The 72,089-nt window shown below is 40.3% G+C and overlaps 1 protein-coding gene and 1 long non-coding RNA gene across 2 annotated transcripts; one reads left to right on the top strand and one right to left on the bottom strand.

Moving 5' to 3' along the window:
• Positions 1–34,482: 34,482 nt before the first annotated feature.
• On the bottom strand, positions 34,483–40,714 carry rgcc (regulator of cell cycle). Its single transcript, XM_028799658.2, has 5 exons — positions 40,539–40,714; positions 40,090–40,263; positions 37,129–37,236; positions 36,431–36,493; positions 34,483–35,817 (listed from the first exon to the last, which is right to left on the bottom strand). Exons 1-5 carry the CDS (start codon positions 40,582–40,584, stop codon positions 35,810–35,812), a joined length of 399 nt encoding a protein of 132 aa, XP_028655491.1. The 5' UTR covers positions 40,585–40,714; the 3' UTR covers positions 34,483–35,809.
• Positions 40,715–43,248: 2,534 nt separating this feature from the next.
• On the top strand, positions 43,249–43,786 carry LOC114651121 (uncharacterized). The gene is made up of 3 exons (XR_007934730.1): positions 43,249–43,306; positions 43,387–43,523; positions 43,628–43,786. It is a non-coding gene; the product is annotated as an uncharacterized LOC114651121 (long non-coding RNA).
• The last annotated feature ends 28,303 nt before the right edge of the window (positions 43,787–72,089 follow it).

Here is a 72,089-nt window from a genome sequence, read left to right as displayed (position 1 = left end):
TCCAGACCCAACGCCAGCTAGGGATCAAAGAAGAAGAAGAAGACAGTGAGATGTCATCTCCGATACAAATATCTGCCTATGCACACACACATTCCAGATTTTAATGGAATTCACCTTCATAGAACAATTCAGAAGCATTGAAAGTCATGTATAATAATAAAAGAGAGAAAAGTGAGACTGCATGCTGGGTAAGAGCTTGTAGACGGGGTATTTCAGTGCCCCCTTTCTTGTTATCTCTTCATATTATTGCATTCAGATCATGACAGAAAATGAGCAGGAGCACTTTGTACTTTGTCCTTTTCCTTTAAAATAGCAGTGTATCCATAAAATGGCTCAAAACATGCACAGAAGAAAAGAAATAACACAATTGTTTTCAGGCTTCTCGAGTATTTTATTTGTGGCTGTCTGATCAAATGAATTCAAAAGGAATTTTGCTCCAAACAGTCTCATTCATCCATCTTGTCCAGCTATTGGTTCTCCTGTTCGTGTAAATGGACGTATTCATTCAGTCAGGAGCCCAGTCTTTATTTAGCCCTTTTTTTAAAAAATTGCTGCACATTTTCTTTTTAGTGACTTTTCCTTTTTAAAGGTCTTTCAGAGACCCTCTCTCACCTTCCTTCTGGCACTTTCCTCCAATGGGTTGCCATTGTTTCTAATCAAAGTCATCATGGGAGCGTAACATAAAGTCAGCCTCCCTTGCCGCCATGGCAGGTGCCTTCTCCACCTTCATTGTGGTGTGTTTAGGTGTCTGTAGTGCAAGTCAGGGCCTCAGTGTACATGGCGTCCATCTTACCAAGATGTTTATTTTCAGTTTCTTTAATTCCTTGTAGGGTCACTTTTCTCCTCCCTTCACAATGTGGCCTGCTGATTGAGACACTGGGCCATGAAGTAGAAGGTTGTCAGTTCACAACACTGCCCTCTGACTCTTTATGTGACCCTGACTGAGTCACGTAGCTGCCTGCCAGTGCTCCTGTTGTAAAAGAAAACAAGTGAACACATGGATGCTTACAATGGTGGCCTGTTTATCTAAATCTAAATCATGTAAAGCCAGAGAGTTTTAAAGAGTGGAAGACTGTTAGCAGGGTAGGCAGTGTGTGTTAATCATTGAGCAAACTGGCTTGTACACTGCAAGAAAAGCCAGTCACCCTGAGTGACTATCAAATACTACCTGTCGTAAAATGGATAAATGGTGGCCCCAGCTTCTGCCTGTGTCTAATCTAGATGTGGAGTGTAACCCCTCAGTCCATCCATTTGCTGAACCCATGTTACCCATTTCATAGGATCACAGCAGTCTGGAGCCTGTCCTAACAGTCCATCAGAAGGCAGTGTCACTCATTCTGTCACTCATCCTGGAGGGGGTACATGGGAATTATTACGTGCTTATCTGACCAAATGCAACTCATCACACCTCTCCAGAACCATGATGAACAAGCAAATATAAAAAACAAAACTTCATGTTATTAATAGCAAAGCCAGATCATCTTAGCTAATGTACTCCTTACATAAATAAGATATTCACCGTACTTTGTGCTGTATACGTGACAGAGCTACTACTACGACTACTCCTCCTGATTCTGTGCTCCCATTACCTGAAACCTTGTGGATAAAACCCCAACTCATTTATTTGTCTCTTACTTCAAAGTCCGAGTACATGCGGTAATTTGGGTGAGTCTAAACGTCTCTTAACAGTCCTTGACATGACATTGCAGTAATTCAATAAGACATCGCAGGCTCAGCTCTCTCTACTGTTTTGTTTTTGTATTTGTATTACAGTATCACGATTAAGCAGTAAGCCTCAGATATCACGTGTTATTTGCACAAACAATGTGAGATCTACATTAGGTAAGTCACCTTTGTTTCAAAACCCGATGTTGTGAGTCAGCCTGCACTTCAGTGTCACAGCGCTTGACCTTTCCTTTTTTGTTATTCCAGTCCTATAGGAGAGAAAGCAGTTCACCTTTGTTTACCTCCTAATTCAACTTCAGCTCTTTACACGTAAATATGTGTGCTCCTTACAGGTTTACTTGATGGGGATTTTTATGCCATTTAATATTTAGTTAGAATTCCTTTTCAATAGATTGACAAAAGTGTGATCCTTAAAATGCCTTGGATGGTTTTGTAGTAACCAAACCAGAGCCATAGTGCACAAAGGATGATAACACACAGGAGACTTCTCATCAGTTTTTCTGCGGCTCTACGTTGCTTGTTAACTGAATCGCTTCCATTTTCAACATTCCCTTCAGTGTGTTTGTTTCTCACTTTCTACATTCATTGTTCTAGCTTTATTCTTTTTTCTTTTCTTTTGGTTTATGCATCATTGTTTTATATTTCTTGTTTCTCTATATGAGACTGTATTTCTTTTTTCTTTTTGTTTAATTATTTACCTATGTTTCCAATATTTATTTGTATTCTCTTATACTCATATCATTTTTTTCTTTAGATTTTTTTCAAGTTATTGTAATTGTATAATTACCATTATTCGTTTATCTATTGCTCCGGTTTCCTCCCACGGTCCAAAGACATGCAGGTTAGGTGCATTGGCAATCCTAAATTGTCCCTAGTGTATGCTTGGTGTGTGTATATGTGTGTGTGCCCTGCGGTGGGCTGGCGCCCTGCCCGGAGTTTGTTCCTGCCTTGCGCCCTGTGTTGGTTAAGAATTGGCTCCAGCAGACTCCCCTGACCCTGTGTTAGGAGGATATAGCGGGTTGGATAATGACTGACTGACTGACTGTTTATCTATTTATTTATAAATCTATATATATTTTATTTTATCAGAAAAGCCTTTTGCATCACAGGGCTAACCTTGGACACACTAGAAGCTGTTGTGGAAAAGAGGATGTTGGCAAAATTGGATTGCATCATGAAAAATCCCCTAAATTTCCTCGAGAAAGCACTCTCTTGGAGCCCATTCCTCCATAGTGTGCTATGAATTGCTTCTGCGGGTCTTTTCTGCCCACTGTTATCAGGCGATTTAATGCTTCCACCTGACTTACGTTATTTTTATTGATTGATTGATTGGATTTATTATCTGACCTGTGAGTCTGTATCCTTGTTTTTATGTTTCTGCTGCTGTATGCATCTGAACTTCCCCTTGGGATTAATAAAGTTTATCTAAACTAATCTAATTTAATCTAATATTTAAATACTGTACCTACTGTATGGGTGGAGTGGTGGCTCTGAGGCTAGGGATCTGTGCTTGCAATCGGAACGTTGCCAGTTTAAACTTTACTCCGTTGGGTCCTTGAGCAAGGCCTCTAACCTGCTAATGCTTCGTCCTGGGTATGACATTAACCTGCATCCAGTCCCGCAAGCAGGTCCTCCAACTTACATGGAAAACTTGGGGGTTGATGGCAGGATTGGCATTCCAGCCACTCTAAAAAAAAAAACGCTGCACTCGGGTCCCAATCCAGGTGGTACGTCATGTGGTGGGTGTAGCAAGACGCTATCAGTGCATGTTCCCAATCTTTTTATCTACTTTATATCTACAGTATATCTATATCGATAACTATATCTATATCTATACACTGCTCAGAAAAATTAAGGGAACACTTAAATCACACATTGGATCATGATGAATGAAATATTCAAGTGGTAAATCTTTACTGCGTAATACAGTGTAATTCGTTAAGAACAAAATGATGTAACAAATGTTAATGGTAACCAAAATGACCAACCCATTGAGCTCTGGATTCAACATCACTGAAAATCAAAGTCAAAAATTGAAATCACAGGCTGATCCAACTTGGGTGAATTTCATTGGTCAGAAACATTGACACCAGTAACAAGCTGGAGGTCAATTTGTAGAGCTCTGTTAGTGCTCCTCCTGTTCTTCCTTTCACAAAGGACCAGATACCATTCCTGCTGTTGGGTTGATGTCCTCCTATGGTCTTGTCCAGCTCTCTTTGTGTAACAGCCCGTCTCCTGGTATCTCCTCCATGCCCTTGAGACTGTGCTGGGAGACCCAGCAAACCTTCCTGCAACAGCACATATGAATGTGCCATCCTGAAGGAGCTGGACTACCTGGGTAACCTGAATCGGCTGCAGGCACTGCCTCAAGCTACCAGTAGTAACAAGGATACTACTAGCAAAATACAAAACTAGAGAAGAATCAGTCAGGAAGGATAAGGAGAGAGGTGGTCTGTTGCCTCCACCTGAAAAACCGTTCCCTTTTTGGGTTTGTCTTACTGTTACCTCTCCAGTGCACCTGTTGTCATTTTCATTTGCACCAAAGCAGGTGAAGCTGATTCACAATCACTTTTGCTTCCTAACAGGATAGACTGATATCCCTGAAGCATAATTGACTTGGTTCAAGATTATGATGATTAAGCGTTACCTTAATTTTTTTGAGCAGTATATATATATATATACTTCGAACAATTCTAACGATTCTAACTTCGAAAATTCGAACATCCCAGTGTTCATATGCTAAATCTGAGATAAATATGCGTCTATGTTCGAACTGTGCACAAAATGAAAAAATGTAGCAAAAGATGGCACTTAGGCAGTGAGCATAAACGTCATTCATCTGTTGTGTTCAGTCTTAGTGTTAGTACACCAGCTGTTGTTGACATATAGACCTAATCCCCCCTGTTTTTCTCTTACCAGAGTCTCCAGCCCTGTTGTTTTCGGTGTACTGTGCTGCCTGCTGATGAGTGAATGAAGCCAGGTCTCTGTAATTAGCAGTTTGCAACTGTCCTTAATGATCTTAATCGCTGCAACCTGTAGCTTCAATTTGTCCATCTTATTTGCAAGGGATCTTGCGTTGGTGAGAAAAATACTGGGAAGAGGCGGCTTGTGTGTGGCAGCCTCCATGGCCTCGCCAGCACGCCAGCCCTGCAACCCTACTTCTGCCTCCTGTCCCTGCACTGCCTCAGTCTCCTACCTGTGGGGATGTTAATCCACTGGAAGGCCTGATGCCTGGCTATGTCTGCTGTGATGTCATAGGAAGTGAAGAAACTTAGCTTTAACAGTCCACTCACTACATAGTCCTATTTTTAGGAAATCATGCTGGCTGTAGCCGTTATTCACCCGGCAGAATGCCATTATAATGAACAGCAACACCTACACCAAAGGACAAACAAAGCGGCGAACAGAAGAGCACCGAACCTTTAGAGCATGCTGCCATACATTTCATTTTATTATACAGTATTGGCATTATTTAGGGCATTCGATTGTGTTATTGTTACCTTAAATTATGCATATTTGCTGTTTAAGTTTATTGAAATGAGTATTGTTTAGGGTCTAGGAACAGATTAATTCACAATTCCATTATTTCTAATGGGGAAAACTGATTAGAACTTCGAACAACTCAGAGTTGAAAAGGCCTCTTGAAACAAACTAAGTTTGATGTGGGAGGCACCACTGTATATATATATATATATATATATATATATATATATATATATATATATATATATATATATATATATATATATATAATATATAGTGAAAGCAATGGGCAACAACAGAATAAGAAAAACAGTACAATCAAATTATCGGCTGTGAACAATGTATTGATCTTTCTGTATGCTTGAGAAGATCTTAAACTATCTCTCACTCTCACTCCTGAGTGAAAAGAATTTGCTGACTTCAGTCAAGGTACCCATATATATGTCTCTGAGCCTGGAAGGGGTGGGGTCTGGGAGGTGTATGGGGGTGTGGTCAGGAAGTATCTTGCCATGGCCGGAAAGGTAAGGCTATTAGCAACAGTGCCCCACTCCTCCTTTTAGAACCTTGAAGAGGTTGGAGGAGTTTTGATGTTTTATGTTAATAGTATGTTCTGTTTGAAGAGTAAAGTCCTATTCAGACAGGACTATTTTTACACCAGGAGGTTGGGTAGAGTAATAATTATTAAGATCTATTTGGACAGGATTACTTTTTATACAGGGAGGTGGTGTACCTGCAGTTCTTTACTCTGTACCAGCATTTCCCTGTTTCCTTTAGTTAATGTGAGTACTGTCAATTTGGACCACATTAGCAACCTTTATTTAACAGAACAATGTGTCCATTCACACCTCCTGTATACACCCACTTTTCTATACAAACTGTGAATATCAGTGTGCCAGCTGACCTCCGTGGAGATATAACACCCCCGGTTACAGTGGGCACAACAAAAGTACACTGATTGTTCTTTTTTCCACTTATTACTGGAGGACCTCTGTAACTTTAGTTCCATTCAAATTGCTCAAATGACAGGATATGAGAGTTCACATAGGATTGACTTACCCTAAAGTTATTTTTTATAAACTTTTTACAGAAGGTAAAAGTCTCTGTTATTTTTACTGAGACATAAACATGCAGTCCGTGAAAAGTTACTGATATGAGTGATTCGGACAGAATTCAAATTACAGAGTTACTTTACCCCACCTCCTGGTGTGAAACTGATCCTGTCCGAATAGGGCTAATAACAAAGCTTTTTTTTGTTTTTCCCTTTTTGTTGAAGTATCATTTTCATGATTATTTTTTATATTATGGTTCTCTTTTTTCTCTGCTTTCATCTGATAATATAGTAACAATATAAACAACAAACTGGTTAGATCTGCAGATGATACCAAACTAAAAAAAATGGCTGATACCCCAGAGTCAGCAGAATCATGACAGATGGGCCTGGAGAGAATGGAGATGAAATTTAATGTAAGTATTCGTCCTATAAGACATCTCATTTAACAGACAAAAGTATCTTTCTGAAAAAATTGAGGAGAAGACAAATAACATACACTGTTATTGTGTTGGGGGATCCCAGAGATCATGCCTCACAAGCTGCTAGTCATCATTAGATTAAAATAATAATAATAATAAAAACTTAACATGATTCAAGAAGAATATGGTAATGAAAATCAAAATTTTTGCCAAACTATTTAGAAATGGTAGAAATGGTAGAAGTGCTAGAAATGGTAGTAATAGTCATAGTAGTAGTAGTAGGCCAGAAACTCAATCTGGGGAGGACCTGTAAAGCAAAATCTGAGCAAATGATCACTGATGTGGGAAGAACAGACATCACAGGTAAGGGTATGTGAAGGCTTGTTTATTTAAAACATTTCTTGTGAATCATGTTGCAAAAACCTGTATAAAAAGTGAACTTGTTGTGCTTATCCTCATTTGACCAAAACCATTGTTCACTACTAAGGCTTGCTAGAGCTTATGAGCCCTAAAGTTGTGTTTCCCCACAGTCTTGTACTTCTGGCAGGACCATTCATAGCTAACAGGCCTAGGAAGACAAATGTCAATTCAATATTGAGGTCCACAATAGAAGATCAGGCCTAGCAGAACCTGTAGGCCACAGACGAAGGCTATATTAGGACATGTGTTTGAGAAAAACTGGAATAATCTGAGAAGGCAGTGAGTGGGCCAGGAATCAACCACTGCACCCCCATATATGTGTACACTAAACACTGAAGCATCTCTAGAGTATACTGATATGCACACACTGTACGCTGAAACATACTCACTGCTGCCTAGGGTGGTACATCACACTCTGCCTAACACTTGAACATTCTTACTGCATGTTAGGATGATACATACGTCCTACAAGCAAACTTAGAAGTTGTGCACCCCAGGGTGGTTCTTGACATTTCTGCACAATGAATGTAGTGAGTGCCACCAGGCAGACTGGCTGGGCAGGTTTCGGAAGTTTTGAAAAATGTCTAAAGAATGTGGCAGACTGTAAGGAATTTGGAGAAGTGTGGCATATTTCTTTTATATTGCCTTTTCAGGTAATTTAAAGTCAAACAAGGAGACTGTTGTTGTTGTTCATGGCGAGTTAACTGTTCTTCATTTTCCATTCTGATTCCTGAACCAGTTCATCTAAACTCCATATTTTATAAAGTCTAAAATGCTGGTTCACTACCTTCACCTTCTGTACTGCTATCTTCACAACTGGTTGGCACTGCAGCACAATTGCTTCTAACTTAGACCTCCAGGGAGCTTGGACTTATTTGTGGACCAGTCACTGTCTGTGTGGAGTTTGCATGTTCCTCCAATCTCTATGCAGTATCCATCAGTGTCCTTGTAATTCCCAAAGATATGGAGTTAAAGTCAACTGGTTTATAGTTTGCTCTGGTGTGACTCTGTAAATGGATGGATGGATGGATAGTTGGCTTAATAAAGAGGTTTGAAGATTCTATAAATGATTGGAAAGATATATCTACACAACATCGTAATAAAGGGGTTCAAACAAAGGAGCAGTCTTTCTTGTTCATAGAGAAACATTTTGAAATTAAATCGAATAACTATTGAAATATCCCCATGCTAAAATTCCTTCAGTAATAAAGTATCATTTACTATTATTTATATATTTGGTTGATGCCTTTATCCAAGGCAACTTAAAAGGTCAAGATTCATTTCAAATGTTTACAAAGAATATGTTCTTATAGCAGAGCACATGTAGTTCAAGTCACTTTCTTGTTGTTCTGAAGCTCCTTTGAGCACTGAGAGTTGTAAGAGTAAAACTGAAGAGGGTTTTTTTTGGGAAACATCATCACCACAGCAGAAAAAACACATAACCGTCCAAACTTAAGACAATGTCCGTGTCCTGCAAGAATGAGTTTGTCTTGGCACTGTGTAGAGTATCCAGCCTGCAGGGAATCTCCCTGTCTTATGCTGTCTGTACAGGAGAACAAGCTTGGTCATCAACTTTTCTGTTGCCTTTACTGAGTGCTGCACCACAAAGCATGAAGAATGAGCAACAGTTTCTGTCATTGTCTCCATATCCATGACTTTATGGGGTATTTGTCTGAATAGACTAACACAAAGCTCAAATGCTCAGCTGACTCAAGTGATTTTCATTTACTGCCTGTAGGTTTCTTCTGCTAAGCAGTGGCCTGCAGCACCCTTGTTCTCGCCCATTTCTCCACCCTCCGCCACAGTTTCCTCACATCATTAGCCTCACGTAGACCTTCTTCTGGCCATGCCCTTCAGTCCGGACTGCTTGGCAATAAGCACTACAAGGCAGTCCCAAAGTGTGGTGGGTGTTTGTGTATTCTGTACTGGACCACCTCATTTGTTGAGCATTTTCAATGATTACTGTCATGGGTTCTTTTCAACACAGCTCTGAATTTATTCCTTTTATATCCTTGCTTGTGCTATTTGTGACTTTGTCTCCACCTATAATTTACATTTTTGGAATTGTTTCATAATTGAATTTCTGCCTGATGTTCGATTACTTTTCTTTCTTACAATTCCATTTCACTTTGTCAGCTATGTTCTCATTTTCTTCATTGAGTTGTTTCCACTTTATAAATCTTGGCTGATGAACTCTGATCTTATTTCACTTTATGCTGCTGCAGAATATTTTGCGATATTCTTAACTCATTACCCATTGCCCTGTTAGTAAGCTTTCCTGTCAAAGAGAAGCCAGGCCTAATGGCAGATGAGGAGGAAACATGCAGCCAGACAGTGGAGAAGGTGCAACAGACCAACAAGTAGTGCATGACCATCAGCACCTAGGTGCTGCACAAAAGGCCTGCGTAAAGGCACTGATTGGGAGATTGGTGTACCGAAAATTTGATAAGTTTGGAGTTTAGCTTTGAACAGTCAAGAAGATTAGGCGTTAGAGGTGAATGGCGCCACCAAGGCTGATACAAAGATGGATAACCAGACCATAAGGAGGCTGATCAGCGATTTTACTCCAAAAGAGCTACAAGCTCTTATGGTCAATGCTGCTCGATGTGCAAATTCATTGATAATATCCTAAGCATGCCAGAAATCCAGGACTTAACACTGGATGGCAATGAAGTGAGCTTTAACTCAAGAAAGTGAGTCTTGAAGGCTCATGATGAAGAAATATCATGACAATGTCTTATTATGAGTCTTTTTCATTGGCACATAATAGGCCACAAGTTTCACACTTTTTATGTATTTGTTTTCATTTTGTTTCGTCTACTGGTAATCTCCTGTTGTTTTCTGTAATCCATGATGGTCACAATGTGGGTGACGTGGTCATATAGCACAGATGGCATGTCACATCACATCAGCCATCATTTGTCACAAAAGCAAAACTTGGATTAGACTGTCATCTCTTGTAAATGATTTTGGAATTGTTCCGTCTTCTTTCCATGTGTAATGTCCTACTTGTTAACAATTTTTTCTTCGTTTTTAGACTAAGATTTTGCTCATTGATTTGGAACCTTTAAACGTGTTAATTTTCTGCTTCCCTTTTTAAGATTTTCCTGTGCTGCCATTTTTCATTTTTTTGAATGGCTGAGGCCATGTTTTTAATACCATTTCTATCACATGGTGACATCCTCTTTAATAAAATCCCTGTGTGCGTCCAGGTGTCTGTGTGTGTGTGTCTTCTGGTGAAGTGCGCATGCGCGGGGCACGGTGCGACGCGCGATATTACTGTCAGAGAAAGTTACAGGCGTTTTATGGAAATACAAACCAGTATTGCTGCGAGAGGAAATTAAAGGTACACAATACAGTGACGCATATTACACCCACATACAAGCCAGTATTACTGTCAGAGGAGATTAAAGGCATATTACTGACGCGCACGCCTGTATTACCGCCAGAGAAAATTAAAGGTATATTACGGACGTACAAGCCAGCGGACGTACAAGACGGTATTACTGTCACAGAAAATTAAAGACACACAATACACGGCGGCAGCCCACGAAGAATGGTCAGCTCAACAAGTAAACATCAACAAAAGAAAGGCTGAAAGACAAAGAAAAATACGACCAACAAACAAAATGAGATCAAGGTCCCTTGCCATTTAATATAGACTGTTCCTACTAATGTTTATGCACTACTGTTCTAGTGCCCGTTATTGTAATGGGCTAAATGACTAGTTGTTAATAAAATCAAAGTAAAAGTACTAAATACATGCAAAATAAGATATTGCATGGTCCACAAGCCTGGAATTATTCATCACACGATTACTGCAAACGGTGTGGTGAGTGAAGCAAGTCCCTGCGGGCTCGACTTTTTGGCTGCTCTTATTAGTTTCTTTCTTCTAGTTCTAGTATTAGAGGCTATTGCTTTAACTTTTTCACATGTTGCACCTTGTTTATTTCCCAGTCACAACATATTTGAGGTGAATCAACAGGACATCTGTGCTGTATAAATATTTTTATTTTTTTATGCTTGCCAGTCGTGACACTGTCAAAACTGAAGATAACTGAATAAAAAGCAATTTAAGTATAACTCTTAAAGACCAAACAGACTTTTCTATTTAGAATTCAGACATTAGCCTGAAGTACACAGGACAATGGAATAAGAAATAAAGCAGCAATCTGTGAATTGCCCAGTCAGAAGCCAAGATTGAATAGGCTCAGTCATTTCTGGGTTGTTGTCTGTCCAACGCTGATCGCTTGAAAAAGATAAAACAGTTTTCTAAAGAGAAAAGGTCAAATATTTCCAAACTTGACTTGGGCAGCAAGTTGCTTGTTGAGGTGTTCCTGCAGAATATTAGCTAATTTCCATAATCACGTTAGTTACTGTATGTATAATTATTTTGGATTTTATCTTCTTAACAGTGCAGCTTAAGACAAACTGAAAAATCTTCATTCATATGTGCATGACTTGGAAGTGCAGAGTAAAAAACATTACAAAGGTGTGAAGGGGCTGTATACATTCTATAGGCACCGATACTGACAACCCATCATGCGAGAGCCCCTTAAGTAGGCATGTGCTGTTATACAGTAGAATGGGAGACCGAGGACCATCATTAGCAGGCCCTCCAACATGATGCCATGCTTCTTACCCAGTGGCCTTTTAACAGCATGCACTGAGGTTGTCACCCGTTCACAGCTCCTGATTTCAGATCCTGAGGTGGTTCATTGTGTGCTGGGTGCAGCAACACGCTGTATCAGTGTATGCCAGCCAACCTACTACTGCTACTACTTACTGGTTCTTTAGTGGAAATTACCACAGAGAGTTCCTATTTGTGTAGTAGAGCTCATCACTGTTAATGGTGCCAAGTCATATGATGTGCCCAAATTTCTCCTGCTTCTTGAAAGAGTTGGCCAAAGCAGTGTCCTCCTGAAAATCGGAATTATTTTTTCAGATGTCACAAACACAAATGTGAACTGCAAATGACTCAGCAGGGCCACTGTCTGTAGGCGGCTCTGTCTCCGTTCTGTCTAAAGGGGATGGAATGTAAAACTGATGCATTTTTAGTTCTTTGTGTCACCAGCTGAACACACAATTGGCACTCTCAGCTTGTACAACGGCGCTTTAGCCTTTTATTTGGCCTTATGTGCCTTTATTTGGCTTTTTCTTTTGCTGTATTTAAGAAACCTGAAAAATCCATATGTAGCAAGTCATGTAGAGCTTAAGAAACCAAACATTGTGTGTATTTGAGTTTACTGCATACTAAAATATCGAAGCAGGTAGATACAGGAATTCACAGGGCAAAAAACTGAAATGAATTAAAGTAACATCTATACTATGTTATCAATTCAATGTAATAAAATATATTCAGTACATACATCTCATACAGTATATGCTGTACACATATATTATTTATATATATATGTATATATAATTTATAAATGTGTAATTTTGTTTTAGTATAATTAAATAAATTAGGTAATAAATGGGAAGGATTTAAAGTAGATGGAAAAATGTAGAACATTGCAACCAAACTGTGAGCAAGACGTCAGGAATTCCGCTGAAGGAGCACAACAAGACCGCAGCTCCCTGTTATTTTTTTTTTTTTTTGGCTCTTCTCAAATGTGAGTGCTCCAGGAACACAGGATACGCAGACATGGCACTGCAAGTCAAAAGCTGCTGGAGGCAATGAACTGAGACGATTGACTCAGTGAGGACAACAGGATCACATGTGACGAGGGTCACCTTGTGTGTCCGGCCCAAAATAAAAGACCCTGATAAATTAGTCATCGCTGATCACTGTTCAAATCATGTGCCATCACAAGGCATTTTACTGAGAAGAATGGATTAACATGAAATAACAAACTGACAAACCTATGAGAATAATCAAATTTAAAGTAGACAGTGGCATATGCCACGCATCTCTTTGCCCAGTATTACTTTCGGATTTTCCTCTGCCCTGTGCCATCATAGTGGTAACTTGCATTTTCTGGCCATCCAGGCACTCCTTCAGAAATCTATCAAAGCATCCAAGGTGTTTGCGATTTTTAAATATTTAATTGATGATTGTTCCTTCCAACATATCCTGAGCAAATAATGCTTAAGGAATAGTTACAGTAACTTTACTTTAGTTTAATTTACCTTTAATGTCCATAAGTGTAAATTTGCTTTGATCCAGTCAGCAACATACAAGAACACATTCACAAGACATGCAATAAAATACAAAATTAGTGACATACTGTATTTATAACATAAAAACAGAGTTCTTTAATAGTAACTTATTTCAACAAAACTGAATTTGGCCTATTTAAAAGTTGTATTACTGTTAGTATAAGGCTGTTTGTTTTAAGTTTTGGCAACAAGTATTACCTCCCAGAAGGTAAAATTTGGAAACAATTATTTAAGCAGTGTGTCTGCTTCTTCATAGTCTTATTCACTTTTCTTTTTGCTCTTTTGTTACACAATTCTTGAAATCCTACCTGTGATTGTTCACAAAGAGCAAATCCCATTTGGGTTATTTTCCTAAGTTTATTTCTATCAGTTACAGACAGTCCTTCAACCCAGCCACAGTGGATACACAAAGCAGTGTGTTTCTTCGTGCCGATCCCAAGCCCAGATAAATGAGGAGGGTTAGTTCAGGAAGGGCATCCGGTTTAAACTTTTGCCAAATGAATATGCGGACAACAATTTTGGATGATCTGCTGTGGGAACCCCGAACGGGAGCAGCCGAAAGAAGAAGTTACAGACAGTCCTTCGCACCAAGGAAGGAATGCAAAAGTCAGTACTCTTTCAAATGGTGGCTCTGAGGCTAAGGATCTGTGCTGGTATTCTGAAGGTTGCTGGTTCGAATCCCCGTCACTTTCAAAAGAGATGCTACTTTGCTAGGCCCTTGAGCAAGGCCCTTAAACTGTAATTGCTCCAGGGGCACTGTACAATAGCTGACCCTGAACTCTGACCCCAAGGGGTATGCGAAAACTAACAAATTCCTAATACAAGAAATTGTATAAGGCGAAATAAAGAACAAAAAAAAAAAAAAACATGACATGTATAGTAGTTCTGTAGGATGCTGGTTGAAATGTTTGTTTTCCTCAGCCAGTGCTGTTGCCATTCTTTGTAAATTTATTGTGTGTTTTCATTAAAATTAAGCCATTATCCAATATGGTAACCAGCTACTTAAAGTTACTATCTCTCTCAATTTGTTCTCCCTTGAGGTGAGGACCAGTAGATGTACAAGTTTGGCATCCTTTTGTCTTTTTCACATTTAATTAGTGGTTCTGCTCCTGGCACCAGCTCTGCATCCCCTTGGCCTTTTCCAGTCAATGTGGTGTCATCTGCAAACTTGACAGCTAAGTAATTCCTGTCAGATCCTCTCAAGCTATTAGTATAGAATAAGGATTTTGCATAATGTAATGAAGAACTCATGTTCAGCTGTCTTACATTTGTTGATATGTTAAAAACTAAAAGAAAATGTATGTGCTTGCCATCTTGGTCACTGTTTTCGTGGAGTTTGCATCTTGTCAGGGTCTTTTTTCTCTGGTTCCTATGAAGTCCTGGGTATGACGTTAAACTACATCCTGCTTTACAAGTGGTCCTCCAACTTGCAGGGAAATCTTGGGGGTTGATGGCAGCATTGGCACTCCACCCACTGTAAAAACTTCACACAGTTCTGAAGCAGCAGACAGGACTCCTTTCTGCTCTCCACAGGAGCAGCTCTGATGCAGCCACCCATAGGAAGGCTGCTCACATTATGAAAGGGATGGGGGAAAGCACACAGGAGCCTCATCCCTGGAAGAGTCAAAACCATTGGAGAGTCAATGGAGTCCTGCCTGTCAGGGATCAGAGCTGGAGTGGTGCTGAGGCGTCACCTGCTGCACGGCAGCACTCGGGTCCCAATTTGAGGCATCCCATCTGAGTAGGTGCGTGGAACATCTTGTCTCTCCAGCATAATGATTATCTTCCTATGCTGTTGGAGGAGTTGCGTAAACTCTGCATTTCAGTGGTGGCTCTTTCTGAGGTTGCAGACCTGGGACTTGCCAGATCTCTGTAGGTAGATACACCTTTTGTTGGTCTGGTCGCTCTGATGGCTGTCATACTATTGGAGTAGCTGTTTCTGTGGCAGGCTGGCTTCTTCCAATGGTGTCCAATTTCGCTCCTTTCAACAAGCATATTATGAGACTCAGATTAGGGAACTCCCTGGGTGCCTTGTCTGTTTTCTGAGTGTATGCTCCAACCACAGTTAGTGATGTGTTAATGAGGGAGACATTTTATTTGCAACTTTGCTCGGTGATTGAAGGGTGTCCACGAGGTGACACTCCTCTGGTCAATGTGACCACAGGCACTGAAGGGGCTGGCTATGAGGATTGTGTCGATCCCCATGGGTCTGGCCACAGTGGTGAAAGTGGCTCCATGTTTTTTTGATTTTGCAAAAGGTCAGGGGCTGTGGATTGCTGGAACCTGGTTCCAGCTCCCTGAGCCGCATCGTTGGGCTTGGTACTCCAATACTGGTGGTGTGTCCTGCTTACAGAAGAATTGAAGCATTACGTATATCCAAATCTGTTCCTTGGAGAGTCACTGTCAGGGCAGGTGATGGAATGGTTCTTACAGATGACACTGTAGTTGTGACCCACTGGGCTGGCTACGTTAAGCCGCACTTCAAAGCTGATCCTCTGGCTAAGTCATTGAACATCTCTGAATCCACGTTTCTTGAGTCTGATCCTTCAGTTAGCTGTGAACCACTCATTCTCACTGAGATAGATAGATAGATAGATAGATAGATAGATAGATAGATAGATAGATAGATAGATAGATAGATAGATAGATAGATAGATAGATAGATAGATAGATAGATAGATAGATAGATAGATAGATAGATAGATAGATAGATAGATAGATAGATAGATAGATAGATACTTTATTAATCCCAATGGGAAATTCACATTCTTCAGCAGCAGCATACTGATACAATAAATAATATTAAATTAAAGAATGATAATAATACAGGTGAAAAAAACAGACAATAACTATGTATAATGTTAAATATTAACGTTTACCCCCCCTGGTGGAATTAAAGAGTCGCATAGTTTGGGGGAGGAACGATCTCCTCAATCTGTCTGTGGAGCAGGACAGTGACAGCAGTCTGTCGCTGAAGCTGCTCTTCTGTCTGGAGATGACATTATTTAGTGGATGCAGTGGATTCTCCATAATTGATAGGAGCCTGCTGAGCGCCCTTCGCTCTGCCACAGATGTTAAACTGTCCAGCTCCATGCCAACAATAGAGCCTGCCTTCCTCACCAGTTTGTCCAGGCGTGAGGCGTCTTTCCTCTTAATGCTGCCTCCCCAGCACACCACTGCGTAGAAGAGGGTGCTCGCCACAACTGTTTGATAGAACATCTGCAGCATCTTATTGCAGATGTTGAAGGAAGCCAGCCTTCTAAGGAAGTATAACCGGCTTTGTCCTTTCTTGCACAGCGCATCAGTATTGGCAGTCCAGTCTAATTTATCATCCAGCTGCACTCCCAGATATTTATAGGTCTGCACCATCTGCACACAGTCACCTTTGATGATCACTGGGTCTATGAGGGGTCTGGGCCTCCTAAAATCCACCACCAGCTCCTTGGTTTTGCTGGTGTTCAGGTGTAGGTGGTTTGAGTCGGACCATTTAACAAAGTCATTGATTAGGTCCCTATACTCCTCCTCCAGCCCATTCCTGATACAGCCCACGATAGCAGTGTCATCAGCGAACTTTTGCACATGGCAGGACTCCGAGTTGTATTGGAAGTCCGATGTATATAGGCTGAACAGGACCGGAGAAAGTACAGTCCCTTGTGGCGCTCCTGTGTTGCTGACCACAATGTCAGACGTGCAGTTCCCAAGACGCACATACTGAGGTCTGTCTTTAAGATAGTCCACGATCCATGCCACTAGGTATGAATCTAATCCCATCTCTGTCAGCTTGTCCCTAAGGAGCAGAGGTTGGATTGTGTTGAAGGCGCTAGAGAAGTCTAGAAAAATAATTCTTACAGCACCACTGCCTCTGTCCAAGTGAGAGAGGGATCGGTGTAGCATATAGATGATGGCATCTTCCGCTCCCACCTTCTCCTGATATGCAAACTGCAGAGGGTCAAGGGCGTGTTGAACCTGTGGCCTAAGGTGGTGAAGCAGCAGCCTCTCCATGGTCTTCATCACATGTGATGTCAGAGCAACAGGCCGAAAGTCATTCAGCTCACTAGGACGTGATACCTTTGGGACTGGGGTGATACAAGATGTTTTCCAAAGCCTCGGGACTCTCCCCTGTTCCAGGCTCAGGTTGAAGATGCGCTGTAGAGGACCCCCCAGCTCCGATGCACAGACCTTCAGCAGTCGTGGCGATACTCCATCTGGACCCGCTGCTTTGCTGGCACGAAGTCTCCTCAGCTCTCTGCTCACTTGCGCTGTTGTTATTATGGGTGGGGATGTTTTTCCTATGCTGGTATCAGCAGAAGGATGTGTGGAGGGTGCAGTACTCCGAGGTGAGAGTGAGAGTGGGTTAGGGTGGTCAAACCTGTTAAAAAAGTTGTTCATTTGGTTTGCTCTCTTCACGTCTCTCTCAATGGTGGTACCCTGCTTCGAGCTGCAGCCAGTGATGATCTTCATCCCATCCCACACTTCCTTCATGCTGTTATTCTGCAACTTCTGCTCCAGCTTTCTCCTGTACTGCTCCTTCGCCGCCCTGAGTTGGACTCGGAGTTCCTTCTGCACGCGCTTGAGCTCATGCTGATCACCATCTTTAAAAGCCCTTTTCTTCTGATTCAAAAGGCCCTTGATGTCACTTGTAATCCATGGCTTGTTGTTAGCATAGCAGCGTACAGTTCTTACTGGAACTACAATGTCCATACAGAAGTTGATGTAGTCAGTAGTGCAGTCAACAACTTCCTCAATGTTCTCATTATGAGATCCCTGCAGGATATCCCAGTCTGTAGTTCCAAAAAGTTCTCTCAGAGTATTCTCAGCCTCCGGGGTCCACTTCCTGAATGATCGTGTGGTTACAGGTAGGACTCTAACTTTTGGTTTATAGTGAGGCTGAAGCTGAACCAGGTTATGATCTCCTTTCCCAAGCGCAGGCAGCGGGGTGGCGCTGTATGCGTCTTTAACGTTTGCATACAGTAGGTCAATAGTCCTATTTCCCCGGGTGTTACAGTCCACATACTGGGAGAATGCAGGTAATGTTTTGTCCAGCGTCACATGGTTAAAGTCTCCAGCGATTAGCACAAGCGCCTCAGGGTGCTGCGTTTGTAACTTAGCAACAGCGGAATGGATGATGTCACTCGCTGACTCCACGTCTGCCCGAGGAGGAATGTATACAATAACAACAATGACATGTCCAAACTCTCTGGGCAAGTAATAGGGACGCAAACTTACGGCCAACAGTTCGATATCCCTGCAGCAAGTGGAGATTTTGACATTAACATGTCCAGAGTGACACCACCGTGTATTAACATAGAGAGCGAGTCCTCCTCCTTTGTGCTTCCCACAGGTACTTGCGTCTCTGTCTGCTCTAACTGTGCTAAACCCGGGTAGCTCCACGTTGGCATCTGGGATGGTGTTATTTAGCCATGTTTCGCAGAAACACAACAAACTGCATTCTCTGTAGGTCCTTACATTTTTCACCAGCGCAGCCAGTTCGTCGATCTTATTTGAGATTGAGTTTACATTCCCCAGAATCACAGAAGGCACCGAAGGCTTGAAACGCCACTTTCTCGCAAGCCGCTTCTTTTTTAGCTTAGTGCCGGCTCTGCTGCCACGATACCGCCTTCTTACCTCATCGGGTAAATATGGAACCACACCGGCACTGGCATTTGTTCTCAGCGCCCGAAGTTGAGTACTTGAATAGGCGAGTCTCGGCGTGTTAAAATCCATGCCCACGTTGTAAAAGTAAGTGTGTCCAGGGAAGGAATCCACATAAAATAAAGTGGTAGGAGTGATCAATAAATAAAAATAGAAAAATAAAAGTAGAAAAGTACACATACATATACAGTCATACACGGAGCTGCTGAAAAGGCTGCCACTCACGGCGGCGCCGGATTACAGCTTGCACAGATTGCACAGGTGATGAACCAGCTGAGGGTAGAGAAGGCTGCAGGGATCTGTGGTATCTGGGGTGAACTTCTCCAGGCTGGTGGTAAGGCTGTCCTCCTGCCATTGCAGGCAATCTTTGCTTCCATTTGGGAGAGGAGCATCATCCCAGCTGACTGGAAAACTGGACTTGTCGTCCCTATCTGGAAAGGAAAGGGTGATTGCGTGGATTGCAGCAACTACAGGGGGATAACACTGCTCTTGGTGCCGGGTAAGGTCCTTGCTAGGGTCGTCCTCAATAGGATCCGTGATCACTTGCTGACCTATCAGCGACCAGAACAATCTGGTTTTACACCTAAGAAGTCTACCATCAGCTGCATCCTGGTACTGAGAGTTCTCTTGGAATGCAAATGTGAATATCGGCAGAGTTTCTTTGCAGCCTTTGTCGATTTTCATAAAGTATTCAACATGGTTGACTGAGCTGCCCTTTGGGACATTCTGAGTTGTTGGATATCATGGCTAGCCTGTACATTAGTACTGTGAGTGCTGTGCAGAATGAAGGCAGAACCTCTGTGTTTTTCCCAGTTGATTCAGGGGTTCATCAGGAGTGTGTTCTTGCTCCTACTTTGTTCAGTGTTTACATGGACTGGATGTTGGACAAGGTCGTGGGGTCCAACAGCTGTGGGGCATCTGTTGGTGAAGAAAGATTCACTGATCTTGACTTGGCCAATGATGCTGTGATCTTTATGGAGTCAATGGAGGCTCTGATCGGGGCTCTCGAGAGACTGAGCGAGGAGACTGAGCGAGGTACCTGAGTGTCTCTGGTGACTCTTTCTTCAAAGTCAGTAGATGGATTGGGAGAGCATGGGGGGTCATGGGGTTGCTGGATAGGGATGCGAAAGGGCGAAGGACTATAGTTTTTGCTATATGGCTGTGAAACATGGACGCTATCCAGTGACCTGAGATGAAGAATGGACTCCTTTAGTACTGTGTCTCTTTGGAGAATCCTTAGGTACCACTGGTTTGACTTTATATTGATTGAGTGGTTGCTCACAGAGTCCCACAGATAGAGAGTAATTTCTGAGGGGTGGGACTGGACTGTGTGTCTGCCTCGGGGGGTTGCCAGCCAGGATCCAGAGCTGTTTCCTCATGTGGTGGATGTGACAACAAGCTCCCCAACCTGACCTGACCTGCTTTGGTGTTCCCTTCACAACCCAAAGACTTGGATAATATGATTGAAGAGTGTGCATTGGAATGGCATTCCCATTCAAACTTGGGTTGTGCCTTCTGCTGTGGGGTGATGTGAATAATGTGATTGCCAGCTTTAATTATTTCAGTGTGTTTGTGTGTGTGTGGCATTCCATTCACGCTGGGGTCCTGCCTTGTGCCCAAAGATTTCAGCAAAGGCTCAGTCCTCCAGTGACAGAGAACTGATCAAAGCCAGCTCAGTATATGGAAAGGAATGTGTAAAGACAGCCTCATTCTGCATGAGACTGGGTTTGAATTCCAGCTGGACCACTGTCTGTGCAGTGTCTGCACATTCTCCAATTTTCGTGCCACATCTCCACAATGTGCCAGTCATATTTATTAATGCTTCTAAATGGGAGTGCCATTTAATGGACTGGCAAACAATCTCAGGCCTGATTGGTTTGGATTACATTAGTTTTATAATGGATGGATGGATGGATGGATGGATGGATGGACTGCCAAAGTGATCACAGCAAACTGAAAATTGCACTTGGCTGTAATCTCCGTCTCCACTTCTTAAACTGCCTTGTCTGGCAATGCAGAATCTCTACAGACAATACAGTCTCCCACTGTATCACTGTGGTCCTGAAGTGGCAGAGATCATTACTACTTTGCATCTGGACCCACAAACGGACACTGCACTGTCCTCACTCCTCTCCAGGCAGGAACTGATTACAGAGTAGTTGTTAGTGTCATGTCATGGTGATTGGACTTTCATCTCATGCATGGACATTTGTTTCATGGCCTATCACTTTTTTTCCATTTAGTTTCACCTGTCCTTGAAAACCTGGAAAAATTAGTGAATCCCTCAGTTCATTAATGTGATGACTAGGGCTCAGTTAAGAATAGCAGGCACCATGAACGCAGCTGTTCTCTCGCAATATCAGCACCTCCTCATAAAGCTGTGTCTGATGCCCTTTCTATCATTCCTCTCCTGTCGTTCTCTTCTGGGGCTTTGCTTGTTCTTCCTCCCACACACCTCACTCGCCCCATACCTTCCCATACAGTGCCTTTTGAAGGCTCAGCAGCCTGAATGTTGGCTTTCTTTTCATCTTTCACGGGCATACAGTGCAGCCTAACAGCCTCGGCCTTCTTTTGCATTGTGATTTGCCAGTTGCTGATGTAGCCCATTGCTAACTAATATGGAGCGTCTACCACTCATATACACTGTCCAGAATACTTGCTGTGTCATCTCAGGACAGCTCTACTGTGTGACCAGTCCTGGTGAGATTAGAGGGGACTCTAATTCTTATGCTGCTGAATTTGCTTAAACTTTGTTGTGTAAAGTTACATTGTCTGCCTCTTGATTTCCATTCAAAACCTTTCTGTTTACTATGTAGTCTTCTAGCAGAAATGGGATTATGTAAACTAAGCCATAAACCAAACGACTGAGAATATCCTTCTGAAAAGCAAGACAGAATAGGCATCCGGCAGCACCTGCACCTCAGTGCCATGAAAAGAATGCCAGTGCCAAGCCTGAGGCCTCTCATTGAGAGCTGACGCTAATTGCTGTTTGTTGGCAGTAGTTTGCCAGTCAGATTCCAGCTCTTCTAATCTCCTGACCACCTGTGAGCGGCTGGCTGACTGAACGTCTGAAATTTCTCATACATTTCTGGAATGTCTGACCTACCAGTAGCACTTCTAACCTTCTGAGTGAACGTTTTTGGCTTCCTAATTACTCCTGGGTCAACCTTGTGGGCAGCGCTCTTGGCAGTGCCTGAATGCGACTAAAGAAATGAGGATTGTTTTGTTCTTAATGGTGTCTTTGTAAGCTGACAGCCAGGCAAGAAGAACAAGGAGTAGCTAAACCCCAGAGCAGACATGGCTTTAATGCAGGTTGAGTGTAAGTGGCAGTGTAGAAAAGATTCAGTTAACCTGTATTTTTTGAGTTGTGTAAATTATACTGTATAATCAGGATTTATTTGCCATTGACAAACAGAAAAGTATTATAAGATAGAAAACAGAAAATTCTCTAGGGCCCCTGGCAGCTTGTTGTCAGTTTCCACAGAGTGCATCACAAATTACTTCACTGAGCTAACAAGGACAAACATCACTAAAGGAAATGCGTAACCGCACAGCAAACAGGTGCCAAGAGAAAAGTCAAAGAGCTCACTGTAGTGTACACCAGCCACCATCATATTAATAAACCCAACACAGCAAAATCAGCAGAGTTAAATTCACAATTATAGTGTCAAAGCAACTCTTAAACGTGCCATAGAGGACAAATGGGTTGGATGAGAGAACGACTTCTTGCCCAGCCAGAGGAGTATAAATGATGGACCAGCAGAAGCCAGAAGCCAGGAGATGTTTCAACCTCCGTACAACAGGTGGCAGTAGTTCTCTCAAGGTGTCATAGTTTGGACACTCTGCAGGGGTGCATGGGGGTTACAGTCTGGATATGTGATCCTGTCGAAGTCCCTGGGTGCCATTAGAGGGTACTATAAGGGGACAACCTCCCTGGTTCCTATGAGACGCACTATGGTACCAGAAGCATTCTCGGGTGCGGCTTAAAGGGTCCCCTCCACCTAACCGGAGGGAGTCGGAGTCAAAAGGCAGCAAGCGACACTGAACAGGAGGGTGGAAGGTGAGAAAAGAGGTTTAACTTGTCTTAGGATTCTGGTCTTATTGGCTGTAAGATACAGTGGGTAATAAACATTCCTTTATTTGAACACAGGACTGTGTTGAACATTTCTATGCCTGGGGTTTGTGACTCAATGGTACCCCCTACTCATTACAATGTCGAACGTGCAAAGCCACATATACGGTTAATGTGTTCATGTTGGTGATTTTGCTCTGTGGTCCCCATGTTGAGCTACAGTAATGGATACCAACAGATGGACTCTTACTCTGCCTGAATTCTCCCATTTCCAATCCTTCCGTCAAGCCACGTATTTTATTTGAATAGAAAATAAACTCACTGAACATGGCTCCGATTAGACTAATTGTTCCCTTCAGCCAAACTGTTCAGATTATTCCTTTGATCTAATTGGTTAGGGAGGAAAACAGATGGTGACATTAGTGAAACGCTCGAAAGGTGTTTCACCTTATCTTTGAAAGTGACCACTGAAAGGTGAATTGTTAGTCACTGAAGGATTAGGCAAGTGAAATGTCAAGGAAAGGTTCAACACATGGAAGGCAAACATGCTGTCCACGATTTACTAACACATTCCATCTGTGGTCAATTCAATCGATGATTAGGAAAGGCACATATCAAGGTCTCACAATTGACAATGATTACCAGAACCAAAACCAAGCCATGTAGTTGAAGAAACTGCCTGCAATACTTAAAGACTAGATAGTATCAATGTACAGGTCTGTTGAAGGCTACGAAAAAAAAGTTATGGCCTCCATAATTCTTAAATGGAAGATTTTTGGAACAACCATGACTCTTCCTTGAGCTGGGTACTGGGACAAAGGTATAGAGGTCAGAGCTGTGCACTTCCTGGCCTTTCAAAGTTTATGGATACAACAATGAAAAGACTAGCATTCTCATTAGTGTTTAATCTGATTTTTCACAATGATTTCTTTTGTTAATTGACTTTGATGTTTGCCTTATATTTTGCAACTGGTTACATGAAATTATTTTGGTTTTTGTGAGCTCTGCTTTCTTCTTTGGTTTACAATTTTGATTTCACATCCTAGAGTATTGTCTGCCTGGGATAGACACTTGTCTGTTAATAAAACCCAGATCAGTCTCCTGATCCAATTTTTATTGAAATATTACTGCTGCCCTGTGGAGTCAGTGCCCCCAAGGACTGAGTTGCCAGATGTAAACCCCAGCACTGAGGGAGGGCCTAGGGCTTTTGTTTGTCAGAAGTAAAAAGTACACTTTATAGTAAATGTGTACAGTATATGGAGAAGGTGTCAGGATGATAACTGGCTGGCAAGAGCAAGGGGGCTACTAGAATGGCACGTGATAAGCACAAGACCCACAGCAGAAGGCCATCAGGACAGAGAAACTGGCAGTAGTGGGAGAGGGCCTAGAGAGAGACCACTGAGGCCACTGTACCCTGTTATGTGTACAGCTTGTCCAAGAAGGGCAGGAAGCACAGGCACCATCATCAATATATGAGGGAGATGATTCTTAAGCAGAAATGTGTGGTGATAGAAGGCTTGCCACCTAGTAGTCAGCACAAACAGTGAGATAAGGGAGGAATTGGCAGAAGTCACCTCCTGATCACTAGTGGGCACACTGCCCCTTATGTTCTGGAATCCTAGGTCAATATAATGGAGCAGACAGCTCAGTGGAGACCCAGCCTTTGAAGAACAAAGACAGCTCAGGGGTGCAGGAAGTTTTTTCCTGTGATTCTGGGGGCAAACTTGACCCCAGATTGGGGTTTAAAGTCACGTCATGACCAAGGCTAGGTGAGTCTGCCATCTGTAGGAGAGTTGGTAGGGTGGGCTCAGCTGGTAGCAAGCGTGCATTTTCAATTGTATCAACTCTGAAACACTTGCAAAATCGATAACCCCCATGTACAGTGATGCTGAATAACAACACAGCCTGAACATGTCAATCAGAAGATTGAATTCATCCAGGTCTTTGCTGTGGAATGGGGTCAACCATTGAGACAGAATGAAATGAACTTTACAATCACCTCTGCTGTGAAATGAATTATACTTTTGAAACAAGAATTCCAAAAACATCAAAAGAATTGTAATAACACTAGTGAATTCACTGTTTACTGATCTTTCAGGAAAGAACAAATAAAAGATTTCATTTTTTTTCTTATTAAAGAAGTCACCTTTTTTCTTTCTAATGACATAACATATCATTTTCAAATTCACTAAATTAAAATCAAAGCAGCAGGGGACCTCTACCTCTCCGAGCAGCATCAGTGAAGAAAGTGACCTGGACATGGTGCATAGTCACACATCAGACTTTGTTGGAATCAACATGTTCATTTGAGACATAGGAGGAAATGCAGAAGAAATTCTGATAGACATGGAGAGAATACCAAAACAAAGTCTGTGTGCAGGATTTGAACCAGGGACACTGTGTCTGTGAGCCACAAATTCTCTGCACTGTCTTGCCCCTCATGTCTTCTCTCTCTGACACCAATCTGCTGGCAGGCAGTGCCGTATACAAGACAGGGTCTAAGATCAAGTGTCACCATATCATTAAAAATGGGAAGGAAAGTCCATCATCTTCATTGTCTTATCTATTTAGAAAGAATATGCTACACATCAGGAAAAATAAAATGAGACATAACAGACAAAGCAGACCAAGAATTTCGGAGGCTCTGTAAATGCTGGAGTCTGTGCTCTGAATGGTCTTTGAAAGGTAAATATGATGACAAGAACACAGCAATACACTGTCAGCCACTAAAACTGGATATACAAGTAGCAAACATCAAAACATCTAATGGATCACAGTTGTGGGACACTAATGAACACTTTCCTCAAAAACAAAAACATAAAAAACGTCGCTAGTTTGTCACATGCTGTAAAATAACTTGCAATAGTGCAAGTAGTGCGCATTGGCCTTACAAAGTGTTTCTCACTCCTGTTATGCAGTGTCCTTTGTATTGCACACTAAAGCATTATCCAGGCAGTGTACAGATGTGATCAAGAAAGCTAAGAGGAATTTAGTTTATATAGCATGAGGTGTGAAGTACAAGTCAAGAGGTGATATGCTTAAGTCATATGACACACTGGTGAGGCCTCATCTGGAGTACTGTGTTCAGTTTTGGTCTCCAACTTATAAAAATGACACAGCAGCACCACGGAAAGTCCAGAGAAGAGCAATCAGGACTGAGAGCTTTGAGCTGTGAGGAGAGACTGAAGAAGTTGACAGCTTCTCGGTTTTTAACAAATGGAGATAAAGAGGTGACGTGATCAAAGTGTCTAAAATCATGAAAGGAATCAGTACAGTGGAAGCCAGATGTTACTTTAAAATATATTCTACAACAAGAACACAGGGGCAGAGCTGGAAATATGTTAAGGACGGATTTCGCACACCTACTAGAAAGTTTTTCTTCACACAAAGAACCCACAATAGACACATGAGATAAATTACCATGTATTGTGGTGGAGAGCAGGACTTTAGGGACCTTCAGATTTCAGATTTCCATTCCACTTAAAAAAATTAAAAAACTTGCATTATTACTACTCCTGAAATGAATATATCACACTAATTATTGTGCGGTGGCAGCACAACACATTATTCATGCAACTTAGCCATCTACTCACGATCTTAAAACGAGCCTTAAAAGAGACTCTCCCACCACCCTATCAGAAGACACGGCACACACTGTGAAATAATTCAAACAAAATACTACTCTTTACAAGGGATTTCTTTAATTGATAGAAGAAAGTGTAAAGCAGCTTTACATATAACTGGGAAACAGAAATATTGATCCAGCTGTGCCCAGGGCCGGAACATGAAACAATGGAATGGGTCAGTCCCACGACATCGCTTCAGGGCATGATTAATGTGTGCCCCAAGATGGGTACTCTCTCAGCGCAATGATTTATATTTTATTCGTTCTGTCTGCATCTTTTGTTGTCTGAGGATCAGTGGCGCAGTGGTTAGCACTGCTGCCTGACAGCTCAGATCACATATTTGGTCACAATAATCAGTCAAGATTTGTGGATAGACCTTTCCTTAGTCCCCAGGGACACTTAACAGACCATTGCACCATTGTAATCCTCTCACAATTGGTTCTGTTCCTTCTACCCTATTGAGTTTAATGCATTTCATGGAGTTCGGTGAAGTTCACAAACATTTCCATGAGTTCACCAAACTTGAGGCGAAGCAAATTCAAAGGACTTTGCTCATATCAGGGCTTTGCTTAGCCTTAGTAAGAAGAAAGAAAGACGGCATAAATGCACAGTACAAAATAACACTCCATCAAGACTCTATCTTACTTTAAAGTAGAAAGCAGGGGGCTGAAGTTCAGGGTGGAGACGATCATTTTGATCAAATAAACTTTAGAGGCAAGCAGTCCAATAGTCAACATGTTATATCTCAGACTTCACCTTACTTCTCTATTTTTCACATAGATTGAGAGGAACCAAACTTGTACAAGCAATAACTGTGTAGAGTAGGGATATGAATAGCACCCTCTACAAGCATGCAGTGGAACTGCAAATTGGTCAAATTATACCTTTTATGTATGTGGTCATCCTGCATCCAATTCCAATTGTTTTGTTTTGAATTTATTCTGTGGACACATGTATAAAAAGGAGCAAAATTAAAGAAAACTTTGAAAACAAATTGTGTAAAGGATGTTGCATAAGAAGACTATTTAAAACACTGACAACTGGCTGATCTGATGTCAAAATGCCTAAATGCAGGAGTCATTTTTATCAAAATAAGGTGTTATTGTGACATAGCAAGTAGATCAATTCATCAAAAAATGTATATTTTCTCCAGCAACTGGAAAACCATAATCTCCAGCTATTAGGTCAGTGATATTTTACTGGTGAGAAGAACTTGAGCTTCAGTGTCTTGAGGTGAATCAGGGTCTCGTCCTGTTTTGGATGGGTTAGACAACAACTCCCCATGACCCTAAACAAAGTAAGATTGTTTAGAAATGAATGCATAATTCAAACATGTACAAGGAATATCTTAAAGAAATAATGGAATCTCCATGTCCCTCCCTTCAGGCAGCCATTCATTTTCTAAACTGCTTGTTCTATTGAAGATCAAAAGGTCAAAAAGCTGAGCCTGGCAGACCAGACTTCAATTTCACTTTTAGCAGCCCCTGAATTCTCCTCTTCCTGGGAGGTCCCCATGCATTTTAGGTTTGGTGCAATATGATGCCTGGCCTGCAGCAGAACATGCCCTATATTCTATATGTAGGTCGTCTGAGGGACAGATGCCCACACCACTGTATTTGAATTTGGTCTGGTGTAGCAGCAGCCTGTTGTATTGAAGGCTCTTTTTGTCACCAAGAGTAAAGTCATCAGAACCCTCAAGTGTGTGGTCGTTAGTAAGGATGAAGTCATCTTTTGAAGAACGTACTCTTGAACTCATAACCCTGTCACAAGATCCTCCTGCACTCACTCAGGAGCAAGACCCTAATTTCCCAATTTAATTTCTCAACTAGGGGCAGCTACCCCTGTTGACCCAATTAGATCAGACAGAAGGCAGCTAGAAGAAAAGCTTGTTCTGAATGCTCATGCCAAGAGCATGATAATCCAGGATTTACGTAAGCTATGTGGGAACTTCTCACAAAAACAAATCACAAAATTGTTAAAGATGTTGTCAGGAATTTAGATTTTGATACATTAAGACTGGACTTCTCTACTTACAAGATGTGCCATTTTTGGGTTTTTTTATGTTTAATATTTTAGCCTTATTTTTTGAGGAGGCTTTACTTGTTGGAGCACCACCATTTTGTGCATTAACTTATAGCAGGCGCTATATTTTAGTAATGAACCTCTTGTAAGTCGTATGAAAGATGACCTGAAGTCATCGCCCTGCTCCCATAAAAGATGGTGGTAGACATAGCCTGGTGTCCTAGGTTGTAGATTTCTTCTGTAAAAAAAAAGTGTACTTTCCTCTTTATTTTGAAATTTTCTGACCTTTGGTTCTGTACTTTAAATTTGTTATCAGACCACAAGTTTCATGTCTACATAAATGTCTTCTGGACATCATAGCTGCCTGTGTGACTTTAAGTTTACTACAATTCTAAAAAGCAATAAATAAGTAATACAGAATAATTATGATGAAAGAATAGACGGAAAGGAGTTGTGTGTAGCCCTACATTTTGGACCCTACACCCCTCACCCCCTGAATTTTCTATTCATAAAGGTTGTGGCTTTGTGAAGAAATCGCAGAGTGGATGAGACTTCCCAAGTGTTCACTTTAGTCCGTTCAGTTATCTGCACGTGCCTGTCAATGTGGGCGCACCCAGAATGCCAGCCATGGTCACACTATTGCAGTATGGCTGGCACTATTTCCTCACAGCTCATGCCCCTAGACCCCTTTGCTTGTGACACTTGGACATTATTCAGGTGTCCATTTTTAATTTCTGGATTTTCCAAAATCCCTTTTATATTGGTCAATGATTCAAAGTTGTCCTGGTTTGAGAGAGTTTGTACGTGAGTGTGTGTGGTTCATTATCCCATCCAGGACAGCATTCTCCTTATGCCCAGGATAAGCTCCACATCTGTCTTTATTGAATGGGATTATGAAAATGGATAAGTGGATGAATGACACCACCTTATCATAGCAAGCAAAATCCCAAAGGGTCAACATAAGCAGTACAACCAAGGTGCTGAGCTGCAAGCTCTCATGTCTTCGTTGTGGTGCCCCATTGCCTGATCAATCTCAAGTATTATGGCTGCAGCGGACCAAAGGTAAGAATAGCCTGTTTGTCTGAGATGGTCAGTGAAGGTTGACACAGGAGAGAACTCCCGGAGGAAAAGTACTCCTACATATCAAAAAGTTTTTATTGGTGATGTGGCATGAATGTCACATATGCTAAACTACATGTTTGGCTCTGTAGAAAACCCAACCAATCAGGCCGTTCAGATTCAAGACTCAGACACATCTTCTAGTCCTACTCATGTCTTCCTTGTGTTGTCACATGGTGCTACACCCAAGAGTCCATCACTGTTTTATTACTCAGCACTTCTAATCTAGTTTAATGAAATTGCAAAAAAAGCTCAATTTTGGTCTCATCAAGCCATAGAACTTTCCTCCAGCTGACTTCAGCATCTCTTATGTGCCTTCTGTTGAGATGTCAGCTGTGTTTTTTGTAACAGTGGCTTTCTCTTTGCCACACTCCCATGAAGTCATGACTGGTCAAGCACCCTGGCAATGGTTGTTGTCTGCACAGTCTCTCCAAGTCTCTGCCACTGTAGTTTGTGAATCCTTCAGAGTTTCTTGGTGATCTTCCTCACTAGTCTTCTTCTCGCACAATCATTCAGATTTACAGCTGTGCTGTACTTTCTGAATGGCTGATTTAATTGGACTCCATTGGATATTCTCTTGTACTTTTCATTGAGTTGCTTGGAGTCTTCTTTGGTCTTCGTTGTGTCAGCTTTGCCATCATACTGACTCACCACAAGATGGCCCTTGCAGATGCAGGAGCATTTATACTACAATCAAGTGAAACAAACCCCAGGCAGGTGACCTCCATTGAACTAATTATGGGACTTGTAAAGCCAACTGGCTGCTCCATTAAGGATTTAGGTGTGTCATACTAAAGGGGGGTGAATACTTACAGTAAGTGATCGATTATTTTGTGTTTGATATTTGTAATTAGTTTAGACCGCGTTGCAGAGATCTGTTCTCACTTTGACATGAAAGAGTCTTTTCTGATGATCAGTGCAGAAAAAGCCAAATGAAATCCCCCGTCATTCAAGAAAATGTGAAAACACCCAAAAGGTGAATGATGTTCATGGGCACTGCAGTTAAAGCTTCAACCATGCAGATTGCTTCCCTTGCCTAATTTCCTCTTCTTCTATTGTAAAATGTGATTTATTTTTTTACTAATTGGAAGCTGTGCCTCTTGTCTCACAATCAGATGCCATGTGCAGCACATTGATCTTCTCTTCCATCTGTGTAGGTTTTACTCCCACATCCCCAAAGACGTGGCTGTCAGGTTCATTATTGATTCTGTGTGGGTGGGCACATGCAGGAGTCGAGCAGTGCCCCCTTTTGGGCCATTTTCCAAATTAAGCAGGTTTCAGAATGTTATGTTCTGCTAAAATGGGGTGTGTGGACTCCATAAGCTTTTCAGGCTCCTTGTGAGGTGGGTAGCTTGACCATTGGAGATTTTGACAATAAAGGGAAACTGGGCATTCAAGTAAATACCCTGAGAAAAGCAATTCATGCTGGTGAGACAACCTAGAGAGTACAAAACGTGGATGCCAATGGGAAAACTGGAGCAGATGACAAACACACACCCAGGATAGAAACAGTGAAGTGCGGGGCCTTAGTGAATCGTTGTTGTTCCATCTTGTTTTCTTCATTATGACACACCAATCTTGAAAATAAAAATCAGTTTGAAGTAATGCGTTAGTGTCAGACATAAAGCTGAAAAGCTCAAGATCTGTGCACTCAGTCCTGTCATTTTCATTCACCCAACCCATTCTGGTTCTGCTCTGTTTGACTCACGACAGGAAGCGCCATTGAATAAGGCCTATCCTTCATATTGAATCATAATTGGGTGCCTGCCTTTTCTTATTTGGACTTGCTTTATCATATAATAGCCACTTAAAAGTGAGAATGAGAACTGTGATAATTATGAATTTATAGATTTATTAGCATAGTTGAAAGAGGAAAGGATCCCTGAGATGTGAAGACTGACAAGGACAGAACTCTACAGGCAGCCTATCAGTGAGGGGGTCAGGCCATAAAACTGAGACCGCTTCACAGAAAAAGAAAGTGTCTGGGAGCCACCCTGCCACAGAAAGACATCTATTTCCATTTTCCATAGACTCATCCTACGATGTGATGACGGCTTCACTTGCCTACCCACTTTCTTTCTGGCTCTCCCTCGTCTCCCCGGCAGTGACAAAGGACTCTTTCTTGTGCCGTCTCTGTGTACACAGCCTTTGTTTCAAGTTCTTCAGTCTTTTGAAAGGCATCAGAGCTGTCAGACGTTGCAAATGGCTACATTTGCATTCATTCACTGGATGTCAGGGGAGATATGGTGATGGTAGTGGCAGCGGGGGTGGAGTGTGGCCTAATGGCTGGTAGGCCTCAGGTGAAAATCACCTGGGAACACGGCATCTGAGAACTGAAAAATCCCCAGGGCAAATGCTCAGATGAAACAAGACTCCGTAATGTTTTCATAAACATAATAGACGAGCGTTTGGCTTGAATAGACTTTTTGTGGCATGGCCGTAATCCCTCGATTCTGTGAAAAAGTGCCATATGGAAAGCGACTTGGGGGCTTTGTAGAGATCTGTCAGTGCGTCTTGGGAAACTTATTGATTTGGCTTAATTCTAGCCACCTGCAAACACAGGTGCAAGTGGCTCCATTAAGGAATTCTAACTGCTTCAGAGTGAAAAGAAGTTCCGAAAATGGCAAAGGCATTTCTTTCATTGTAGCCTGATGAAAGGGCACATGTAAGGACATTACTGGCTTAATGGCTTATACATGAAAAGTTTGTGCTTTCTGGAGGTTAGCCCTCTTTTTAATCCTTTGCATGCCTTCAGTCAAATCACCTTAGCGTGTTTCTCCCTCCTTCTCAGTTTTTCAGTATTTTGTAGCTGGGTGGCATGGCGATATGGTGGTGTGGTACTGCTGCCTCACACCTCTTGGAACCCATGTGTTTGATTTCTAGCCCAGCCATGATCCAGAAGGAGTCACTCAGCTCTACCTAGGTATTTTTTTTACAGATGCTTAATTTTCTTTCCACTTTACATAAGACATACAAGGATAAATCAAAAAGTAAAGGCAATTAATCACAATGGATAGACGCTGACACAATGCGACATGATTGTGATGACTTATGGGTAGGTCCAATGGACATGGACAGCCTGCACTATTACTGAACATCGTGCCAAAGTTTGATTTCTTTGGACAGAGGGAGTGAAACCTGATGAAATTTCCTGAAGGATGTTGGCTCTGTACACAAACGAAAACAGCATGAGTCAATGAAAAGTTTACAAATGAGTAGAAAAGTTTGAAGTGGAATGAACAAGTGATGAAGCTTGATTTGGTCAATCATCAACATCGCACACAAAAGCCCACATTGACGTGGCGAATGCCTTTATCAGACAAGACCAACGGATTACGCTGTCTACTGCTGCTGCACATTTGGATATCAGATATGGAGCTGCATGTGCCATAGTGCATGATGACCTGGGCTACTGTAAAGTCTGCGCAAGATGGGAACCGAAACAGCTTACTGATCCGAACAAACCAACATCCTTCAGTAAAATTTAGCAGGTTTCACTCCCTCTGCCCAAAGAAATCTCACTATTGCGTGTTGTAACAATGGTGCAATCCTTCTGTGGAGCATCCATGTTCATTTGACCTTGGCTTCAACTGGACAAACAGACAGCAGAGTGGGGTGCTGTGTGTGTTCAAACTACCCATAAGCCACCACAAATGTGCTGTATTGCAGTTGCGATTACCATGTAATTTTCAAATTGCCTTTACTTTGTGATTTACCCCATGTAATGGTAATAAGGGTAATCAAATGTAAAACAGAGTAAGTGAGTGTGGTTGTGTGTTCTATGATAGCCCTGAGGTTGCCAAGGTGAATACCAGCAACCTTGTAATGGCGTAAGCAGAAAATGGACAGCTGGAATATTTGGAAGCTGTTACTGTATCACAAACAGTAGCATTGCATGTACAGTATGCTGTCATCATAAGTGTAGGTCAAAAATCTGAACAGACGGACTATTCGTGCCAAGACAGTGCACATTTTCCTTTCAGGCAATGAGTACACCATTCTTTAGCTCACTGCAAATGCCATTTTAATGAGCTGTCACCATGAAATTTAATATTAAATTTAATATTTAACCTGAATCTTGAAATGTGAATGCTATGTGCATTTCATTACTGAATTTAATAAATATAAGTGCACCTTGTTCACTTTTACAATATTCACACACAGCTATTTCCACCAGTAGCTTGTCAAACAGTATTAAGTACTAAGGTGTGTCTCAGCATTAAGCAATGAGTAAGATCTTTCATCTTCAGAAAATTGAAATACTTATTTCATAATAACATTTAAACAGACTTAGTAACCGAAGCCCGGATAAATGGGGAGGGTTACGTCAGGAAGGGCATCTGGTGTAAAATTTTGCCAAATCAATATGCGGACAACAAAGATGATCAGCTGTGGCAACCCCTAACGGGAGCAGCCAAAAGAAGAAGAAGAAGTAACCTTCACTGCTTTCTGCAGTATTTGCTTGCTTTCCGCTACTAATCTACACAGCAGAGATGACCAAATAAAAAACAAGCAATTATTGCTCTCAAAAAGGACTTTTCCCTCCAAGAATCAGAAAACAGAATGTGCAGTGTGATTTAAATAGTCGGATGTCTTTATCTACAAAGGCTGCATATGATAATTGTAAGGGTTTGTGTTCTTCTTCCTTATATGACAGCAGACCCCCACAATTTTTAGAAGGCCCACCGTTTACACAGTAAACGATCACCGCCACACAATTACTATGCAGATAATCATGAAAGCAAAAACCAAACAGGCTCACGGGGAATATTCTATAAAGGAGATTTTTTATTATGTTTCATGCTGAACATTAAAATTCAAGTACAAAGAAATAAGAAAGAAACATCCATTCACTTCTTAAAAGTTAACAGAAATGCAGCGTTTTTGTGATCATGAAAAAGGTTAAAATCTGTTACTTCAAAACAAAATTCAACTAGCTTGCTCCTTTGTTAAAAAATGGATGTTCTAAACCCTATGTCAGCTTTAAAAAAATCCTTCTGAGAAAGAAGAAAGCAAATACCTGAGGGGGCACTTAAATATTAGACCCTGTTTGCTCTGAAATAAACTTAATGTGAAAGTTTCCAATCAATTTAAATCACGCTTTCAAACACTCCTCTCGGCATCCTCCAATCTTCTATAACACATTCTAGACTCTGTATAGAAACATAATGCCTAAAACTTACTAGTAGACAGAAACCTAGCGTGCTTCACTAGGTATTGTACAGACATGACATCACACATACGCAGTATGCAGACACTTGTGTGTTTGTGTACAGATATGAAGCCCTACATGTTAACCTACATGCTGCCACCAGTCACTACAGAATTAAGATGCTGAATGAAACTGATGAATAATATTCAAAAGTGTTAGGAAGAAGACTTGTGCTTGTAAGATTAGTTAGCGTGGACGCAGCAGCCACAAACGTCAGCATCTACTGCTTCCCAGCCACAGGGCCCCGACAGGTGAAATGCAAGGAGAGCTCAGCAGCTGACATAGCGTCCCAGCCGGCCTGTTTGCAATGCAGGGCTCTATGAGTGAATAAGACAAGAAGATACTGCAGAAGCTAAGCTTTCTTTACCCGAGTCTGAACAGGAACTTAACACGATAAATATTTTATTTTTTCATAAACTTTTTACACATATTCACAAAAATTACAATCAAACAATATTTATGTACTGTACAATAGCATTACAACCCAGATTTTTTTTTCTTTTTAATTCAGGATACAAAAATATAATTTAATGCAAAAAAAGCATCAATTAAATTATAAAGAACTCTAAAAAATTAGAATTACTCTTCTCTGTAAAATTTCAAACTCTATTCATCTCAAGTATTGAGTAAAAATACAACACAGTCTCATTATCCAACATGAAAACTACATCAACTGCAGAATGCATTCGACGGAGAGTTTTAAAATGCCATCCGCCAACGCACACACATCTTCCAGTATTCTCCAAAGAAACAGAAGTGAGCGTAGGCCCATCATTTGGGGTTTTTCTTTTTTGATCCCAGAGGTCAACCTTCCCCATTCCCTAAGTATCCGCTTTAAGACTTTCGGAGCCTCGGATTCAGTGATGTGCTGCACTCTCTTCCCAGTCACATATCTGTAAACAAATGCAACGTTGAAATGTGACCAGAGAACATGAAGGGTCCGACAGCTTTAACAGTATTTTTAGAAGCCTGTCCCATTCCGTTAGCATCCTATTGATAGGCCACAAAATGATTTAAAGCCAAGGGTAGATGTCACCGTCTTTCATTCCCCCTTTTTTAAATTTTTACTTAATATTTCAAAATTGCTTTATTAGCTACGACAAAGTTCTTAGAGAAGTAAGAGCAAATGTATACACATTTTGTTCTAAAATTTTATAAAATATGCACATAACTCTCACTGAGGGTTATCCTGAAACTATGAATGCCAATCTGCATGATCCTTCATTAGTGCAACTCAGAATCCAACAAGAACCACACACACAGGAATGTCATCTTGAAGTCACAAATGTGCTACCATGCGGTCCCACACATTAAAAGCAATCAGCTACCAGAAGCCAACTCCATCCCCATCAGAACTGTGATTTATTTTTACTGTCAACATCACAGCTGCATTTATATGATTTTCCAGATCCCAATTAACAAATTAAAACAACAGCAAGTTCTAAAGTAGCACTAATGACGATTGCTCAGTAATTATCAGGTCTTTACTAAAAGGCCAATACTTACTTGCTAAGGTTCGGTCAAGATCTGCAATAAAGTCTTCCAGTTCTTTTGTGTCCCCAAGCTTTGCTGAAAGCACATTGAAAAGAGCATTTAGTGTTTTTTTTTCCTGACATTAATCATAAACAATTCTGAAAATCTGTCCACCTTTGCACAAATAATGGTTTAAGAATCCAATTGAAGGGAATCAAATATATATTAATTGTTAGATATGCTAGATGACTAACCATACACTGGTGGATCAGGCATTCATATATTCATTACGTAGTGAACCTGAAAAAGGTTTTACTCTGGGACTTCTGGTTTCTCCCAAAGTTCAAAGACCTTCTATCAGTTCAAACTGGTAACTTTACACCACCCTGCCTTGAGTGGATATGAATCTGTGTGTGTTTTTATGACCACACTCCATGCAGGGCATCTATTGCCTCGCACAAGCTGCTGTCAGGGTAGGCTCCAAAACTCCTACCAAGACCTAAATGTATGTGGCAAATTGAAATTAAATAATTCTTTTAATGTTTGAATTAGATTATCACATCAGACCAGAGGGAACAGAATATTCTTTACACTACAGACCCACATTTTCATTCTATTAACAACTAATTTAGTTTAATTAATTTTGTGAGAACTTTAAGACACCTTTTATTACTATAAATCACAAAAATCTGTTTTTATACTACAGCTAGATCAAACCTTTCATTACATACCTCTTGGGGATGTCACTGCTGGTGAAGCCAGGGTTGGAGAGTAGATAGCTGGCGAGTTTAGCTTTTCATCGCTGAAGCTGAAGCTGTTTCTGTAAAGGCACTCTCCACCTGCACATAGCACACAAAGAGACATTGAGCATCTGCAACTTGAAAATCGAGATCATTTTGAAAAAAATAACTTATTTGTAAACTCCAAAATATGTATTGTCTTTAGTGAGGAAATGCAACAAAAACAGACTGTTACAGATGAACAAATGCATCCTAACATCCAAACGTACTGAGAGTGAAAAGTAAATTCTGAACAAAAAAGGAACTGAAATGGAATTAGACACAAAAATGAGTGGTAAACCTACCGTAATTGGAATGGAACATGTAGGAATGCCCTACAAAAGCCGGCCCTCACCAACACCACTAACAGATCAGTCCTCAAACTACAAATGTTGCACAAACGCTTAAAAATAGCAGAAAATGGTGTCTATGCTTGAAAATGTTTGACGAAAGGGTGCAAGATGTCACTGAAAGCCCAACGCAGGTATAAAGGAATGTGTTAGCATTTTACTTTATTTTTAAACTAAATGATCAATATGACTGATTATTAATCTGTATATATTTGTATTGTCATTTCTGTGTGTACTGTAATGGGTTTCAGCAAGATTTGTGATGTTTCTAAAGGTGATGGGCTTTCAGACTACCTGAGAAAACCACATTAGTGGAGAAAATGTAATCTTTACACATTTCCCTTTATGTAAATTAGACACAATTACAAAAAAAATGCTCTCACAGTACCAATAGCATAATGGCATGAATTTTGATTCTTGCACTATGATATAACTGTAAAGAATTTTAATTCTGAAAATGGATGATGTAGCAAGAGGCATTGTCATTTCATAACATCTGAACCCTACTTCGGTTCCTCCCTTAAGATGCCTCCTGCATGATATTGGCAAACTCTTCCTTCTTGTTTCTGTGATTTTTACCAGAGATCTGTCCTGCAGTCTAAGCACATTCTGGACACTACTGTAGTTGGATGTGGCTGAGCATATGCATGTGTGTGACTGCACATTGTGACAGCCTCAACTCTGGGTTAGTGTCTGCGCAGCAGGACAGGCTCCACTTCCCTGAGACACTACTGCAGAAAGCGGGTTCATAAAATAGATGGACACAGAGAATCTTTTCAGTTTACAAAATTACAGTATATAATCAGTTTTTTCTTTGATGCTAATTGACACACAGACATCTTCAACAAATATTTCAAGATACTGACACCTATCTCCTATACTGAAACATTAACATGAATACAAAGAAGCATCATACAAATTCCTCCCTATGTAATCTCCCAAAGGTAGATTTAAACAAATTTAAGGATTGCTGATGAATCTTCAAGCACTATATATGGATGTAAGACTGCTTATGTTAGTTTTAAGATATCTTTAAAACCAAACTATCTATAATAATGTAGCATAGATTACAACAGCCAAAGAATGTCTCTTATGAAAGATTCTGTATATTTAACTAATTTAAATTCATACGTTAAGCACCCCTACACTAATGCACACATTGCATTTACTCCATGAGTTCTCTTAATCCGTACTTCAGTTACTGTATATAATGCTGCAGTGTGCCCCTCATCAACTACTGGCTGCCCTGTTTGCATAATTCTACCCCTAAAATTAAACAAAATTTTAGAATACGTACTACTGTATTCCCAAATGAATGATTTGCTTAACCTGTGAAATGATTAATATGGAATAGACAAGGAAGAATTTCTATTTATATAGTTGATAAACATGTCTCGGACTTTGAAGTTTAAACAGTTAGTTAGTCAGTCATTGTCCAACCCGCTATATCCTAACGCAGGGTCATGGGAGAAGTTTAAACATTCACCTGAAATTGTATGACTATATTTGAATTTATAAAATAAACTAAACAAGGATGGGATTGAACATACTGTAGATAAATCTAGAGATCATATTTTACTAAACCTATTCTGAAACTAAATCTATAAATTGTCCGTTTTCTTCAATGCAGTAGACCAAAATCCAAACTGCATTCAATCTGAAGTTTCAACACTAACAATTTTTGAAGTCACTTAAAACATAAATTGGTGGAGCAGTCTCTTATCTTGTTTGCAAAAGGTTTTGATCCAAATACTATCATTATACCCAGTGAAAGATAACTAATATGTCAAAATAAACATTAAAAGCAAAGTACACGTCTAAACAATGTGAGGAAAAATCAGTGTGGTAGTTTGAAGGTAAGCAGTAACACAGTTGTCAAACTGTTAGTCTAAAAACACTGCTGTTCCACTAAAGCCCAAAGAAGCAAATTAAATTTGTCACTAGAATTCCATTACCTCTAAAATTATCCTGTTCCTGTGGGCTGCAGTATGGCTAAAAAATAAGTAAAGGGTTTTGGTTCAATATGGGAGTATCCTGGTTAGACCAACCAAGTAATGGATGGTTCATGTTGCACTCTGCTATTTAAAGACTGGGGGGGGGGGGGGGGGGGGGGGGGGGGGTTACTGTAGTAACTCCAATTCTTATCTCGGTTCTGGGACTACGTAACAGTTAAACAGAAGATTATTTATACAGGGAATCAAAAGGTCTGGGATGAAGTTTTAAGTGAGAACAACTATTTGGTTGTATTAATATCCAATCAATGTTGTTTCACTGATAAATGAAATCAATCTTCCAACAATTCAAACTTTAGGAAAGACTACACCCCTTTACCAGTCCGACAATGGATACATTAAGGATGACCACGGCAAAACACCAAATCAAGGGAAAAACCTGAATAACCGTCACTCAAAGTTTAAAATTTAAATAAGGACTGGGGTGTATAGCAGCACTGCTCATTTTCAAAGCATGCTTGTATATGAACGGGACGACAAAAACAATGTGTTTCAAGATGAAAGGTTAACATGACACTGAAAGCAGGGAAGGATGTCGCTCCGTCACTTACTGTCCGAGTCGCTGATGCCGCTGTCACTGACGCTGGCGCTGCTCCTTCTCTTCATAGTCTGCAAATGCTCATCGTATCGGAAGCGCCGCTTGTGCACGGGAGATGAGAAGTCTTCAATTACAGCATCAAACTCGCACAGAGCCGCGCTAAAATCGCTGTCGTCCAGGAACAGAGCTGCGAACGAACACAAGAATGCCTTTCTGTTAGCGCGTTTGATTTGACACACTAGCAAGGTGAATCTAACAGAATCCGAACAGCCATACTAGACATCGCACACCTGTCACAAGTCCCCAAAGGGCCACCCAGTCGGCCGTCTACTCCTGACACCAACAGCAGGTCTGGTGCGCGTGTGTCGGTACACGCTCGCTGCCTTTCGCTAAGTTCGCAGAAGATTGCCACAGGTCACCCAATGGCATTCTGAATGGAAAGGTACAAACATGCATACTTACATTTACTCTGGGACTTCGCTTTAGAAGATTTAATTTCTGTTTTCATCTTCCAAGAGTTTCTTAATATCCACAATGCAAAGTAAAAAACAAACCCCAAAAATATTTTCCAGATGCGTAGACGATAATGCACAATGCACTCTCCACCTCGCTTTACTTTAACACTGACTGCGACTCTGCCGTTCAATTCCTTTATAGAGTTTTTGTCCCCAAGAAGTGGGCGGTGAGGCTTCATACAGCACCACGCAACGAGGGCGTGTCTGGGGCGGGGCCATAGAGTAGACGCGTACGTGAGGCACTGGAAAGTAATGTGTGTGAGTCCGACTCAGTCATCGGCGTTACTAAAGAGGGTGACAACTGCAAACTTGTTAACGTGGTTTTCTCTTCCACTCGTAGTGTAAGTGTTTCCATCTTCGTTTGAACACTTTCTCTGTCGAGTAACAGGAGAACACACTACGAAAACAAGGCTTCTTCCGCACGGCATCCACAAGTAAATCCACGCAGGACTAATCTGACGCCGGATTCATTCATATTTTATCATTGTAAGCGACGGCCACCCTCTACGGAGAAGAGTGACAGTGGCTTCCCATGGTACAGGGATGGAGGTTCGACTCCAAGAAGGGTTCGATGTAGGGGTTACATTAGATACAGCTCTTCAGCACAACATTACACTGCAATACTGTTCCAGTCAGCTGTACGACCTAGAAAGACACACATGATAAAAGTGCAGTTTAAAGTTTATTCTTTCAGGTCACACGTACAAAACATAGTGATGGGAAGTGCACAGCAAAAACTGGAGAGTTTAAATTTCAGGGTTAAATATTTCCGAGTTCATTTTCACCCCCAAAGTGTAATTTTAACACATTCCGATATAAATGGTGTTCACAGTTGGAGTTATTAAACAGAGTTGATCACATCAGTGTTAGTCCAACTCTGCAGAAATGTAATTAAGCTCCACCCATGAATTTCACTTCAGTTGGAGACGAAGGACAGAAGTTGGCAGCATTTTCCTCCTCTCAAGCAGTTGTACACGGTAAGTGCAATCAAGTCAAAGTCACCTAAATTCATGCAGTAAACTGTAATATGCACAAACACACATTTGCGGAGAATACACCCCCCCCCCCCCCCAAGTTTTGCGGCGGTTTGGCCTCGTGTCCACATGACAACAGCGTTTTCCGGGCCTCAAAACGTTTTGTAAGTGGGTTCCAGAGTGGAGACTTTTGAAAACACAACTCTGTCGTCGCCGTGTTTACAGGTGAAAACTTTGATTAAACTTATCCATAGACTGGTCAAAATAAAAATGGTTCAAAATAAATAATTTAAAATGATTACTTCTTGGCTGCATTCTTTCTGCACACAGTATCTGTCTTGATTTACAATCCATGCGACTTCGGGGAAAAAAGGACATTTCGTTGCTGAAGAAACAGATAGTAAAATTGGCTTAAACATCTCGGAGATGCAGTAATCAAATTATTTTTGGCAGCTCGGGCACTTCCCTGTCATTCCAGTTCGTTTCACATTCTGCCTTTGTCTGTTTCAGTGATTTTTCCTTCGGTTTTATAACGATTGGTGTTTTAAGTTTTATTTCTGTTTAGTCTGAATAAATCCCACGGTGTTTTTACGTTTCCTTGTGGACGGTGTTTCCTAAAAGGTCGTGAGGACATGAACCTTTTTGAAAAGGCTAGAAGAAAAACATTGTTTTTAAGAGCCTCTTTTGCCACGTGGACTGGGCCTTAGTTGTCCGTGACCATGACTTCACTATATTATTATTATTCACAGTTTTACCTTTAAATGAAAATTTACTTTGTCAATCATTATTACGTTTCAGTACAAACATGCTAGTTCAGGTGAAGCATAACCAACAACAGAAGTATGTGAAGTTGGATGAGGATGAAGGGCAGTTTGACTTTCTGCAGTTCCATGAAAAAGGTAAAATTATACGTTGCTTAGAAAAATGGTTAAAAAAAAAATCATTCTGAATGCACCTTGTAGACTCTGATTTCTTTACATTCCTTTAGCAAACTATTTCATAAATGGGTGTAAATTGCTAAAGTTCTGCAACATGTGCCTCAAGAGTAAAATATACATCAGCTATTTAGGAGGGAATGGGTAGTGATGTCATAAAATATTTATTGATCAGGAAGTTAATATATTTCATTTTAAATGGGATGATTAATATCTACACTTTCAGTTAGCCTTCTGTTTAATGTAGTCTGTAATAACAGCTTTTGGAGACAAGGGGGTGATATAAAATCCATAGGCCTTGTGAAGACACAATCTGACCTGAAAACTGCACATTCACAGTCAGGCTTCATCTAGTGGTAGTTCCTTAAATGACGGTGAATACAGATAAACCTTTGTAACTTGAATAATTAAGAGTTTGAGTATTTATTTTAGCCTATTTATTTCTATCGGAAAAATGTCGATATATAGATAGCCATTAGGAAAATTTTCTGAATATCAATGCATGTAAAAGGCATCGATCCCCAGCCTAGGAATGGGTTTTGTGAGAGAAAAGTCTCGTAATGATTATACAGTGGCCGATGGGTATATTTAACGTGAACAGTCATTGGTTGTGAGGCAAAAAAACAGTGCTGACCTCAAAAGCATATTAATTTTTAACTCACTGTCTTTTTCAGTCATTGAGAAATTTTGCCTGCCACCTGATGCAAAAGTTATATATAGAGATGCAACAGGGACAGAAATTGATGCAGAAATATTCAGTGAACTTGGACAAGGCAATGTGGTGGTGACAGTTTTCTGTGATGATGGTAAGAAGTAAAGTCAGGTATATTGAAGCACTTTTACACCCTATAGAATATTCCTTTACATTCCTATTCTATTCCTTTAGAGTTCTCTACATGTTCCTTGTCTTCTGTTTCTGAGATGTCTGATTCAAGCTTAAACTCAAATGCATCAACTGTAATAGTAGATGAGGTCCCTAGCAAGAGACGGAGAATTGAGGATGGTGCATTGTCTTCTAAACAGGTTTTAACAAAGCTCTCTGGAGTTTCTTAACATATTTTTTACTCTGTCTCTAGAAAAGCTGTGTATCACCATGTTTTGCATTCTCATGCTTTTCTTTTTATTAGTTGATAGAAGATGTGCTAAGAGCCAAGTCTGGTGGTGAAAAAGTACTACAGGAGTACCAAACATCAGAAACCCTAACAGATAGCACAAGAAGACAAATGATTCACATATTGGTGACTCACATGATTGATAATCATGGGTATGTTTTTATATTCTTTTTATTTGTGATGAATAACTGCATGTACACTGCACAAATTTTGATTACTAATTTAATAATCTTCTCTCAGGCTCCATCCTACTAAAGCAATCCGAGAAGAGTATGCTCTTGGGATAGTGACACTGTTCCCTTCCCTCAAGGATCCATATACCAAGAGAGGCTATGTAATAATCATTATTAAATAATAATTACATAATTATTGCATAACAATAATAATTGCATGATTTTTTCATGTCATACTTGCAAAGCTGTGTGCATGGCATTCACATTTAAATTTTCTGAGATTATTATGACCCAAGTATGACAATGTAATTAATTTTGTTCTTTTTTCTTTCAGGAACACTTCTATGATGCTGCAAGTAGCACGGGTTACATTTCTTGGCGTCTGAAGACAGTCCAAAGAAAGATTTGCAGAGAATCTGCACTTCCAACAAAAAGCTCTAAAGACTTTTCTCCAGGAGGCCCAAATTTCCAAAGGATGGTTACTGTTGAAAGGCAGCTTGATGGGGATGCTTGCAAAGAGGCCATGTCTTTGCTCAACCATACCACAGACAATTCCCTGATTTTTCAGAAGATGAGAGAGACCTTTCAGTACCGTCAGAATCTTGTTAATGACCCAGACAGAAGTGTTGATATCCTCTCCACTTTCCCAAGATTCCTGGATACAAAAGGACTGGTAAATTTGTAATACACTGTTTAGAATGGCTTGACATTTGAAAGTATTTCTTGTAGTACTAGTTTAATGTCTTGTTTCTTAAAGGTGGATCAAGATTTCACTCTCCTATTCGATGATGACACATCCTCTAGGCTGTTTCAAAAATGGGATCTGTTCTTCAAGCCAAATGTCATAAAAGAGGCTAAGTGTCTCACTTCAACACCAGAGTTGCGCCGCTTGATGCAGTCAGCAGAAAGTCTCCCAGGAAGTGATCTTGATGAGGCAACAAGTGAGTTGTATTTGTTTTGAAGAATTTTCTGTTACAGTTTTTATTACTAAGTGATTACAATTAGGAAGCAACAGCATCTATGATATTCTTTTTTTACTAGATTTGTTTATTCAGTGCATCTCTGACAGTTGATCTGTTATTTTGGATAAATATGAACAATACTGTTTAAAAATTTCATATTGTCTCCTTGTTCCTTCAACTTTAATTTTAAGTTTTCATTTAATTTTTGTGAATCTTTGTACTCAGCTTATGACCAAGAAATGGCCTCCCTGTTGTTGCTGATACATCTTCTTCCACCACGTCCTGGAGGACCAAAGGCTCCTAAAATTAGTGCATGTGATGCGGTTGAGAGACTTGTAGTCTTTCATAAGGTAAATGATATTGTGGGGATTATAATAATTTGTCATGTCACTTTCTAAGTAGGGCTGGGCCATATGCTCTGGAATACTTTGTGATTATTTGACACCTTTACCTTGGTTATGATTAATACACTTGTCAAGAACTCCTCATTTCACTTTCAAAGTAACCCCATTGGGAGTCTACATGCTTACCAAAACAATTTTGAATTGGGCCCATATAGCTTTTTATCCACTGTGTTTATTTTATTTGAAGTGTGATGAGAAGTGTGTTAATGAACCTGGGGGCAGCCTGTATTCTTATTTATCAAGTGAGTAAGCTACTATAGAATGAAAAACAATCACCTTTATCAGAGTTGTCAAAATGAGGCTGAGGTGGTATTATCCTGATCATGGGCATGTGTGTATGTGGAAGTACACTGTGCCTTCAATTGGCTGAAGCAAACACTTTTTATAAACAACTTATTTTAGGAGTTCTAGTTCTAAAAATTGTAAATTTCTTCAGTTATATAATTATCACATATATGAACACATGTAACAGTATTTGCAAGCGGAAAACCATTCTTGCTGAAGAGTGCATTTCTGCTCTGCATGCCCAAACGTGGACTCAAGAGCAGAGCTGTGATGAGCACTCATCAAATACATTAACCAAATACACTGACTTGAGCACAATTACATCAGTTAGGAATAGGAAATCACTTTTGGTGTTTTTTTGGTTAATTGCCCACTCCAGCTTCTAAGCCACATGTATAAATGAGTATTAAAAAGTGAATGAAATCGCCTTCATATGCACTAACATCTGGCCAGTGAAGTGTTTGAATAATGGCTTTAAATATAGTTTTTTCCATGGCTGCAGATTATACTTGTCTAATGTTCTGTTTCCTTGTCTAAACCCTAGTCATGCTGCAGTTTGGAGGAGCATGTCCGCAGCCAGCACGGTCGGCAGCCATACCTTCTCACTGTTGGGCGTCAGAAGAGCAAGATTGACAGCTTCTACATCTCCATGGATAAGCACCTCGTCCCATGCCAGGCAAACCGCTCCCTTGCGGCATTTGATGAACTTTTCAAAGCACATTTTGTGTTTAATTTGTCTTATGATGCTGCATTAGTGAATTTTTATACATTCCTGCAGACAACAGTATATAACATTGATGTGGGGAAGATGAAGGAGTCACCCAGAGTTAGAGAATTGAGAGCCAGACTGCTTAACCAGCCAGTACAGTTTTCACTCTGAGAGTAAGAGGCTAAAATGATGCTGACCTGTTTCATGTGTCAGAAACTGTATCCCAGCAGTCAGCAGTTGATTTCACATTTAAGAGTTACACATGGTTACTATCCTGGACCAAAGTTCAAATTGTTTTGTGCTCAGCAAGGGTGTAGGTGTCAGTTCCTAACCTTTGCAGGTTTTCGGAAGCACCTTTATAGTGTTCATAGCAATGTTCAGCAAGTTGCTCAAACTTCAACTATTGTGTGTTCCGATAGCGAGACAATTGCATCTTTATCTCAGGCACATGCTTTGGAAGACAGATTTGGTCCCCAAAATCAATTGGACTTTTCTAGTGTTTCTTCTGAGAGCAATGATTCAGGACTTAAAGATCTAACCAAAGAAATGTGTGCATCCATTGTGGCCAAATTACAGGGCAGTGGAATTTCTAACAGTTTGGTGTCCTCAATTGTAGGAGATTTGGAGGAACTAACACATGAGCTCCGCTCACAAGCAAAGCATACCGCTATTTCTGCTATACCTATTAATGACCCCAACATATCTGAGATAAATGAATCTTTTAAAAAATTAGAAAACCCATTTACAAATCTTAATACTGAATGGAAACGAAATAAATACTTCAGCCTAAAATGGGGAGTTGTCAAGCCAGTTGAAATAACATTGGGAGTCAGATATGACAACAGGCGAAATCAGAAATCTGGTACTTATGATCAAGTACCAGTAAATGATACTTTTATATATGTACCAGTTTTAGAAACATTGAAATTCATGTTCAGAAATCCAGACATTTGTGCTTTCCTAACAGAAGAGTGTAAACCAGAGCCTGACACTTACAATGATTTTTCTGATGGAAGTTATTTTAAATCCCATCCTTTGTTTAGCACAAAAAGACATGCCTTACAAATTCAAGTCTACTATGACGATTTTGAAACCGCCAATCCCCTGGACTCCAAACATGGCATTCATAAAATTGGTTGTCTTTATTTTGTTTTAAGAAACTTGCCCCCAAAATTTAATTCGGTTTTGATGAACATTCATTTGGTATCGCTTTTTCATGCACAAGATTTGCACAAGTATGGTTTTGATGTTATACTGGAACCATTTATAAATGATTTGAAAATACTGGAAAACCAAGGGCTGAGCCTTCCCTTTTCTGATGAGCAGATATATGGTACAATCTCACAGATCACTGGAGATAATCTAGGAATGCACAAAATTCTTGGTTTTAATGAGTCATTCAGTAGCCGTCATTTCTGTCGCCTTTGTTTGATTGAAAAGAATGATTCTCAAACAGTATACAGTGAGGATGATCCTAAGGTGATCCTTCGTGGAAAAGACATATTTGAAATGCATTGCAAGTCTCTATATGAAAACCCACAATTGGTGTCATTATATGGTTTGAAAAAAAATTCAGTACTTAATTCACTGAATTATTTCCATGTTTGTAACAACTATTCATTTGATATAATGCATGATCTCCTAGAAGGTGTGGCCCAATATGAAATCAAATTGCTTTTTGCATATCTTACAGAGCACTTTATTTCAGAACAGGACTTGTTGTCCAGAATTTATTGTTATGATTATGGATTTTTAGAACGAAAAAACCGCCCCACAAAGATAATTTTGGAGACTGCTGGCAACAGCATTGGTTTGAATTCTGTTCAGACATTGTGTCTTGTGAAAAACATCCCACTGTTGTTTGGTGACATCATTAATGCAGGGAACAAAAACTGGAATTTGTTACTGTTGTTACTTCAAATATTGAACATAGTTTTTTCACCTTCTCTCACTCTGGGCATGACAATATATTTAAAACATTTAATTGTTGACCACCATAAGCTATTTAAGTACTTGTATCCACATAGAAACCTATTGCCCAAGCATCATTTTATGATCCACTACCCATCTTCTATAAGGAAGATTGGCCCCTTATTATATATGTGGTCTATGAGGTTTGAAGCCAAACACAAGGTGTTTAAAGATTATTTCAAAAACATCACAAAATCACTGGCTAAAAGCATCAGATGGCCATTGCCTATCACTGGGAAACCTTCAACCTCAAACAAAACGAGTATGGGCCAATTAAATCTTTTTCTCTCAGAGATGAGAATGTGGTCAACAATGAAATGCTTGAAATGATCTTGTCAAATGATGTTTTCTCAACTAGTTGGGTTAAAGTTGATGGTGTAGAATATAAACCTGGACTTGTTGTTTGCAGTGCAATTGAGGAAGGCATACCAGTGTTTTCTCAAATAAGTGAAATACTTCTGGTTGATCAAATTTTCTTCTTGACAAACAAGCTATTCACAGAGAAGTTTGATGATCATCATCATGCATTCATAGTATTACGAAGTGAGGAATTTTGTCTAACAAAAATGTCTGAGCTTAAAATTCATAAACCATTTGATATTCAAAGTTCATACAATGTTTCAGATGAAAGACTGTACATTGTACCTTCATTTACAATGTTTTAATCAAATTGTATGAAAAAGTATAAAAAGGCAAAAATAAATGTTATTTTTGAAAATTATTTTGTTTTGTTGACATCAATTCTTATTATAACATTTTTTTCAGTCCAGATAACTTGACACTTTAGGGAGTGAAACTAACAATTAAATTAGTAAAAGAAATTAACTCTGAGCAGTGTTGTTTGTCTAATCCCTTAATGTTACTTCAACTCAGTTTTGTGAGTTAAAGAAAGAACTCTGACATAGTGTTAAATATTTAACACTTTTGAATGTGTTAATTTAACTCTGGAGAGTGTGGAGCTATATAAACCCAGAAAAAGTGTTGAAATCAACTCTGGGAGTTCATTCAACACTGGACTTTTTGCTGTGGGTTACACGGATACGACAGTTTAGCATACATTATGATGAAAATCCGAAAATACCCCCAGTGTCTTCCGAAACACGCTGTAATTTGAAACCTCTGCCTCTGGCTCCTGATTTACGAAATTATATGTGTTTTCCATGGGGACCGCTTTGAGATGCTAGTTCTCATAAAAGGCGCCATATGAAATCATGTTTGGTTTTTGCTGTATTCTGCCACCTTCCGACAAATCTCCTATAGTGCGAATACATTGGATTTGAATAGGTAAAAAAAACCCCGATGTAAATGTTTTGAAGTGTGCCTATTACTACGGAATAGGCTGAAGCTTCGTGGGAGTGCATCAAATAAGGTGATTTGTCGTTGGTATTAATTTAAATGAAGCTCTGAATTTTAATGCATTTGTATTTGTCATGACGCCGGGACGGACGGGTTGTATGTTGGTCGAAACAGCAAGTAAGAACCTCACTGTACTCTGTAAACTTGACAATATTACTACTACTACTCATTCAGGTAATTATGGACCCCTATTATTTATGGGTTATCTCTCACCCCTTTACTATCTAATGGTTCATGTGCGTTGGGCGTACTGACTCAAGAGTGGCTGCCGTCGGATCATCCAGGTGAAGGCTATACACTTTGGCGGTGGTTGAAGTGCTGCCCACTGTCAATGTAAAGTGCTTTGAGTAGCAAGACAAACGCACTATAAATCAAATTTATTATTGTTATTATTATTTACTATTTCTACTTCTAGGCCTACTATTAGCCCTGACCAGGAAAGGGACAATTACTGAACATCTGGGTAAAACCACAAATCGCTGGTGAGGTGGATCGGTGAACAAACTTTCTACTCCAGAAGCGCCTAACTCGAGTATAGTACGCGGTGATTTCCGAAGACACTCAGGAGTCTCAATCAGACGTAATGAGAATGACAAGTCAGGTCTTTCGCCATCAGCAGTTCAGACCTCACACGCGTATTCAGAATGGTGTGTAGCAGATAAACAGGTGTAGTAGTTTTACATTTTGCGTTGTGTTCATTCTCAATTCAAGCATGGATTAAACACAGAATACGACTGGCCATATATTATTAATGATTATAGCGGCCGACCAACAAATATTTTAGATATACTGCGCAACACTCGACGCATTACAACTTATACGGAAGCTAAAATTTTAATAAGTAGACCATGTAAGATGTAATGCTTCAGTTAATACTGCTGACGATTAACTATTATGGATGCTGTTACAATGATCTTCGATAGCAGGTCGTGTCTAAATAGTAATATAGGTATAAAAGTCCATTCCTATATTTTCTTAAACTGACTGTTCCAGTACATGAACTTGGGGAGCCGGGGCTAATTCCAGAAGCTGGTCAACTACGATCCAGAAACCGGTCCATACACAAATTGCACACAAATAAATTTAACTTGCCCCTTTAAAGCCTATGCATAAACACGCTTAGAGTTTATCAGGTTGGTGGCGCAGTAGTTAAGCAATGCTGTCCCGCAGCTCCACGGTTTGAAACCTTCACATTATACAGTATATGTAAGTACCTGTTCAGAACTGGCACGTTTCAATACGTGTTTAAGTCCTTAAATATTCCTTATATAGCCAAACTGAAGGAGTGCGTGTGTGCGCACGTCATGGTCACACACCCCGTCTGCAGATGATTTCAGCATTCCACCCAGTGGGTAGATAACGGTGAGATGGGTGGTTTAGTGGACTGGTCAGTATACGGAGGTGTCACCACGTGGGGTTTCTCCGGTCTGATTTTTGCAACGCTGGGGTTTGACTCGAGACTCTTGAATTTTCTCAGTGTGCCCAACGGTCGGCTGCACCACTCGGCTCTTCACGATCTTGTGAAAGAACCGGGGCCAGGAAATGAATGAAATGATTGACAGTGAGTTGGACGTAAATCTGTAGGGTTGTAAGGGAAGAACTAAATCGTTGTGATTATATCACTTTTGGATTCCTCAAAACATTCCATTCGTGAGAAATATAATGCTTATTTTCGACAATGGTATTCTGAGTGAAAGACGCCAGGTAATAATTTGTTAACGTTTTTCAACCAGTTTGGGAATGTGCGGTTTCTCGCTTACTTCTTTATATCACTTTTCGAGTTATATAACAACCCTTTGGTATGGCGGAACAAAGACTGATACACAGCACCACAAGCATTATATTGAAAAAAGTTCATATTTTCCTGAATGGGCAAGGTCATTATGTTAGTAGGCAAACGTTCCATTTAAAATTGTCAGTGTGATTGCCTGTACGATCTGATTCTGTTCTTTGTGAAAACAGAACCTTCATATAAACAACATCCACACTGGACAAGTAAAATGAAATACGCTGCTTAACTTAAAGATGCCCGTTTTCCCGTTTACAGTTCTTCTACATACCCGGTGTTTCTCAGGCAGTGCCTATTTTTGCCTTCATTTTATTATGGAATGACCAAGGATTGTTGGTCCCGAGCCCGATCCCCGCCAGTCAAGCCACTACCGGTTTTGCTCCCATGCGCTCATTTCGTTCCTCTCGGATGCCAGCAGCATTTCAGAGGTTTTTCCGTAGTTATTTTTCCTACTCGCAGCACAGAGGAGCTTTTGTCAGGAGTCTACAACTTCGAATAACCGCAGGGAACAAAGATAGCCTGTGTTTTTAACCAGTTTATGAACAGAACATAATCTCGAATAGGCCTATGTAGTTATTATGAGAGTGTATAAAAAGTGTACAAACTTTAAAATTGATAATGACATCAACTCACTATCATTTGTTTATTTTTATTAATAGTTGAATTGTTTGTAAATAATTTAATTCTTAGCTTTTGCAGATTAAATCTGGTATCCCACTCAAACTGAGCGTTGTAAATCTGAAATCTGACGTGTAGGTGTAAGAACGCCAAGAAACGGTTACTCCTAGATTGGACACATTCATATAAATAAATGTCTCCAAACCGCACAGTAAACAGGTTCTGTGGTCTCCACTCACACGTTCGCCCCTTGCACAGAATGCCGGGGCGTCATCGGTTCATATTGCACTTTTGACTGCCGCTAGGTGTGAGACGTGCGTGTGTCATGCGTGGGGCTTGCCGGAAATTTAGTGAGTAACAGGATTGTGCTTAAGATGCTAAAAGCTCCAACAGCCGCCTCAGTTAGAGCAGCATGTTCTAGAAAAGGTAAAAAAAGCTCGCTTTACTAACTTGGCAAAGAATGTATGGCTCGTGAAGAGCTCCAGAACACAGTCGCCGCATTGAAAAGGGAAAGGAGGGGGACAGAATCGTAAATAAGCCTCCAGGAATATCATGTTCAGTGCCCCTGACCCAGTGAACATTTATGCAGGACAGGCTAACCACAGGGTTTCTAAGACTCTCATAAAGACTGATATATTTTGTAATGTCATTTTGTATGTAATAACTCATATTTTTAAGAAGCCATCTCATACATCATGAAAGCAAAATCAGGGTATGTTTTTAAAGTAATACAACGAGAAGTTAAGCAAAATGACACCTTTTATTGGCTAACTAAAAAGATTACAATATGCAAGCTTTTGAGGCAACTCAGGCCCCTTCTTCAGGCAAGATGTAATGTTGTGAGAGGTATTATTCAGTTATCATGTACACCAGAAGATCGAGCCTCAAGTGGAACAGTACAAAATAAGCAGAAATGGAGCTAAAATGTAGTTTTTCAAGAAATGAGGGTGTATCTTTTGGGGGTGGGGTACAATGCTTTTAAAATGGCTTTATTACAGAGTTAGTATAAGCTATATAGACCTGGCAAAATACAGAAAGCATGTTTTATGTTTAAAAGCCAACGTGAATAACCTGTAGCTGAATCATATTGTGGCACAGTAGTTAGGATTGCTGCTTCACATCTCAACCTTGATTCCTGCTTATGTGAAGTTACCTCTTACTGTTTGCTTCTGCAGGGTTTTTGTTTTCTAATTGCTTCAGTTTTTTGTCTCACTTCCTAAAGATGATTGTTAGGTTAACTATCTGCTCCCCGGACATTGTCTTTCAGATATCTGGGATTTGACATCTGTGCCAGGGTCCAGGATCTTGCGGCTGCCAACTTTCGCCCCGTTCTGAAGGGTGTCAGAATCTCCATTTCTTCTTGGTCCCACCTTCCTCTTTCATTTCAATCCAGACAGGCAATTATTAAAAGGAATTTGCTCCATAGAATTAACTTTGTTAGTTCTATGCTCACCCTGCGGTGGACTGGCGCCCTGCCCAGGGTTTGTTTCCTTCCTTGCGCCCTGTGCTGGCTGGGATTGACTCCAGCAGACCCCGTGACCCTGTAGTTAAGATATAGCGGGTTGGATAATGGATGGATGATGGAGTTCTATGCTCCCTCTTTCCTTCCCCACCCAAGTTGTTGTAATCTGTTAAGTGTCTGGTGCCTTTGGAATCACAAGAGACCAACTATTAAACACTCCACTTTGATCCATGACAGGTCGGATGGTGGTGTGTCACTTCCAGATTTCGAACTGAACCACCTTGCTTTTACTCAAAGTCCAGTCTGGAGAGCTGTCTGACCTCCTGAACATTCTCCTTCCTCATTGCCCATAGAAACAAAATATGTTTCCCCCATTTCTCAACGTCATTACAATTTCTTAATACAATAAAGTCCCTTTGTCTTGTCGTTGGCTACATTGTATCTTAAGCTCTTCAGATGTGAAGAAGTGTTGAAAAATTGATTGGTCTTTTGCCATGATGGCACCTGCATACTCCTTTATTTCGTAATTCTGTCTTAAATGTCAGAGGCTGTTCCCCCTCCCCATGATGTCAGTCTTGTATGTCAGTGCTAGAAGATATATTTAATGAGTATGGGATGGAGGTGTTCCTTTCTCTTGAATGTAGGCATCCTTTCACTTACATCTCCTACTTTTTCTATCTGCAGCTGAGGTCTGGTCTATACTCAGGACATGTGGAGTCCTCCTCTCTTCCCCTGTTCCAATTCATCCCCTGCACTCATTTGCTTCATCCCTTTCTCAGTCCAAACCAGTATCTGGACTCTGTTCCCTCCTCCATAAAACTTCCCTTAAAACTCTCGCAATTATGTCTAAAGGCTAACAGACGTTTCCCTTTCCTCTGTATTGTGCTAGCAAACACCATCTTTCTAAATATCAAAAATTGCTCTAAAAATCCTAATCACCAGCACACACAATTTAAATTTGTTCATAGACTGTACCCTACCCCTCACCAGCCCCCCCATCCCAGAGATGTTACTTAGTGTGACTAGAATCAAATCCGGTGGCACGGTTCAGGTAAGGTGCATTGGCAATCCTAAATTGTCCCTAGTGTGTGTTTGGTGTGTGGGTGTGTGTGTGCGTGTGCCATGTGGTGGGCTGGAGCCCTGCCTGGGATTTGTTCCTGCCTTGCGCCCTGTGTTGGCTGGGATTGGCTCCAGCAGAACCCCATGACCCTGTGTTAGGATATAGCGGGTTGGAAAATGGATGGATCGATGGATAGAATCAAATCCCCTGTGTCACCTTTGCATTCTTAAAGCCTCTGTGGGGCTATGTGGCGGAATCTCTCTCTACGATACTTTCTGTTATTTTGTTTGTCTTTGCTCTTACATAGCCCAAAAATCAGCTACTATTGTTGATTTCCTTTTACTGTACTCCTTTTTTATTTTACCAATAAAAATCTGATCACAAAAAAAAGGTTAACTATCCATCTTATCCTGACTAGGATTATGGAGAAGCTGCAGCCTATCCCAGCAAGCATAGAGCGCAAGGCAGGAACAGTCTCTGGCCAGGGCATCAGTCTGTCGCAGGGTGACCAGTGGTGCTATATTAGTCTTGATTTGGTGAGTAAAGTTGTGAGTTTGAATGTCTTTTCTTGCAATGATGTCAAGGTTGGTTATTATGTTGCACCCAATCCTGAAGCAATAGCAAAATGTTCATATAACAAACAACAAAAAAAGTCTTTAACTGTAAGATATATTATTACAATATAAAGTTTTGTGTTGAGTCAAAGTTTATTCTTTCATTTTTGTTGGTAACAGTTTTTAAAATATTTTTGTTCTGGACAATGATTTTTTACTAATAATAATCCTATAATAAAGCACTGTACATTATCCATTCCACTGAATCCGAACACAGGGTCATGGGGAGCCAGTCCCAGCCAACACAGGGCACAAGGCAGGAACCAATCCCAGGCAGGGTGTCAACCCACCGCAGGACACACACAAACACACCCATACACCAAGCACACACTAGGGACAATTTAGAATCTCCAATCCACCTAACTTGCATGTATTTGGACAGTGGGAGGAAACCAGAGCGCCCGGAGGAAACCCACGCAGACACGGGGAGAACATGCAAACTCCACGCAGGGAGGACCCGGGAAGCGAACCCAGGTCTCCTAACTGCGAGGCAGCAGCGCTACTCACTGCGCCACCGTGCCGCCCACACTGTACATTAGGGTTCATTTAATTTTACAGTTTTATCATTATTTTTACAATATTTATATCTGGTATTTCAGGGCCTGAATGTTGCAACTGTGTTACTGTTGTTGCTGTTCAGTTTAGAGAGTGTATTTTTGTAATTTGGAAAGGCTAGGCAATCTACAGTAAATACTGCGTGACATATAGTAAATGTTTGATATTGTGGGAGTGCCAGAAATCTCACTGGCAGCAAGCGTTTCCCTCGGTCTCTTTTATGGAAGTGAGTCTAATACTCGAAACACAATCCACACTATGTAGTCAGCTAGAGACACCGTGTTTATGCCGTGGTGACGCACAAAATTAACACAAGAGGTGCAGCCAGAAGAGAAAAAGCAGACCCCTGTGCTACTTCATTAATGAATTTTGAAAGATAATTTCTAGGGCAGGGGTGGCAAACTCCAGTCTTTGAGTTCCACAGTGGCTGCAGGTTTTCATTCTAACCCTTTTCCTAATCAGTGACCAGTTTTCACTGCTAATTAACTTCTTTTTCCCTACATTTGATTAGCCCTGTTTTTAAGGATTCAGTGCTCTGAATTAATTATTTTCTTCATTAAATGACAGCCAAACAGAAATCAAATGTGAAACAAGTCAACAGTTGACCAGCTAAATTGGGGCTTCAAACTCCAACAAATTTCACTCCAAACAGTTTCTTAATGAGAAGCCAATTCTTGCTGTTAATTAAACTCGTTATTTAATTCTATGGCTTGTTGTTGCTCTCATTCTGACACAGCAGACATTTCCATAACTGTTGATTTTCTGTTTTTTCTAAGAACATTGTCAAAGTGTTTTGGGGACCTGAGAGATCAGCCTTACTGAGACCTTCACCTTTCTTTATTTTCAGATATTGTGTGATGGGCACGGGTGAGCTGGTCATGTGGCACCTTGTTTTGTGTCTCATTATTGTTTGGCAGCTAATTAAAGAAAAAGAAACAACTAAGGGGCCTGAATTAAGTTAATTAAAATTAAGGCAAAAGAAGTTAATTAGCATCAAAAACTAACGAAGAAGATGGTTAGAATGAAAACCTGCAGCCACTGCAGCACTCCAGGACTGGAGTTTGACACCCCTGTTATAAGGCCTGTCACTACTAGTTTTCATTTCTTTATAAATGTTGCATGACTTATATGTAAATTCATAATCTGGGGTAAACATGCATTACATGTGAAATGATATGTAATGCTGATTTAAATTCCAGTAAGTAAACCTTATCTCATTCAGTTTTAAGTCAGTCTGTAAATAAATATGCATACATTTTAATGTTGTGTTTGTGAATAATGTATAACTGTTTAAGACGGTGCTAATGCTGAAACCATAAACCAATGACCAAGTGACCTGTTTGACACATCATTCCTGTCGTACACCTTATTAAGAATGCTTTAGCTGCAGCGATGTCAAGAGATATAAGATAGCCCATTTCCAGACATTTGAAAGTGCAAACTAGCTGGCGATTAACGGTGATTAAGATGGATTTTAAAGCTTAGGCTACCTAGCTGTCATCATGAAAGATGAATAATGCAATGAAGCCTGGACTGACTCCAAGCAGCTGGCTTACAGGCTCTTGACTCAGACAGACTATGCGGGCTTCTGACTGCAGCATGACTGTCTCTCACAAGTAAGGCGACCCCTAAACATCCACATTCTGACGATGGTGATATCTGTGACCGGAATCAGGTGTCACTACACTCTTATGACTTGAAAATCTCACTGCAGGGTCCACAAACCATATATGTGAAGAGTCTCGTTGCAAAATCCTATATATCTATTTTAGCCGTATTCTGAAAACAATGACCTTTTTTTGTTGCAACCAAATGCAATGGAGAATTATGGCGAGTTTTACAAGTTTATTAAATGTTTACCAATGTATTCCATTTTCAAATCTAAATCATTTTTCAGTCCATTATTCTTAAACGTGCATAATCCAGTTCAGGGTTGAATGATTCACACTTACACTCTCGCTGAGGCCAGTTTAGAAATGACACTTGACCTGTCACGTCCATCTTTGTGAATGAAGAAGAAATGATGAAGTACCTGGAGGAAACCTCCCTGCAGACTCCACATGGACGACAACCAGGACTCTGGATCCATGCAGCAGCAGCAGACGTGCTATCTACTGTGTTGACCCAGAGAAAAGCTCTATGACAAAATACAACATATCGATTGGAAGTTTTTTTTAACAAAACTCTACATATCTGCATAAGCAACACATGTAATACATTAAAATAAAATTAAACTAAGTAAATTGGAGTAAGAACAAATAAATTTAGTTGTGAATAAACTAAGTGGGGCACACATAAACTGAATGGTAACTGGAAAGCAAAACACAAGCAGGAGACACAAGAACAAAAATACCATCAGAAGCACACAGCAGTTCAACAAAAAGATCAGGAAGACGCTTATGAAGGACATCAGTCATTCTGAACTGTATGCACACTATAGTAAGATGGTGCAGCAAGGACATTTACAGCACAGTACATGTACATGTGTATATGCGAGAAATGAGTAAACCCTGAATCACAAGCTACATGGACATTGGTGTTCCTTATGGGTTTGGTTCTGCCAAGACAGACAAAGTATCACTGGGCCTTGGAATTTGGAAAAAAAGTTGTTTTGAAATAGGATAGAGGATGTTTAAAGAATATAATACTGTACATAGATACATGCCGTGGTCCTTGTCAGCCATATGGCATGCAAAAAAATAGAAGAAAATGCTCCAATAGGTATAATTTATACTGTAAATGCAATGGAGAGCAAAGCTGGTAGGTCGGCCATCAAATTTGTCTCCATTTCTTTTTTCCTTTATGTAGCTGGAGGAAAAAATATTCACAGAGAAGAACAATAATGTCACTTCCCGATGAGTTACATTGCATCTTATTAAACCCAAATATTCTGAGCATTTTGTAAAAATAATAACTGAACTGTCTGACAGTCTCAATTGTGATTCAGTTTCCAAATGCCATTATTTCCTTTATGTCTAACTTAATAGCACATCTTTTACATTCCTCTGGAACAGTTTGACCTGGTGATTTGTCATCATGTAAGTTAATTTTAAAAGTATGGTTTCTCTCGTGTACAGTAGATAATTTCTTATTTCACCAAAATGAATTTCAACTTGTCTTATTTGCTCAAAATGTTGTGGTTTTTCACTGATTTTCAAACATTAGGGTGCATGGTCAGTGTCTTCAGCTGAGTGATCTAACTTACCATTGGCTTTTTGTGCAGTGATGAAAATGAACGCTTGGACAAAACGAGAAAGAGTGGTAATGTAAACATGCAACATGGAGAAGGCAAATGCAGCTCTAGCAATGACTGCAGCATTAAATATGAGGTGAGGTCCCAAGCACATAACAAACCTCTTCATCACCTCTTATTGTCTTCCATACTTTAACTACCTGTTCTGACAGCTGGACATTCTCAGAAAACATTTCCGTGTGTTTGAATGACTTTCATCATTTAAGGGTGATGTTCCATGAAGGCTTGGGTGAGAATGTCCAGCTGTCAGAACAGAGAAACCATACTTTTAAAAAGAATTTACATGATGACAAATCACCAGGTCAGACTGTTCCAGAGGAATGTAAAAGATGTGATATTAAGTTAGACATAAAGGAAATAATGGCATTTGGAAACTGAATCTTAATTGAGACTGTCAAACAGTTCAGTTATTATTTTTACAAAATGCTCAGAATATTTGGGTTTAATAAGATGCAATGTAACTCATCGGGAAGTGACATTATTGTTCTTCTCTGTGAATATTTTTTCCTCAAGCTACATAAAGGAAAAAAGAAATGGAGACAAATTTGATGGCCGACCTACCAGCTTTGCTTTCCATTGCATTTACAGTATAAATTACCTATTGGAGCATTTTCTTCTTTTTTTTGCATGCCATATGGCTGACAAGGACCACGGCATGTATCTATGTATTATATTCTTTAAACATTCTCTATCCTATTTCAAAACAACTTTTTTTCCAAATTCCAAGGCCCAGTGAGACTCTGTCTGTCTTGGCAGAACCAAACCCATAAGGAACACCAATGTCCATGTAGCTTGTGATTCAGGGTTTACTCATTTCTCGCACATACACAAAACAGGCAAAGCTGTCATATCTGATGACCCACCCATCTGGTTCATCCCTTATGGGTTCTTTCTTTCTTGCACATAATATACAAGGACTTATACAAAATACATTTTATCTGATGATCCATCAAGAGTTTTACCCCACTTGTATTTTGGTTTCTAACCTTTAATTTGAGCAGAATGGTACCAAAACCAGTTCTCACAACCATCCAAGAACAGTATGGTGATGAACAATGCCTTTTCCAGCATGATGGAGCACTGTGCCATAAGGCAAAAGTGACAACTAAGTGGCTCGGGGAACAAAATATCAAACTTTTGGGTCCATGGCCAGGAAACTCCCCAGACCTTAATCCCATTGAGAATTTGTGGTCAGTCCTCAAGAGGTGGGTGGACCAGCAAAAATCCACAAATTCTGACAAACTCCAAGCATTGATTATTGAAGAATGGGCTGCCATCAGTCAGGATCTGGCCCAGACGTTGATTGACAGCATGCCAGGCTGAATTGCCGAGGTCTTGAAAAAGAAAGGCCAACATTGCAAATATTGACACTTTGCATAAACTTAATGTAATTGTCAATAAAAGCCTTTGAAACTTATGAAATGCTTGTAATTATACTTCAGTATAGCACAGAAACATCTGACAAAAAGATCTAAAAACACTGAAGCAGCAAACTTTGTGAAAACCAACATTTGTGTCATTCTCAAAACGTTTGGCCACGACTGTACTACCCATGAAAAATAGAAGCCACGCTCAAGCACACAAGCAAGATGGCAGGAATATTCAGATTAACTAATGACTGCCAATTACTCATTTATATGGGGAGATAAATCTCATGGGCTGCCTATTAGTTTAGGTTGATCAATTTTAATGCAGATTAACTTCAATACAAATGAAATCATTATAAGAGGGGGATTATTTAGTTTTATATACACAAAGAATAAGAGTTAATTTGTGTTAAATTAATTAACTGCATCACACAGAGAAGGAAATTTATGTTTTCCATTCATACTTGGTACATTTATAGGGGAAACCATGTTAAAAGTGATGTGATTTGTATGAGCACTCATATATTTACTTGAAATATAATATGACTTTCTGTTTATAAGAACTGTGCTGGAAAAGTAATTACTGGAACATGCTGAGGAAAAAGTGTGCAGAAGCATTTTTATTGATATTTCGAGTTCATTGTGTTTTTACTGGTATTGCTTTTTATTTGGAAGACATGAAGCATTGACATCTCACGTAGAACAAAAGTGTAGCTCATTGTGTGAGTACAGTACAGTTCTGCACATCACAAAGTTAATTATTTATCAGCTCTGATAGCAGGGGCAGAGAAACAATTAGCCTGAGAAAAAGCTTTGCTAAAAATAACTTTATTTAGTTGAATTTGAATGTGTTTTTGTGCAACAGTGTGGTGGAAAAATATAACATCTTGCAAGATCATTAGTCCATTCATTGAACTCCCTGTGACTTGTTATAAACAGAGGAGTCTTTCCAATTCTGCACACATTGCCTTTGTCTTTGTTTGGAGTGTTAGTTGAAGTCACTGTTCTCAGAATTTTATGCTCGGCCTCTTATTACTCATTCCTAGAGTTATCCTGTACCTTACATTAGTTATGATTAGTGGTGGTTGTACACTTGAAGATCATGACAAGCACCTTCATGAAGGTTTCTCCAGTTTGGTGGAATTCTGGGACCTAGCATTAGCAAAGGTTATATTGTACCTACAGATACCAAAAAGAAGATCATCTCAGTACACCATTTCATCAATGACTTATAGTAAGACAGAATAAGTTCACAGTTCTCTAGTCTCTGAATGGCCAACTGGATTAATTATCAAACTGAATATGGTCTACTAAGCGTGAAAAGGTAAAGATCTACACCAAAGCTAATGCTGCACAAGTTGACAACATGATGACAATAAAACGTCATTGGTTCTTTTCTGTACACATCTCATTCTTGGCTGAACCAATTGGTAATCAGTGCCGGATTAAGACGAAATTAGGCCTGATGCTGCAGCGCAAAAAAGGCCTATTTTTTCTCAGCATTGGTGCACGTGTATTTGACACTCACCATACATGTGCACTCAGACCGACCAAGGAGCCTTAATTGCTTGCGACGCAACCAGCCAGCCTTTATTGAACATGAATAATAATAATGACGTAGTATCGTAACAACTCGAGATTAACATCAAAGTATGCAACATCAACATTCAATAGCAATTGTCTGAAAAGTGCACTTAATGCAGAAAACCTAACAATGAAATACACAAAATTTCACAATTCTCTTACGAAACAGAGTAAGACAAAAGGAATTTGCAGAGACATTGGGTCAAAGTGACTCAGTTCAGGCTCTTGAGGGTAAAAAGCCCGCGGGCCGGCTTTTAGTTTTACCTTTACAGATAACCATTTAAATAGCCATCAATTTTTACTGTACAATTAACTTTCAATTTGTGAAAATGTACTACGTGGCACTTACCAAACAATAATAAAGTGTCAAGAATCCCCAAGATATTGCAAAATACGCAGCTAAATTACTAAGTAAACTGTTTAACGTAAAATTGATAGCATTAACTTGAAATCTTCGGTTAACAATAAACACAACAACGTTATAGTTACATCACAGCGCAAAGAACAACTGTATAAGAAGTAACGCTGTGTCTAGGCATCCGAAAATTGGACTCCAAATTTCATTCTAAGAATTATTTTGAGGTTAATATAGCAAAGGAAAACTGTTCAGCTTCCAGAAAATTCCCGTCTGTTTTCATCTGGGCCTATTTCAGGAATGGGCCTAATGCTGCAGCATCAATAGCACCCACCTTAATCCGGCTATGTTGGTAATTGGTTATTTGTGTAATTTCCAACATAAAATATGAAGCAAAACATGATTTAGACAGATAAAAATTAAACTCAGTTCAATAAGGAGGCACTATTTGTTGTCCGATGCTTTGATTCTGTTGAACAAAAGTGTTCCTCAGTTTCTGCCTTCACAAACGGTATAAGCTGAGGTGCATGTGATGAGGTATTGATGGGATCACACTCAAGAAATACCCTGCATAGACCTACTGAATGTAAGGAGGTTAGGGTCCTACCTTTTGGTGTAAGAAGCTACCCAACTAGCCAGATGTCATAGTATATCCCAATAAAGACCCATGATTCATTTCTGGAATCAGAGCTCAAAAGCTTGGCTTGATATTGTTTTCATTTGATTCTTTTAAGGATTTCTTTTTATAGCTGTGGTCCTGTGTTCACCTTTGTCACACTGATCTGAAATAAGATTACCTTTCTGTTCTGGGAATATTATTCTTTTTAATTAAAACCTCCCCATTTTATTTGTAGGGATCCAATCCATGCCCATAAGGAAGTAAATGGTCTGTAGTAATACAGACAGATGTAATCGGATGAAAGTGGGCTTGACTGGATGGGAGGCTCCATAGATATGAAATGAAAACCAGCAATGTGAGAAATCAAACTGCTGTTAGGACACGTGGTGTATTAGTTATACAAAAGGAGGTCACTCAGCCTACCTATGATGCTTTGAAATTTGAATTAAAGAATAGCCCCAATACTTGACCAGGAACTGCACCTGTCTTACATGAAGTGGCTCATAATGGAGTGCCATCCTGCTAGCATGTCTGTTCTTCTTGTACCTTCTGCATGCCATCTAGATGTCACCAGGATATGATATCATTTTGATAGCTTTAAACAGCAATCACCACATTATGCTAGATGTAAAGTTTGGGTAAAGTCTAATACCATATGTGTTGTGGTTCCTCCCAGTTTGTCATTATATTGTAGTGTTCCTCTCATCATTTTTGCTATAGAGCTCTAGTTTGAAGGAGAGGATGTGAAGGATTATCAAAGTATTACAATAATTTCATGAATAATCCAAATTATGAAAAAATAAGAAGCCTAATGGGAAAAGTACATTATTATCCATCCATCCATCCATTTTCCAACCCGCTGAATCCGAACACAGGGTCACGGGGGTCTGCTGGAGCCAATCCCAGCCAACACAGGGCACAAGGCAGGAAACAATCCCGGGCAGGGTGCCAACCCACCGCAGGACACACACAAACACACCCACACACCAAGCACACACTAGGGCCAATTTAGAATCGCCAGTCCACCTAACCTGCATGTCTGTGGACTGTGGGAGGAAACCGGAGCGCCCGGAGGAAACCCACGCAGACACGGGGAGAACATGCAAACTCCACGCAGGGAGGACCCGGGAATCGAACCCAGGTCCCCAGATCTCCCAACTGCGATTATTAGAAGTGTGAAATTACAATGTAACACTATTAATGAAGTGTGTGTGCAAGTCATAAGTTAAAAAAATATCAAATCTAAGAAAAACGAGCTTTTGCCAGTAGGGTATATCTGCCCAAAGATGTGATTACTAAAAGTCTGCTACACATCTAGCACATGAAACATAACAACGCCTCTCCATCTCTGCTCTGGCCTGTTTTAATGGCCATACTCTTTTACAACTCTGCCAAAAACCAGAACCTCCAGCCTCACAGCCATGAATCCTAGTCTCTCGAATCTTGGGATCCCCACCTGTAAAAGAAGAGGGGAACAGACAGAGAAAACTGAAGTACATATAAATGTTAAATAACGATATTACACCAAAGTAACCTTGTCCAAGCATTTATGGTTCTGCTACTAATGTGCACTGCGTTGCACTAAACAAAATAGCTATAATTCAATCTTTTATAAAACAACACAAGATAGATGTTCAAGCTGTTTTGATTCTGTTTATTCCTGATAAAGATTGGGCCATACACTCAAATGCACCTCTTCTTGTTCCTCACCATTGAAGACTTTCATATGACAAAAGAGGCAAAATAAACATTAAGTGTTGGGGTGATCCATTTATAATTGGTTGAAAAATGAAAAAATGGTAACTGACAAAATCGCTGTGGTGCAACGTCTTCCCAGATGCAAGTCATTGTGGTGGTGGCTCTTTCAAGGCAGCCCTGGAGGAAGAGGTGGGTTTGAGTGGCGTCTCTGTTCCTCACCATGTCAGTCTTCAGGCCTAAAGGCAAAAGGAAACGAGAGGCATCAGATGACAGTGCCAACCCTGGACTCGGGCAGGAATTACCAACAGACAAACCCTGATGTTATCTCCCAATCACTCATTTGTGACAGAGTCATGTAAAATATTAAAACACCTCATTTACTTTCAGGAGGAGGCAAGAAAGAATGGAGCATAACTGGTGCAGTAGCCTGAAGGCAACCAGAACACAGTGGACTTGTACTCACTCTTATTACCTAGGCCTGCATTTTGCTTTTATAAAAGTCGCATGTTATCTTCAGGAGCAGCAGCGTTCAGTTGCCCAATCAGAATTTCTACCACCGCTTTGAACACCATGTGGTGTTTTTGTAGCCACAATAAAGAATCTACAAGGCTTTTAAATGACAAGCACCTTTTAATTAAAGTATCTGACAACAATCCTGTTAACTAGAAGTAACTAGACATTGCACCGTAACCGCACATTGTTCCAATTTATGTGCAGATGTTTCTCTTTTAAAGTCATGAACGTTAGGTTGACCCAGTAAAAGTGAATGTGCGTTTGTGAGTGATTGGTTTCTGCAATGGACTGTATCCACTTTCTGGGTTCATTCTTGCCTTATACCCAATGTTCCTAGGACAGACTCTGGCCATCTGTGACCTTGAAGTAAATTGGGCAAACTTGAGAACAGATGGATGGATGGATGCACAGACGCGGCAAACCAAAGTCCAGGATAATTCTCTAATCATGAAGGGATATACCTTTTCAAGAGTTGTTTGATTCAGCAGTTTTGCTTTTACCTCTCAGGATGGCGGTGACTTGTTTGTATAATCATCGCTTATTTCGATTATCCACTACCGATGTAACCACAAATACATTGATATTAATTAATTAATTACTTAATTAAATCTACTAGTAAAGTGTAAACTGCCCCTATCTTACACAGTTAATGTAAAGACAGAGTGAAGTTTAATCAAATTTTCATCTCTCCTAAACAATACCAACCACTGCAAAATATTTATTTTGTCAGAGGACCAGAAGGTAATGTATATGTGGGGTGGGAGAAAAGACCCCTTTAAGAGACGTAATGTAAGCAGCTTTGTAGGCAATTGCTTAATGAACATTAGAACACTCTAGACGAGAACAGGCCATTCAGCCCAACAAAGCTTGTCAGTCAAGCTTGCTGTCATTGGATTTTCATAATTTTGTTAAAATAAACTAAATAATAATAATATTATTATAATAATTAATAATAATACTAATAATTAAATAAGGGGCGGCACGGTGGCGCAGTGGGTAGCGCTGCTGCCTCGCAGTTGGGAGATCTGGGGACCTGGGTTCGCTTCCCGGGTCCTCCCTGAGTGGAGTTTGCATGTTCTTCCTGTGTCTGCGTGGGTTTCCTCCGGGCGCTCCGGTTTCCTCCCACAGTCCAAAGACATGCAGGTTAGGTGGATTGGCGATTCTAAATTGGCCCTAGTGTGTGCTTGGTGTGTGGGTGTGTTTGTGTGTGTTCTGTGGTGGGTTGGCACCCTGCCCGGGATTGGTTCCTGCCTTGTGCCCTGTGTCGGCTGGGATTGGCTCCAGCAGACCCCCGTGACCCAGTGTTCGGATTCAGCGGGTTGGAAAATGGATGGATGGATAATTAAATAAAGTTTCTTTAGTGGGTGCATTTCCTTCCTTTAAATCAAATGCTTTTAGCCGGAGAAATCACCTAGGCCGACTAAATTTGATTGGTGTTAACTAAATGTCAGTAACATTTCTTGCTCAGTCTGGGGTTGGTTCCTATAGCTTCAGCTCCACTGTGGCCATGAATTAGATTTTTTGTTTTTGTGATCATATTATATTTGAAGTAAGCAACAATACAAAAAGGCAAAATATCATGACAAAGACCCTGAAATGATGTAAGTGAATCTGAGAATGCTATGCTATGTCCTGTTGAACGCAGTCTTACTTTATATTAATGAATACTGCAGCACAGATATATCTGTGAGATGGGACGGCAAACTGGTATACCTGGTGCAAGCCCAAAGAAAGCCTAAAGTTTCACTCAGACAAGGATGGTGCTCCAGGGAGGCGGCACTGCTAAGCACTGCAAGCGCTATATAAATGCAAAGAATTATTATTATTATTACTGCACCACCATGCTGACCACGGCGTATGCCATTCCATACTATTTGGCTGTCGTCAGTATGGGAGGGAGCTTTGTCACTTGCACAGTTTTCAGCTGCCTCTGGCCTTTCCTACTTCAAGAAGTAATTACATCTGAATTTCTAAAAACAAATTGAGCCTGAGCTGTCCGACATTAATGCAAAGCCACCAGATCATCTTATTAAGGCTGTTACTCACATTTCATTTCACACTTCTTTAGCAGACAGGCCAGTAACTGCCAAATATTTAATATCATAGTCTAGCTGTCTGCAACACTCAGACTGTCCCTAGCAAGATGTAAAGCACTACGTCATAAATAAAATTAGTTTCACGTGCAGTAGATATGCAAAGACCCTCTTTGAGGGTAGCGTTTCTGTTTCTTTTCTCACAGTAAAGCATCTCATCAAAGAGACAACTGTGAGACAAAATCTTTAAGGAGTCATTAAGGAAGATGCTTTCAACTTTAGGCCATTCCGTGAACTTTAACCACCAGATAAAGACAGCTTACAATACACATTTGGCTATGTCCTACATAAAGAAACACTGTTTTTCACATTAAGACAAAGTAAAATACTAATAATTCATCTGCTGGTAATTTCCAGGCACCAGGGTGTGCATCAAGGCACTGCTCCATTCTGTGAAGGTGGCAAATGTAACGCCGTGCCTAACTTTAGCACCTTCAGCGTTTATTTAGCAGCTCGGCAGATGGATGGACCAAGATACGTGTTTCCAGCTGCACATTATTGTTTGTATTTTGTACTAACGTGTTACTTTTTAACACTCTGGCATTTTTCCTTTGGTGCCAAGAATAACATAAAAAGGGGAGACTGGCCTCTCTTTTCAGTTCACACGCTCATCTCTTTCTTTTTTTTACTTTTTAATTCAGTGTGTGGTGTTCCCAAACCAGATTCCAGAGGGCTGTTATCCACTATCATCCTCTCACTGTTTTGCTTTTTTATCTTTTCTATTCTTAAATGATGTTTTAACTGGCACTTGCAATTTCAATTACTTCTTCAAATCAAACTATATGCTTGGGCTAAACATCAAGAAACGGTATAAGAGAGAAAATACACAGTTGCGGACTAAAATGTTGTATAACTGCCAAATACTTAAATCATAGTCTAGCCATCTGTGGTATTAAAACTGTCACTAGCAAGATGTAAAGCACTATATCATACATAAAATTAATTGCACATGGAGTAGATATGCAAAGAACCTCTTTGCGGGTAATATGTGTGTTCCTTGCTTGTCACAATAAGTATCTCTTCATACAGTAGAAGCAATTATGCTGGTGTAGAACTGTGAGTCAAATAAATGTAAAACCAGCACTTTAAATTTCAATTTTAATGTTATTACTGGGCGGCACGGTGGCACAGTGGGTAGCGCTGCTGCCTCGCAGTTGGGAGACCTGGGGACCTGGGTTCAATTCCCGGGTCCTCCCTGCGTGGAGTTTGCATGTTCTCCCCGTGTCTGCGTGGGTTTCCTCCGGGTGCTCCGGTTTCCTCCCTCGTTCCAAAGACATGCAGGTTAGGTGGATTGGCGATTCTAAATTGGCCCTAGTGTGTGCTTGGTGTGTGGGTGTGTTTGTGTGTGTCCTGCGGTGGGTTGGCACCCTGCCCGGGATTGGTTCCCTGCCTTGTGCCCTGTGTTGGCTGGGATTGGCTCCAGCAGACCCCCGTGACCCTGTTTGGATTCAGCGGGTTGGAAAATGGATGGATGGATGGATGTTATTACTTACTCATAGCACTCTAATTGCTTGGACTAAACATCAAGAAAAGAGAGAAAATGCATGTACAGTTGTAGACATCAGCAGACTAAAATATTGTATCACTTCTCAATGTTACAGTTTAACAGCTAAATAGTTTTACATGTGCTGATAAATTCTGAAATAACTGAAATATATCATAAGGCACTGGACATGTATGGAATTCTCAAGATTCATACTTAAATCTCACTTTTTTTGTATTCTTATTTCATAGTGTTAAAAAATATGTTGTTCCATGAAAATGCCACCCTTACCTGCTGCTGCCTGTGCCAACTGCCTCATTGCCTCACTTCACGCGCTGCCCCTGCCCCATGTGTCTAGTGTCACACATGAAAGTCTGAGGAAGGGCCACTGGGCTCAACAGAGGTATATAGTACCACTCCAGAACATCAGGGGGAGCTGTCACCAACATTATCATCTATTTCTTCCACCTTAGCTCTGAGAAGACGCCCAGTAAAGGCAGCTGACTCCGCCTTTTCTGGGTTGAGTCCTATAAAGGAAGAAGGCGTCTCACTTTGGTAAGAGCCAGACGAAGAGACAGAGCTCCTCAAAACCAGACCCGCACAACCAGTTGAGAAAGCAATTGAGATATCAAAGAAGGCTGTAGACTGTGTTTCATTATTTGATGCCATTGTGTGGCAGTTTTGTTTTTAGTGTTTTTCTTTGAATTAAATGGGTTGGTGTCCCAACATTTTTTATTCCTGTTCGACCACACCAGTTAGGTTTCAATCTGGTTTTCTTATCAAAGGTCAAGCTAATTTATTTAATAATTGAGAACTATAAACTGGCCAAATGTGAATTGGGGTGGGTGTGTGTGCAAGAATGTGCCCTGAGATGACCTGACACCAGTAAGGTTAGATTTACCGTATATACTCACGTATAAGTCGGGTCTTCAAACCCAATAAATCGATCATAAAATCAGACCCCTACTTATACATCCATTCAAAAATACAACACTTACATTTTTTGCCTCCTCCAATCTCATATCAGTTTCTCAGATACATCGAATTTTGTTGCAGCAGCACAGTTACCAATTTTTTTCGCCACTTCAATGGCTTTTTATTTAAAACCAGCTTCATATTTTCTTCTGATCGAATGCTCCATCGTAGATAAGGGATGCTCTTACGATAAAGGTGTATGAGGATGTGAGATACAAAAAACACAAATCAGTGCAAACATCGCTTCAGAAAGTTCGTGTGGTCACATAGACACAACAGAGAGAGAGTGAGAGGTTAGGAGCTCACGCTGATACAGCGCATTGCTGCACCTACATAGAAAAAAAGGCTGTGGTTACTCTTTCAGGTGGGCGTTAGCATATCATAATCTCTTAGACCAATAGCATGAGTTTTCCACATTCGACTTATTCAACCGACATTATAAAATACCAGAAATTATACTGTAAAATCAAGCCATGACTTATCCGCAGGAGAACTTAAACGCGAGTATATACAGTATTTGTAAAAGTATATTTCACACTGGACTTGATAAGAATAAATTAATTTGAATTGATCGTAATGTTTCAAATGAAGTGTGGTGAATGCACTTTTTAATAATCTGCCTGTCAGTCTAAATGTTGAAAAGGTGTTTAATGATGTAGGCTTTAATCCTAGATCCAAGTTCCCTTAATTAATTTCATAATGACTTTTTTATCTTTTTTATTCCTCACCCTCTTTTAATGTGCCTGTCAACAACAACATTTATTTTTATAGCACATTTTCAGACAAACAATGTAGCTCAAAGTGCTTTGCAGGATGTCAAAGAGAAAGTTACAAGAAAGGAAAAACAATTATGATTAGTCAATAATAAGAAACAAAAAAAGGGTAAAGTCACATGGCTGGGAGGACAGACAAAAACTCCAGTTTGGCTGGAGAAAAAACAAAATCTGCAGGGGTTCCAAGGGCAAAAGACCACCCAGCCCACACATATTCCCTGTTAATTAAAGGGATTGCCAGACTATTATAGTTTTCAAATATATGTCTGTTATTTTCCTCTTTCATTGTCTGTAACTGTTGGAGGTCTCACTATTGTTTTAGTATGATAAAACATTCACAAAGAGAAGAGCAGCAGCATAGCAGACATGTAAACCGTTGAACTAACGATCTCTTGAAGGAAATAAGCAGATCTACCTTCCACTATAGACATGTCAGTACAGTAATCCCTCCTCCATCGCGGGGGTTGCGTTCCAGAGCCACCCGCGAAATAAGAAAATCCGCGAAGTAGAAACCATATGTTTATATGGTTATTTTTATATTGTCATGCTTGGGTCACAGATTTGCACAGAAACACAGGAGGTTGTAGAGAGACAGGAACGTTATTCAAACACTGCAAACAAACATTTGTCTCTTTTTCAAAAGTTTAAACTGTGCTCCATGACAAGACAGAGATCACAGTTCCGTCTCACAATTAAAAGAATGCAAACATATCTTCCTCTTCAAAGGAGTGCGCGTCAGGAGCAGATCATGTCACAGAGATAGAGAGAGACAAAAGCAAACAAATCAATAGTGCTGTTTGCCTTTTAAGTATGCGAAGCACCGCGGCACAAAGCTGTTGAAGGCGGCAGCTCACACCCCCTCCGTCAGGAGCAGACAAAGAGAGAGAGAGAGAGAGTTTGTTTTTCAAGCAAAAATCAATACGTGCCCTTCGAGCTTTTAAGTATGCGAAGCACCGTGCAGCATGTCCTTCAGGAAGCAGCTGCACACAGAAGGTAGCAACGCCCTATCGTCTAGGTGTGCGAACAGCCCCCCTGCTCACACCCCCCTACGTCAGCGCAAGAGAGAGAGAGAGAGAGAAAGTAAGTTGGGTAGCTTCTCAGCCATCTGCCAATAGCGTCCCTTGTATGAAATCAACTGGGCAAACCAACTGAGGAAGAATGTACCAGAAATTAAAAGACCCATTGCCCACAGAAACCCGCGAAGCAGCGAAAAATCCGTGATATACAGTATATGTGAATTTTGTTACTTTTATTTACTATTACTGATGTGTTGATTTCAGCATTTGAAACTACATACCTTGGAATCCGAACTTAATCTGTTCCAGAACCCCGTTTGAGTTCCAAATCGTTCGAGTTCCAAGACAATTTTTTTCCCTTTAAAATAATAGAAACTGGACTGATCTGTTCCTAGGTCCCACGAACTTGAATTTTAATAGTAAATACACTGGATTTTAAGGTAAAATATTAACAAATAATAATAATATTTGAACAAAAATGTAAATTTATAAAATTAAAAATATAAAAACCTGTTTTTCATTAATCCAAACTAAGAGGAGTTTTCTAACTCTTTCATACTTTTCAATCTCCTAGAGATCAGTATCGTAACCCCTTTCGCCACATCAGCTACTTTGATAGCTTCTTTATTTTTCAAAATCGTACTAACATTTGATTTAGGCATCCAGAACATAGTAGCGAGATCAGCCACATGAGTACCGCTTTCATGCATAGCGATAAGATCTTTCAATTGATAAGATCAATTGTAGCTCTAACAGCTTTCCTCTTACTCTTATTTTCCTCACTACACTT

The sequence above is a fragment of the Erpetoichthys calabaricus genome, chromosome 4 (assembly GCF_900747795.2).
Source record: "Erpetoichthys calabaricus chromosome 4, fErpCal1.3, whole genome shotgun sequence".
Lineage (NCBI taxonomy): Eukaryota > Metazoa > Chordata > Cladistia > Polypteriformes > Polypteridae > Erpetoichthys > Erpetoichthys calabaricus.
The sequence above is the reverse complement of the archived record's forward strand: the minus strand, read 5'-3'. Positions and strand labels throughout refer to the sequence as shown.

Bases quoted from the DNA above. Each gene is read 5' to 3' on its own strand.
- rgcc (XM_028799658.2), bottom strand. From the start codon at position 40,584: ATGAAAACAGAAATTAAATCTTCTAAAGCGAAGTCCCAGAGTAAAT. The intron at 37,237-40,089 runs GTAAGTGACGGA...TGCTATGTGCAG, and splicing joins CGGCATCAGCGACTCGGACA to GTGGAGAGTGCCTTTACAGA. The intron at 36,494-37,128 runs GTATGTAATGAA...ATGTGCTTTCAG, and splicing joins AGCAGTGACATCCCCAAGAG to CAAAGCTTGGGGACACAAAA.